Source organism: Bufo bufo, chromosome 1, assembly GCF_905171765.1.
Source record: "Bufo bufo chromosome 1, aBufBuf1.1, whole genome shotgun sequence".
Classification (NCBI taxonomy): Eukaryota; Metazoa; Chordata; class Amphibia; order Anura; family Bufonidae; genus Bufo; species Bufo bufo.
The window spans coordinates 706,183,966-706,256,054 of record NC_053389.1 but is presented as its reverse complement, the minus strand read 5'-3'; positions in this window follow the sequence as shown (position 1 = coordinate 706,256,054).

Genomic DNA, 72,089 nt, shown 5'->3' with positions numbered 1-72,089 from the left:
GACATGTGAGACATGACGACCTGGGAAAAAAGGGAACTTATGTCTACCGGAAAACGAAAAAAGAAGCACAGACGGAAGCGGTGGTAGTGGCCGAAAGAAGGTGAGAGAATGAATCGTGTGAAAAGTGACCAACGAAAAACCTACCTGACGGGAATGTGAACGGTTTAGAATGATGATTTCCAAACCCCAAACGACTAAGTGGAAACTAATAAAAAAAACGGACTTGAGTATCAAACTGAGAGTTAACCCTACCCCAGTGACCGTCTCTGAGCCGACTTACCTGGAATTGCCTCGAGATTCCTAGATGAAACGAAGGAGAGGAAGGAAAAATAACAACTGCCCAATCTAAAGGAAGGAACAATCGACATAGATGTAAAAACCTAAGAAAATGCAGACGAAAACCTGGGCGAACCAGGAACATTGACAACCTGGGCGATCCAGGAACATTGACAACCTGGGCGATCCAGGAACATTGACAACCTGGGTGATCCAGGAACACTGACAACCTGGGCGATCCAGGAACACTGACAACCTGGGCGATCCAGGAACACTGACAACCTGGGTGATCCAGGAACACTGACAACCTGGGCGATCCAGGAACACTGACAACCTGGGCGATCCAGGAACACTGACAACCTGGGCGATCCAGGAACATTGACAACCTGGGCGATCCAGGAACACTGACGACCTAGGCGATCCAGGAACATTGACAACCTGGGCGATCCAGGAACACTGACGACCTGGGCGATCCAGGAACATTGACAACCTGGGCGATCCAGGAACATTGACAACCTGGGCGATCCAGGAACACTGACAACCTGGGCGATCCAGGAACATTGACAACCTGGGCGATCCAGGAACACTGACAACCTGGGCGATCCAGGAACACTGACAACCTGGGCGATCCAGGAACACTGACAACCTGGGCGATCCAGGAACATTGATATCCTGGGCGATCCAGGAACATTGATAACCTGGGCGATCCAGGAACATTGATATCCTGGGCGATCCAGGAACATTGATAACCTGGGCGATCCAGGAACATTGATAACCTGGGCGATCCAGGAACATTGATAACCTGGGCGATCCAGGAACATTGATAACCTGGGCGATCCAGGAACATTGACAACCTGGGCGATCCAGGAACATTGAACAAACCTGGGCGATCCAGGAACATTGACAACCTGGGTGACCCAGGAATGTGACCACCTGGGCGAACCAGACAATTGACAAACCGGGCGAAACCAGTGACGTGACACCCTGGGAAGACCGCAAGGCACGGGAAGACCCCGGATGATCCACCGGACCCCAAAAGTGGAAGGATCTAGGGACGGAAGCAACGTGACGTAGCAGAACCGTAGAATCGGACAGTAATGTACCACCAACTTCACGGCGCAATTTTCTGGCAATGTGATGCAGAGGCAGCGACGAGGATGGACTGACTGTAGGGAAGCGTTCCCCCCTGATAAATGGCATTTTATGAAAAAAAAAAAAAAAATTCCCCCTCTTTTTTTTTTTTTTTTTTTGCCCTGCCTAATAGAGGGCATATGGTTGAAAACTGCGTCTTCCCCCCCCCCCCCCCAAAATGAAAACGCTGCCTGCATCACATAGCCTGAAAAAAAAAACCGAATTACTTGTGCTTAGGAGAGTGCATGGGTGGTGAACAGAGGAACAAACTGACAGCCCAAGACAAAACAACTTGGTACCCCCAGAAGCGCGGCACGTGACCGCGCAGCCGGAATCGGAACTAGGCAGGAGGAGAGCGGCACCTAACCAATACCACCAGGGGGCGCGAGCCCCGACGCGAGGCTCAGCTGGTGCGACGTGAACCGCACCTCGATTACCTGGAGAGGAGGGCGATGGAGAGGATGATTCGGACGCCGGCGGTGCCTGTATGCTGGAACCGGAAGAAGGTCACGAAGCAGAGAGTAAGGAGCGCGATACCACGGGATGCGTGAGACTCGGGCGCCCGGCTGAACGGAGGGGAGGTGACTAAATAGTCAGACGCCCCTCCCACAAATGCAGGCTGGTAACAGCCTTACAACTAGTGAACTTGAAGCATGACCAGATTATTTATTTTACTTACAGCTATACTGATATTTTTTTATTTGGCTGTGCAGTAGGGATGAGCGAACTTCATGTTTGTTCGGGTTTATCCTGAATTCCGTTATGTACCACGGAACATGATGGAATTCTATGATGGAATGCACCACAGAAGCCTTTAATAGGCTTTCCGTTTTGCAATCTGTCATAATAGAAGTCTATGGGCAGCATAATGGATCCGGCCTGTTTCATTAACCCCTTCCCGCATCCTCACGTACATGTACGTGAGCGAATGCGGCTCCTTGCCACATCCTCACGTGCATGTACGTGATGGGATCGGGCGGGTGCAGGAGCTGCACCCGCCCTGCTGCATCCGCCGGCATCGCTGTGTGCAGTGATGCCGGCGGATTAACCCCTTCAAGTGCGGCGGTCAGCGCTGACCGCGGCACGTGTGGGGTATACAGAGGGAGGGGGCTCCCTCTGACTCCATTGCCCCCCTGCGCTGTGCTGGCAGGGGGTCGATGTTGCCATGGTAGCCCCAATGCCTTACATAGGCATCGGAGTTGCCAGCCTACGGAAGACCAGGAGATCCAGCCTGAGCGCTGGGTCTCCTAGGCAACTGTCAGCGTCTCACTGTGTGAGAATGTATTGTACTAAATTGAAACAGGGATAAAACCCTGAAAAGGTGAAGTCCCAAAGTGGGACAAATATAAAAAGTAAAAAATTTTAGTTTCAAGTTAAAAAAAATGCGTCCTTTTTCCAAAATAAAGTAAAAAAAAATAGGAAAAAATAAATAAATAAAGTAGACATATTAGATATCACCGCGTTCGTATAGACCGGCTCTATAAAAATATCACATGATCTAACCCCTCTGGTGAACACTGTCAAAAAAGTAAAATAAAAACTGTGCTAAAAAAACATTTTTTTGTTACCTTACATCACTAAAAGTGCAACACCAAGCGATCAAAAAGGCGTTTCCCCACCAAAATAGCATCAATCTAACCGTCACCTCTTCCCGCAAAAAATTAGCCCCTACCTAAAACAATCGCCCAAAAAATTAAAAAAATGATGTCTCTCAGACTATGAAGACACTAAAACATGATTTTTCTTTTGTTTAAAAAAATATTAGTTTATAAAACTTTAATAAAAAAAAGTTGACATATTAGGTATTGCCACGTCCGTAACGACCTGCTCTATAAAAATATCACATGAGTTAAAAAAAAGTTGTAAAAAAGCAATTTTTTGTCACCTTACAGCACAAACAGTGTAATACCAAGCGATCAAAAAGTCATACGCACCCTAAAATCATACCAATCAAACCGTCATCTCATCCCGCAAAAAATGAGACCCTACCTAAGACAATCACCCAAAAAATAAAAAAAACTATGGCTCTCAGAATATGGAGACATTAAAACATGATATTTTTGGTTTCAAAAATGCTGTTATTGTGTAAAACTTTAATAAATAAACAAAAGTATACATATTAGTTATCACGGCGTCTGTAATAACCTGCTCTATAAAAATATCACATGCTTTAACCTCTCAGGTGAACACCTTAAAAAAAAAAATGGTGTAAAAAAAAGTCTTTTTTGTCACCTTACAATACAAAAAGTGTAATACCAAGCGATTAAAAAGTCATACACACCCCAAAATCATACCAATCAATCCGTCATCTCATCCCGCAAAGAGTGATACCCTACCTAAGACAAACGCCCAAAAAATAAAAATAAATATTGCTCTCATAATATGGAGACACTAAAACATGATTTTCTTTTTTTCAAAAATGCTGTTATTGTGTAAAACTTTAATAAATAAATAAAAAAATACATATTAGGTATCGCCGCATCCGTAATCACCTGCTGTATAACATAATCACATTACCTAACCCCTCAGGTGAACACCGTAAAAAATTAATTAAAAAAACAGTGTCAAAAAAGCCATTTTTGGTCACCTTACATCACAAAAAGTGTAATACCAAGCGATAAAAAAGTCATACACACTGCAAAATTGAACCAATAAAACCGTCATCTCATCCCGCAAAAAATGAGACCCTACATAAGGCAGTCGCCAAAAAAAAAAAAAAAAAATGGCTTTCATAATATGGAGACACTAAAAAATGTTTTTTTTCAAAAAAGCTTTATTATGTAAAACGGAAACAAACAACCAAAACAAGTAGTCAGATTTGGTATTGTCGCATCCATAACAACCTGCTCTATTAAAAATACCACATGATCTAACCTGTAAATAACAAAAAATAAAAATGGTGCCAAAACACAAAGTGTAGTATAGAGCAACCAAAAATCATATGTACCCTAAAATAGTACAAACAAAACTGCCACCTTATCCCGTAGTTTCCAAAATGGGGTCATTTTTTGGAGTTTCTACTCTAGGGGTGCAACAGGGGGTCTTCAAATGTAACATGGCTCTCCAAAAACCATATGGCATTCCTTTCCTTCTGCGCCCTGCCGTGTGCCCATACAGCAGTTTATGATCACAAATTGGGTGTTTCTGTAATCTACAGAATCAGGGTAATTTTGAGTTTTGTGTGGCTGTTTACCCTTGCTTTGTTACTGGAAAAAATGGATTAAAATGGAAAATCTGCCAAAAAAGTGAAATTCGGAAATTTCATCTCCATTTTCCTTTTATTCTTGTGGAACACCTAAAGGGTTAACAAAGTTTGTAAAATCAGTTTTGAATACCTTGAGGGGTGTAGTTTCTAAAATGGGGTCATTTTTGGGTGGTTTCTATAATGTAAGCCTCACTAAATTTTTGGTAAATTTGGTATTTTTTTATAAATAAAAATGAAATTTTTGGACTCAATTTTACCACTTTCATGAAGTACAATATGTTACGAGAAAACAATCTCAGAATGGCCTGGATAAGTAAAACCATTTTAAAGTTATTACCACATAAAGTGACACATGTCAGATTTGCTAAAAATGGCCTGGTCCTGAAGGTAAAAACTAGCTTGGTCTTGAAGGGGCTAAGGAAGTGCTCACTAGTCGGCAATAGAAGCGGGTAGTGAAGCTAGGTATTCACCTCTCCTCTCTGGTTTTCTTAAGGACTTAAGGACCGCCATATTCCTAGTTATTATAATGTTTGCTGTGATAATATATGTATTATGGTTATGTGGTGTAACGTGTTCTGGTGTGATTCACATATATATACAGTATGTATTTATGTATTTGTGTTGCCAGGCCAGTAGCCATTGATGAATTGGTTTAAGGCTGCATAAAGGCCGAGATGTCTGCCTCATATCTGGGAAAGCAGCAGCCTGCTCCCCGAGGGTTAGTTAGAACAGAGATGATAAAGAGGATGGGCCCGTTTGCTGGTCACACTCGGGATAGGGGACAGCAGACTCCCCGGCGCCTTGTGTCAGCATGGGGGCTTCCTAACCAGAGCACAAACCATAATCCGTAATCCTTCATAACTTGTTCAGGAGGGATCGGATGTCCCCAAAATCTAGCTTATCATCTCTGGTATGATGGGGGCATAGCATGGACACCAGACATGGCATATCAACTCGCCTTCATCTTCTTAAAATAAGAATCTCATCTTCTGAGCGTCCTGGACGTGTAGCGTTTGATATGCTAGAACTTGGAACTATGAGATATGAATTATGTAGAAGCGCTGGGGTCTGTATCTTCACCAGGGCAACTGGGAAACTCTCTTTTTGATATTTTCATACCTGTTCCCTAGTTGGCCAGGGGACCGGCTGCCTGAGTAATGTAGCTTGGGCCAGAGGGGCTGAGCCAGAGGTGGGAGTGAGAATCCCCCTCAGGTGCCTGGAGGAAAGGCATAAAAATGCAATCCCTGAATATTTGAGTGTCACAAAGTGGGAGATCCAATCGAATTGGTTTGTGCACCATTACTCTGACCAAATCTCCTGGGTGGAAATGACTCTTACCACACAAATGTTAAGTATTAGAACTTTCTTTGTTTTCTCCTTTTTATTTTACAATTGTTTGCCATTTATGTATGTCTCTTGTTAATCATTTTTTGCAACCAAGTACTGTCTATTTTTTATACATTAAACCTAAAAGTTTTATGGTTTGTCTTGTAACCTTAAGAACCCGTTAACTCCATTAGGAGTGTGTGTGCAGTCTGAGGCTGTATGTTTTTCCGTGATACTTACTACCATATGTGTGTGTCTGCTTGCGAGTGGAACACTCAGGGGTGTCCTGTCGACCTTATAACAGGCAGGTGATGGCAGCAAAAGTTTTGTGTTATTGCGTGGGTGTGCTTGCAGGATTCAGGTGGTGATTTATGCTCGAGTTACAGCCCGATGCAGGGCGTAACAGCATGTGGTAGCATGAGGTGAATCAGCCTGAAGGGCTTGGGCAACCCTTGTCACGTGATGCGGTGGGCTGGTCTGGTCCCCGGTACGTGACCTGATGCTGTACGCAGTAAGGTCACATTGCTGCGAGGGCCCGGAGAAGACCAGCTAGCATGGACTGAAGGAGAGAAAACCAGAGCAGGAGAGGTAATTTATATATTTATGGGTCTGATCTGAGGTCTGATGTGAGGGTCTGATTTGAGGTCTGATATGCTGTAGGCGTCTAAGGATCTGATATAGAGGTCTGAGGATCTGATATCCGGATCTGTGGATATGATATGGGGGTCTGGGGATCTGATATGGGGGTCTGAGGATCTGATATGGTGGCTGATTTGAGGTCTGATATGGGGGTCTGATTGGAAGTGTGAAATGAGGGTCTGAATTGAGGTTTAATATGGGGGTCTGATTTGAGGTGTGATATGGGGGTCTGATCTGAGGTCTGATGAGGGTCAGAGCTGAGGATCTGATATGAAGATCTGATCTGATAGGTAAAGGGGTATTTTTGTACTGGCAAACATTATAATGGGGTATTTTTGTACTATCACACATTACAAGGTGGTATTTTTTGTACTGGCGCACATTGTAAGGGGGTATTTTTTGTACTGGTGCACATTATAAGGGGTACATGATAACGGCACACATTATAAAGATAATTATTAGTACTGGGGGACTACAGGGTACATGATTACTAGTATAAGCACAATGGGGCATTATTATGTTTTGAGGTTTCGAGGGCACTGTTAACACTACATTCACTCTGGAAGATTATTTCTATTGGTGGGACTTTGGGGAGCACTATTTCTGTGGCAGGTATCCTGGCACAGTATTAGCTTAGCACATTTATTTTTGGGGGACATTATATTTACACTATTATGTCAGGGACACTCTTTGCTGGGTACAGATATTTTTAGGGCACGGTGTGCCAATAATTATTAAAGAGGACACTTTTTGCAAGAAACTAGTATTTTCAGGGGATTATCTGATTCTGCAATATAGCATTGGGAAACACAGTGGCCACAGTATTGGGGTGTTCAGAAGGTGGGGTGATGGAAAAGTAGGAAACTAAGATGGCTGTTTGTCAAACTGTTTGTCAAACTCTGTGGAGACAAGACATGTTTGAAAGAAATCATCATGGCGGTCTGGTCTGAATGGAGAAGATAAGGAAAGAGAACATCTACATCAGAGGAGACGTCACTGGATGTAAGAGGTATATGTCGCTGTATTACTCTGTATGTTTTGCATAGCTGTGTGTAATGTTTTCCAAGTATGTCTTTAACAGAAGGGCTGGATGGAAGGGGTTAGGTTGAGAATTTGCCATGGGAGGGTACCGTTTAAATTTTTGCTATAAGCAGCGAAAAGGCTTGGTGCACCCATGCCCCTTGCTACAAAGCACTAAAGGAAGGGGGGCCAAGCTGAACTCTTGCACCAGTGCCCATGAGCCTTTAGTTGTGCCCCTGATTGGTGTGCTAATATGTTATAAAAAAAAATAAAAAATTGATGACAATGTTCCTTTAAGTTCAAGGTAGTCCTTAGGCGTAATAATAACCAATATAAGACACCATTACCACCAGCCAGACTATTTGGAAGATGAATTATTATGGATCAGTAGTCAAAAAGCTGTGCTCCTCTATTTTCTTGGTGAGGACCATCCTTTGGTAAATAAATATGCCATGAATGATTATTTGTTCGGCAGTTATAGAAAAAGGAATCCTTTCATATAACAGAGCAAACAAGCTATAACTCATAGTGCCTGGCACCAGTTTGGTAGTAGCTGATCTCTTTTAGGTCTTATCTTCAGAAAATCATTTTAAAAAAATCACATTTTGTCAAATATCTCTCATAGTATATTAATGGTTCCCACGACATTTATGAATCCGCAAGATGCCTTTTCATATTGAATCAATATGTTTTTACCAGAGCTCACAGATGCCCAAATTGGGTCTCCTTTGACCTCTTACAAAATGTCAGATGTTGTCTGGCCAGAGTGATTTCTTTCTCCAGATCAGAGCCATTTTAGATAAGTGCCTATACTGCTGTTGCAAAGGGAGTCAGCTGCAGCTGAGAGAATTTGATGTGATCGTTTCTGTAAAGTGAAGAAAATTACATAACCAATCAATACAAAACTTAGGCGACAAATCCTTTTTATCAGTAATACTTTTATCCAGTTATGTCATTGCCACTCTGAAGTTATCATTTTTGGTTCTACTTTCAAAAATAAAATGAAACTGTTAACCTATTTTAGGATTTAATTCTGTCTGTTAAAAAAAAGGGAAGTAAACTGAAGTAGTCATAACAATATTGGAAAATGAACACAAATCAATGCTTACCCTTAGGCTCCTTTCACACAGGCGTCGCCGAAGAGATCCGGATGCGTTGCGGGTGCCTTGCGGGAAATCCTCACGAGTGCGCATGCAATTTCAGTCAGTTTTGTCTGCGATTGCGTTGCATTGTTCAGTTATTTTCACACGAGTGCAAGGCGTTTTAATGCGTTTTGCATTTGCGTGATAGTTTTTTTTTAGGAATTTGTTGTAATATTGCAACCTTGGGCCTAGTTGGGAACAGAGCTTCTAAATTTTGCACTCTATATAAACACCTAAAGATGTAATTGCATGCTTGACTGCTCATGTTTCCCCATAAAACTATATGTTATGAATAATAACTGCACAAATTATAATAATAATAATTTAGAAAAACAGGATTAGAATGTAAATCACTCATGACAGTGTTGAATTGCAGTGATAGTCCCAATGACAGTTCTTGTCATCTGAAAAACAGAGATGGACATTGCACTTGCTGCACAGTGTGCTGGTATATCCTTTATCACAGTGTCTACAGCGTTCTCGCATAGTTTTCACTGGGAAATGTGCAATCATGTCCTTACGCACATCTGGTGGGGGATAAGAAGATGACCTTGTGGCTGAAATCACATTTGGTGGACTCCATCACCTGAACATGGGCTCTTCTGTGCATTTAAAGGGCTCCTTGATGTTACTGGGCTCTCACTGCTTGATGATGGTCGCCCTCTCTTAGGTTTGTTGGGAGCTACATTCATCAATATGAGAGAAGATGCTAATTCTGCCTGAAAAGGCAATGGCCAGACTGGGGGGGGGGCGGAGCCCTTAAGGTAAGGCCCACATGATGGGTGTTTGGTTTAGGGAGCCCCGGGGGAGTCTTGGATTGGTGAGCCGGGAAAGTGGGCTGGTTGAGGAGTGGGGGTGCAGGAGGATCCAGATTGGTTATTTTGAGAAAGGGGGAGGAGCGAAGGGGTTAAATACATGAAGGAGGAAGAAGACGGTAGCCATTTTGGCTACATGAGAAGCTGGCAATACCTGTTTGGAGACCTGCTGATGGAGCAGCTTAAAGCGGCTATCCGTGAGTTGCGGGTGGCAGCGGAGGTGCGTGGCTCAGCATGTGCCCAAGAAAGAGTTAGGTTGCTGCTGAGGGGGGAGGCTGAGGCTCCTGTTCTGCCTCAGCCACCTGCGATCCGGCCGTGGCGGGCTAGGCCGCCGGCGCGCTATAGTCCTCAATCCTCCCCCCCTCGGGCTCAGCGCCGTATCCGGAGCCCTTCTCAGGATTCTTCACGTCGGGTGCCGCCGGTGCCAGCTCCCTCCAGTAGGCCCTAATGTGGAAGGAATCCACCTTGTAGACGGAGCCCAAGGGGTGGCCGGGCTCGGCCATCTCTTACGACAAACGGAAGCAGCGTGGGACCAGGTGCGGCGGTTTCATTTTGAGGGCGGGGGCCTGTGGGGATATTTTGTTTGTTGATGGCAGTGTTGTTCTTGCATTATTTTCTCGTTACAGGTACAGCACTCGCCCTGGTGTGGATATTGGGGCATTCGTATGTCTTTTGGGGGGCTGCTCGGGCAGCAGTTCGGCTGGACGGGCAGCAGCTTGGTTTTGACCAGGCGTCGGTATTGGTAAGATGGATAGGTAGAGGCTTGGTCTGGAGGGGGGTGCTGCCAGAGGTGCATCGCTTTGTTCGGATGGATAGGGCGCCTGACGTGTTGGTGGTACATGAGGGGGGAAATTATTTGGCTGCAAGGCCTATAAGGGAGCTGGTGAGGGATATCAAGTGGGATATGTTACGTTTGTGGTCATTGTTCCCCGGTTTGGTGACTGTGTGGTCAGAAATAGTCCCGAGGCGAGTTTGGAGGGAGGCACGGTCAGTGGAGACTGTGACTAAGGCCTGTGTTAAAGGTAAATGGGTAGTAGGGCGCTTAATGGCTAGGAATGGGCAGTTGTGGTCAGGCATAGGGAGTTGGAAAAGCGGAGTCAGAGCCTTTTGGAGGTCAGATGTGGTGCATCTGAACGCAGTGGGGCTGGTCATGTGGTGTTTGGCTCTGCAGGAGGCAATTGAGGTTTCCCTGAGGATGTGGAGGAACGCGCAGAGTTGAGGGGTCAAATCTGTGCGCTGTTGGCAGTGGGGGGTCCTTGGAGTTGGTCACTGTTGAACTTGAGGACATTACGAGGGCCCCCATGGTGGGCGAGCTGTTGTGGTGGATTGAGGGGGGGGGGTTCTGTGGTGCTTCCGAACTGGGGGTAGCAACTGGAGGCAAAATGGCTGACCCCGGTTCGGCAGCTCGGGGTTTTGGGGCTTCCAGGACCTCCCCCGTTAGGATTAGTCATTGTTGTGAATTTCATGGTTAAATGTGCATTTTATATTAATAAACAGCTGCTGTGGCCAATACATTCCAATCAGTTGTCTGAGTCTTATGTGGGATTTGTTGTGTGTATTGGTGTTGGTTGGGGTAATGCAATAAAGGAGCAGGTAAGTATGAGAGGGGGCGAACGACATATAACCAATACCCCCGTCAGGCAATGGCCAGACTGGGGGGGCGGAGCCCTTAAGGGAAGGCCCGCATGACGGGGGTTTGGTTTAGGGAGCCGGGAAAGTGGGCTGGTTGAGGGGGGGGGAGGGGGGAGCGAAGGGGTTAAATACATGAGGGAGGAAGAAGACGGTAGCCCTTTTAGTTACATGAGAAGCTCCCACCCACCCTCCCTAGTTTTGGGTCAGGCTGGCATGTGGGTGATGTGTGTATGTTAAGGATGGGTTCGGTCCTGTCACGGCGGCTGTGGTGGTGGGTGGTCCTTGGAGTTGGTTACTATGGAACTTGAGGACATTGGGAGGGCCACACAGTTGGGGCTGGACTCCCATGGTGGACGAGCTGTTGTGGTGGATTGAGGGGGGGCCATTCTGTGGTGCTTCCGAGCTGGGGGTAATGGCTGGAGGCAAAATGGCTCACCCCGGTTCGGCAGCTCGGGGTTTTGGGGTTTCAAGGACCTCCCCCGTTAGGATTAGTCATTGTTGTGAATTTTATGGTTACGTATGTATTTTATATTAATAAACAGCTGCTGTGGCCAATAAATTCCAATCAGTTGTCTGAGTCTTATGTGGGATTTGTTGGGTGTATTGGTTTTGGTTGGGGTAATGCAATAAAGGAGCAGGTAAGTGTGAGAGGGGGCGAACGACATATAACCAATACCCCCGTCTTGTCTCCTGTTCAGAATCTCCTTTTTAGGAATGCTGAGAGTTTAGCAGTCCTGTTTGTAGAGGAGCCAGGCATTGATCACGACAAGGATAATGGTATGCCAGAAGATGTATATGTACCAGCGGCATGCTTTCAGAGGGAACATATATTTGGCTGCAAATGAGTCTAACAAATCCACACTTCCCATGTATTTATTGTAGACACCCACAATGTAAAGCCTGTCAATTTCAATGTAGGTTTTGGTAGCTTTGTCCCAGCATTGAATCTTTTGCACAGGCTCTGGGCCTGCAAAGGTTGACACAAGAGTGACCGCCCTGTTGTTATACCATTTGACAGCACAGATGTTGTGGTTCCCTTCAACTCTGATATCAAAGCTTCCTCTCCCTTTTTCTTCAAATTCTTCTCATCTTCAAGGTTACAGTTGGGTAAGCGTACTTGCCTGGCTGTTCCCACATAATGAATTCCACAATCAAGGAGCTTAGCTACCAATGGGACAGAGGTGAAGTAGTTGTCTGCGAAAATCTTGTAGTTCTGACCTTTTGGGAGTGTGGAGGTAAGCTTTATCACAATATCACGTGACAGTCCAAGTTCAGATTTGGCTCGTATGCTGTCAACACTGGTGCCGTCACAGAGCATACCAGTTATTTCAGCTCTTACCCACAGTTTGAACCCCCATGGGTGGGGCTTGCCTCTTATATATTGCTTGATGGAGCAGAATTTTCCCTTGAAAGGAATCATCTCATCCACAGAGTTGTGCTCTTCTGATACCACCTGCAAGCATTTCCCTCTGAATGAATCAAGCCATGGTCTGAGTTTCCAGCGTTTATCTTTCTTTTCTCTCTCTGACACTGTCAAGTTGTTGGTAAAATGTAATGATGTCAACAGATTGAAATCTGTTGAGTGACATCACATCAGAAACAGGGGTGTACCGTGTGTCCGCCTCCCAATGCATTCAAACTCCAGGCATTTGAACTGGGCCCATCTTCAAGTACATGCCAACCATCTGCTCAATTTCCATTGTGTTGGTGTTTAAATATATTCCAGTCTTTTGAAAGCTATACTCATTCGTGTTTTTGGTCAGAGCCTGAACCATGTCTTCTGAGACAAACCTCTGGAAGTACTCCAGTGGTGCCTGGAGGGAAATAGCAGCTTCAGTGATGTCTGGACCAGAAAAATCTGTATTGGGACTGACAAAGTCCTTTTTCAGCCAGCAATACCTGTCACTGGATATGGTCTGTTTGTGTGGTAGGCTTTCTTCAGTTGTCTTGATATCAACACTGCGTGCACAGTCAGTGGGCTGTAGATTTTCTTTGTCCACTTCACTGGCATCTTCATTTGCTTCTTCTTCACTTGCATCCGTGTCATCTGATTCCATCTCAAAGTCACCCTCTCCATTTTGGATGGCAGCAATAACATCCTGCACAGTGTACAGTCGTGGCCAAAAGTTTTGAGAATGACACAAATATTAGTTTTCACAAAGTTTGCTGCTAAACTGCTTTTAGATCTTTGTTTCAGTTGTTTCTGTGATGTAGTGAAATATAATTACACGCACTTCATACGTTTCAAAGGCTTTTATCGACAATTACATGACATTTATGCAAAGAGTCAGTATTTGCAGTGTTGGCCCTTCTTTTTCAGGACCTCTGCAATTCGACTGGGCATGCTCTCAATTAACTTCTGGGCCAATTCCTGACTGATAGCAACCCATTCTTTCATAATCACTTCTTGGAGTTTGTCAGAATTAGTGGGTTTTTGTTTGTCCACCCGCCTCTTGAGGATTGACCACAAGTTATCAATGGGATTAAGATCTGGGGAGTTTCCAGGCCATGGACCCAAAATGTCAACGTTTTGGTCCCCGAGCCACATAGTTATCACTTTTGCCTTATGGCACGGTGCTCCATCGTGCTGGAAAATGCATTGTTCTTCACCAAACTGTTGTTGAATTGTTGGAAGAAGTTGCTGTTGGAGGGTGTTTTGGTACCATTCTTTATTCATGGCTGTGTTTTTGGGCAAAATTGTGAGTGAGCCCACTCCCTTGGATGAGAAGCAACCCCACACATGAATGGTCTCAGGATGCTTTACTGTTGGCATGACACAGGACTGATGGTAGCGCTCACCTTTTCTTCTCCGGACAAGCCTTTTTCCAGATGCCCCAAACAATCGAAAAGAGGCTTCATCGGAGAATATGACTTTGCCCCAGTCCTCAGCAGTCCATTCACCAAACTTTCTGCAGAAGATCAATCTGTCCCTGATGTTTTTTTGGAGAGAAGTGGCTTCTTTGCTGCCCTTCTTGACACCAGGCCATCTTCCAAAAGTCTTCGCCTCACTGCGCTCACACCTGCCTGCTGCCATTCCTGAGCAAGCTCTGCACTGGTGGCACTCCGATCCCGCAGCTGTATCCTCTTTAGGAGATGATCCTGGTGCTTGCTGGACTTTCTTGGAAGCCCTGAAGCCTTCTTAACAAGAATTGAACATCTTTCCTTGAAGTTCTTGATGATCCTATAAATTGTTGATTGAGGTGCAATCTTAGTAGCCACAATATCCTTGCCTGTGAAGCCATTTTTATGCAACGCAATGATGGCTGCACGCGTTTCTTTGCAGGTCATCATGGTTAACAACGGAAGAACAATGATTTCAAGCATCACACTCCTTTTTAAAATGTCAAGTCTGCCATTTTAACCCAATAAGCCTGACATAATGATCTCCAGCCTTGTGCTCGTCAACATTCTGACCTGAGTTAACAAGACGATTATTGAAATGATCTCAGCAGGTCCTTTAATGACAGCAATGAAATGATGAAATGCAGTGGAAAGGTTTTTTTGGGATTAAGTTAATTTTCATGGCAAAGAAGGACTATTCAATTCATCTGATCACTTTTCAAAACATTCTGGAGTATATGCAAATTGCTATTCTAAAAACTTAAGCAGCAACTTTTCCAATTTCCAAAATATATGTAATTCTCAAAACTTTTGGCCACGACTGTACACAGGAACTTTCTTTGCTAGTGGCATTCTGAAATGGAAATAATAGTAAGTATAGTAGACAAGGTAAATAATTTCAATTTAAATAATCCTAACCCTATTAACACAATACATTGAGGTCTATTATGGCCTATTATGCCCACTACTTACCATACTAAAAGGATTTCATGAAAAGTTGGTCCACACCCCCCCCCCCTCCCCCGGACGTCTAAAACATGATGTGCAAAGTCCCCAGGCAATATGTAAGGTAATAAGGTAAATATGTTATTTTGAATACCAACCTAACCGAATGTTGTAGAATTACAATATGGACATAACAAGCCCTAATTCAAATTTGATAAAAATATTCCACAGTAACTTAGTATCTACGTGCTCTAGGCATTCTCCTTACACACACATAAAAAAAAATTCTGGCATTTTTACTTACTTGAATGTTGTAATATCCAGTCCAATAAAACAATGGGATGAGCTTCAAGGAGCGTTTGCAGGTAGAATGAGTTCTTGACCAGATGGCCAGGCACATATACATATTTCTTTCCAATAGCATTGCAGGGCTAAACAATAGGGTCCATTGACAATGTAAAAGTGGCCTTTAAAAAAAGCAAAAAAACATTTACAAGTATCTTCTCAGAAGAGCTAAAGGTAATGTAATTTTACAGCAGTGGTTCTTATAAGGCTACTTTCACACTAGCGTTCGGGTGTCCGCTCGTGCGCACCGTTTGAAGGGGCTCACGAGCGGCCCCGAACGCATCCGTCTGGCCCCAATGCATTCTCAGTGGAGGCGGATCCACTGAGAATGCATCCGCCTGCCAGCGTTCAGCCTCCGCTCCGCTCAGTGAGCGGACTCCTGAACGCTGCTTGCAGCGTTCGGGTGTCCGCCTGGCCGTGCGGAGGCGAGCGGATCCGTCCAGACTTACAATGTAAGTCAATGGGGACGGATCCGCTTGAAGATGACACAATATGGCTCAATCTTCAAGCGGATCCGTTCCCCATTGACTTTCAATGTAAAGTCTGAACGGATCCGCTCAGACAACTTTCACACTTAGAAAATTTTCTAAGTTTTAATGCAGACGCATCCGTTCTGAACGGATGCGAACGTCTGCATTATCGGAGCGGATCCGTCTGATGAAACATCAGACGGATCCGCTCCGAACGCTAGTGTGAAAGTAGCCTAAAATGACAACTGGACATGACGCAGAGGGAGTAGGTCGCTGTAGTAGCATCAAAATGGAAGTTTACACCCTGGGAGTGCAGTGGAGCAGCCAAGAATAGGGAGAGAAGGAGCGGTGACCCAGCGCTGGGAAGCAGGAAAGTATGGTTCACTTCGCAGGTCTGCCGAAAACCCCACCAAAGGAGCACAACCTCTTTAAAACTCACTTTCACAAGCCCCCTTATATCCAGCACCACCACTCCATCTTCACTGTTACAGTCATGATGTCATGTTTTGATGATAACCACTGAAGCCAATTACTGGCCTTCACACAAAAGTGTACAGCACAAGACCTCTGAGGCCAGTGATTGGCTGAAGTGTTCATGTTATATTGTTTTTTATTATTTTAATACCCTATCTGAATGTGCCCTTTTTTACAAATCGGCACTTCACAACTTTAACGGTTTATTGCAACTTGGCACCCAAATGAATTTTACCTCCTTTTCTTCTCACAAATACAGATTTCTTTTGGTGGTATTTGATTGCTGCTGAAATTTTTCGTTTTTCTGATATTAATCAAAATTGACCGCAATTTTCTAAAAAAAAGTGTATTTTTAACTTTTTCTGTTAAAATTGTTCAAATATAATTACATTTCTATACAAGTTTGTGTCAGAATTTATTGTGCTACATGTCTTGGATAAAAAAAAAATCCAATAGGTGTATATTTATTGGTTTGCGCAAAAGTTATAGTGTTTACAAACTATGCTACAAAAATGTGAATTTCCGCATTTTGAAGCAGCTCTGACTTTCTGAGCACCTGTCATGTTTCTTGAGGTGCTAGAATGCAAGGATAGTATAAATACCCCCCAAATGACCCCATTTTAGAAAGAAGACACCCCAAAGTATCCACGGATGGGCATGGTGAGTTCATGTATGATTTAATTTTTATTTCACAAGTTAGCGGAAAATGACACTTTCTGAGGAAAAAAAAAATAATAATAAAGTTTCCATTTCTGCTAACTTCTGGCAAAAAATAAATAAATCTCCCACGGATACACTATGCCCCTCAGTGAATACCTTGGGGTGTCTACTTTCCGAAATGGGGTCATTTGTGGGGTGTGTTTACTGTTCTGGCATTTTGGGCGGGGCTAAATTGTGAGCAACCCTGTAAAGCCTAAAGGTGCTCGTTGGACTTTCTGCCCCTTTACGCACCTAGGCTGCAAAAAAGTGTCACACATGTGGTATCGCTGTACTCAGAAGAAGTAAGGCAATGTGTTTTGGGTTGTATTTTTACATATACCCATGCTGGGTGAGAGAAATATTTCTGTAAATTGACAACTTTGTATAAAAAAATGGGAAAAGTTGTCATTTACAGAGATATTTCTCACACACAGTATGGGTATATGTAAAAATACACCCTAAAACACATTGCCCTACTTCTTCTGAGTGCAGCGATACCACATGTGTGACACTTTTTTGCAGCCTAGGTGCGCAAAGGGGCCCAAATTCCAATGAGTACCTTTAGGATTTCACAGGGCATTTTTACGCATTTGGATTCCAAACTACTTCTCACGCTTTAGGGCCCCTAAAATGCCAGGGCAGTATAAATACCCCACAAGTGACCCCATTTTGGAAAGAAGACACCCCAAGGTAGTCCGGGAGGGGCATGGCGAGTTCATAGGAGTTTTTTTTTGGGCACAAGTTTTTTTTTTTTCTTACAAAGTCTCATATTCCACTAACTTGTGACAAAAAATAAAATTTTACATGAACTCGCCATACCCCTCACAGAATACCTTGGGGTGTCTTCTTTCCAAAATGGGGTCACTTGCGGGGTATTTATACTGCCCTGGCATTTTAGGGGCCCTAAAGCATGAGAAGAAGTCTGGAATCCAAATGTCTGAAAATGCCCTCCTAAAAGGTACTCATTGGAATTTGGGCCCCTTTGCGCATCTTGGCTGCAAAATAGGGTCACACATGTGGTATCGCCATACTCAGGAGAAGTAGGGAAATGTGTTTTGGGGTGTATTTTTACATATACCCATGCTGGGTGAGAGAAATATCTCTGTAAATGACAACTTTTCCCATTTTTTTATACAAAGTTGTCAATTTACAGAGATATTTCTCAGCATGGGTATATGTAAAAATACACCCCAAAACACATTGCCCTACTTCTCCTGAGTACGATGATACCACATGAGTGACACTTTTTTGCAGCCAAGATGCGCAAAGGGGCCCAAATTCCAATGAGTACCTTTAGGATTTCACAGGGCATTTTTACGCATTTTGATTCCGTGAGGGGTATGGTGAGTTCATGTAAGATTTTATTTTTTGTCACAAGTTAGTGGAATATGAGACTTTGTAAGAAAAAAAATATATATATTTCCGCTAACTTGTGGCAAAAAAATCTGAAAAATATATATTTCTGTCACTGCGGTGGGGCGGACTGAATGCAAGTGTGCGCACAAGATCAGGCCTGATCGGGCGAACACTGCGTTTTTTGCAGAGCCTATAGAACATGTCCTATTCTTGTCCGCAAGGCATTTTCTATATAGTTCTGGCAATGTGCGGATCCGCAAAACACATACGGACGTCTGAATGGAGCCTTACAGAGGGGTGATCAATGACAGGGGGGTGATCAGGGAGTCTATATGGGGTGATCAGGGGTTAATAATGGGTTAATAAGTGACAGGGGGGGTATAGTGTAGTGTGGTGATTGGTGCTGCTTACAGAGCTGCCTGTGTCCTCTGGTGGTCGATCCAAGCAAAAGGGACCACCAGAGGACCAGGTTGCAGGTATTTCAGACGCTGTTTACAAAACACTGTCTAATATACCTTTTTGGGGTTAAAAAAATCACATCTACAGCCTGCCAGCGAATGATCGCTGCTGGCAGGCTGTACATCAACTTCTCAGCCGCGCGTAGCTGCGAACGAAACGAAATCTCGGGTCTCACGAGATGTTGCCTTTCGGCGTTAGTGTGACCTGAGAGAGCCGCCGCACTCACGCCTTTCGGCGTTAGTGTGACGGCAAGCGGTTAAAGGGGTATTCCGGTTACCATAAATATTATTATTCTTTTTTATCATTTTGGTTTTTGATTTTGTCTAGTCATTAATACATACTGTGTATTCGTATTTGTCCCTGAGTATCTGCTTGTTCATTGTTTGCATTTTGTTTGTATGTACCTCCCCTTGTCCAGGTGCGGTCTGATTCGTCTGCTTCTATGACGGCAATTCGCATCGGGGGTTAAAAGGAGCGGTGACACAAGCACGCATTTGACGCACAGCCTGATGAAGCGCAGATAGCGCGAAACGGCCGCCGCTGTTAGTTGCGTGCTTGGATTGTCTGCCCCCTGCCTTAGTTCGTCTTTGAAATAAAGCTGCTGACGCACACCGGTGAGTGCCGCTGTTTCATTTCTTACATACCAGAGTTTGCCACAGTCTATCAACTGTCTTCAGCCGTGCACCGCCGAGTGCGTACCTCCTCGCTAGCCTGTGATCCGCACTGACTGTTTCATTTGGACTTTGTGCTTGTTTGACTGTGCCGCCCCCTACCTCACTTGTTTGGATAAATATTATTATGTTTTAGAAAAATTCATCATCAATAATTACCTAATATAATGTCAATTTCACATATTTAGCATTCAGTATTTATAATAGTAGTTTACTTCCTCTGCTACCCACTGTGTTTCCTCGTAAATTATCATGGCATCGATCTGTAGTACTGAGCCTTTGTTAGGTGGAGCATGCTCAGTGTGTTTCTATAAATTCTCTAACTAAATGTCTTGTCAAACAAAGGGCGTGTTAGTGTGCTGGTGATTACTGAGTAGAGGGGGCGTGACTGGACTGTGATATCAGGCAGCCAATCAATAAACATCAACACTCACAGCAGGAAAGCTAGGGATTGTGGGGAATGTAGTTTTGTGAGGGAATATCAGGCTCCATGATACTCTCAGTGTGTTGCAGACTCACAAAGGAGCTAGACAAATGCAAGGTAAATTGAAGCTCTGGTTATATGTTTAGGTATGGGTTCTGGTTGGGTCACAGCTTGCAGCCTTAATGACGTTTTTCAAAAATTAAGTTACTTTACTGGAATACCTCTTCCTTCACAACCATTTTTTGTTGGTCTAATGAATCTGAATGTAAAAAGAAGCTAATTAAAAATAATCTTGATTAAAAATATCTTAACAGGTTGCGTAGAGTATACAGCTCCTATGCAGACCTGTGTGTCTCCCCCAATAACAGACTACAAGCAAAACTTAGTCTGATCCCAAAGTAATACTTCCTTAGTAGTGATGATCGAGCATGCTCGGCCGAACACCTGTTCAGCTCGAGCATCTCGATGCTCGGCACATGGCGGTACTTGGCCGAGTACCGCATGTGCTCTAGCGCCATGCTCGAGTCTCCTCCATGCACGTTTCTTGGCTGCTACGCAGCCAATAAACGTGCAGGTAAGTACTGCCCTCACTGTAATGCCGTAACCATGTTGGTTACTGGCATTACAGTGATTGTTGGCTATTGGCATTACAGTGATTGGCTGGCCGGAAAGCGTCATCGGGTGCTATATAGTACTCAATGACGCATGTTCGGCTCATTCGTAGTCAGGAAGAGCTGACCATAACAAGGGACAGACAGTGTAGGGAGTATAATTGAATATTTTTTTTTGTACAAAAACATTTCAGAGACCCAAAAGTCCTTGTAAGGACTATTGTGTCTGACAGCAGCAATATATGTTTGTAGTGCAACCTGCGCTAAATTTCTCAGTGTTAGGGAGAGCTGTGCATAGGAAGGTACAGACAGTGTAGGAAGTGTAATAGGAAGATTTTTATGCAAAAAACTTTTCAGAGACCCAAAAGTCCTTTTAAGGACAGTAGCAATATATATTTTTAACACATCCTGCGCTAAATACCGTGTAATAGGCCGCTGCAGACAGTTAAACTATTTGCATCCCTAAAATATCAGTGACATCCAATGTACTTTTTCCGTAGACGGTGTCTGCTGCGGACAGTTAAATTAACAACGCCACATCTCCTGTGTAAAGTGTGCGCATCCCTAAAATATCAGTGACATCCAGTGTACTTTTTCCGTAGATGTTGTCCGCTGCGGACAGTTAAATTATTCATGCCACATCTTCAGTGTAAAGTGTGCGCATCCAAAAAATTTCTGTGAGATCCAGTGCACTTTTTCAATAGACGGTGTACACTGCGGACAGTGAGATTACCAATGCCACATCTCCTGTGTAAAGTGTGCGCATCCCTAAAATATCAGTGAAATCCAGTGTACTTTTTCCGTACACGTTGTCTGCTTATGACAGTGACCTTACCAGGGCCACATCTGCAGTGTAAGGCTACTTTCACACTTGCATTTGGTGCGGATCTGTCTTGTATCTGCACAGACTGATCTGCACCAATAATGCAAATGCTTGTATCCGTTCATAACGGATCCGTTTGCATTATTCATTCAAAAAAAGTCTAAGTCAAAACGGATCCGTCTTGACTTACATTGAAAGTCAATGGGGGACGGATCCATTTTCAATTGCACCATATTGTGTCAGTGAAAAACGGATCCGTCCCCATTGACTTACATTGTAAGTGAAGACGGATCCGTTTGGCTCCACATAATCAGACGGTCACCAAAACGCTGCAAGCTGCGTTTTAGTGACCGTCTAAAAAACGCAACAGAGACCAAACGCAGCCAAATTGATGCATTCTGAACGGATCCTTATCCATTCAGAATGCATTGGGGCTTAACTGATTCGTTTTGGGCTACTTGTGAGAGCCCTGAAACGGATCACACAAGCGGACCCAGAAATGCCAGTGTGAAAGTAGCCTAATGTGTGCACTTCAAAAAGAATTCTGTGACGTACATTGTACTTTTTCCGTAGACGGTGTCCACTTCTGACAGTGACCTTACCAGGGCCACATCTGTAGTGTAACGTGTGCGATTCAAAAATGTATCTGTGACATACAATGTAATTTTTCTGTAGATGGTGTCCGCTTCTGACAGTGACCTTACCAGGGCAACATCTGCAGTGTAGCATGTGCGCTTCAAAAATGACATACAGTATACTTTGTCAGCTTTCAAACCATATTCCCCCTGGAACCCAAAGACTTTGGTTTCCCGAAAGCAGTTCGGCTGGTCATGGGAATAACGCTGCCGGATCGCCGGTCGTCATCGTTTATGGTCGGAACTACAACGGTATCTGATCGACATTCGTTTTTGATTAATGAAAAAATTCTTGGCAAATGCTTTCGCTTTGATTCGTCTTGCGCCGGTCCAAGAATTTCACCTCTAGCGGCGCAATATGGATGCCCCCGGCCGTCACGCTTAATCATGGCCCCAGTTTTCAAAAACAACAAAATAGAACCGGAGTCCAATTCCATTATTCCTAGCTGAAGTATTCAGGCAACCCGGCCTGCTTTGAACACTGTAATTTTTTTTAAATTGTCAGCTAAGTAGCAGGCACTCTCCCATAATTTTTAAATGGTCAGCTCACCAGCAGGCCCTCACCTACAATCTTTTAGAGGGTCAGCTCACCAGCAGGCCCTCAACTACAATCTTTTACAGGATCATCTCACCTGCAGGCTCTCACCTATTTATACCTAATAGGTAATGTGCGTGCATGCTGCCTTGCTTGGATGTGGTAGCCGTAGCCGTTTCTTAGGCTCCCTCACCAGAATCGAACACTGATCCCCCCTTACCCCTAGTCATCGTTATTTGCGCTGAAAATAACATCGAAAGTTGATAGGGCAGACATCCGAATGGATCGTCGCCGTCACGGGGACGTGCGATCGGCCCCATGTTATCTAGAGTCACCAAAGCGGCAGCAGGCTCTCGCCCATAATGTTTTAGATGCTCAGATCTGCAGGCGCTTGCTCCAAATGTTTTTGAGGGTCACCAGCAGGCCATCAATCATAATTTGTCAAGGCAGTGCATGATGAACTCCTTTATGTGTAACAAAGGGTGTATTGGAGTGCCGCTTCCTTGTCATTTTTGGCAGCCCTTTCACTGTGCATAGGCTTTATGAGTGTAGGAGTCCCACTACCAGAACAATTGTACCACAATGTGAATGAGGCCCTCCTTTATATGATATACAGGTTGTATCGGAGTGCCTCTTTGGCAGCACTTGCACTTTATATACAAGTAAATATGCAGGTAAGAATGTTTCCTAACAATGTTTGCTCTAAAATGAATTTTATCTTCAGTTTTGTGCGTATTACAGGGAGTGCAGAATTATTAGGCAAGTTGTATTTTTGAGGATTAATTTTATTATTGAACAACAACCATGTTCTCAATGAACCTAAAAAACTCATTAATATCAAAGCTGAATATTTTTGGAAGTAGTTTTTAGTTTGTTTTTAGTTTTAGCTATTTTAGGGGAATATCTGTGTATGCAGGTGACTATTACTGTGCATAATTATTAGGCAACTTAACAAAAAACAAATATATACCCATTTCAATTATTTATTTTTACCAGTGAAACCAATATAACATCTCAACATTCACAAATATACATTTCTGACATTCAAAACCAAAACAAAAACAAATCAGTGACCAATATAGCCACCTTTCTTTGCAAGGACACTCAAAAGCCTGCCATCCATGGATTCTGTCAGTGTTTTGATCTGTTCACCATCAACATTGCGTGCAGCAGCAACCACAGCCTCCCAGACACTGTTCAGAGAGGTGTACTGTTTTCCCTCCTTGTAAATCTCACATTTGATGATGGACCACAGGTTCTCAATGGGGTTCAGATCAGGTGAACAAGGAGGCCATGTCATTAGATTTTCTTCTTTTATACCCTTTCTTACCAGCCACGCTGTGGAGTACTTGGACGCGTGTGATGGAGCATTGTCCTGCATGAAAATCATGTTTTTCTTGAAGGATGCAGACTTCTTCCTGTACCACTGCTTGAAGAAGGTGTCTTCCAGAAACTGGTAGTAGGACTGGGAGTTGAGCTTGACTCCATCCTCAACCTGAAAAGGCCCCACAAGCTCATCTTTGATGATACCAGCCCAAACCAGTACTCCACCTCCACTGGCGTCTGAGTCGGACTGGAGCTCTCTGCCCTTTACCAATCCAGCCACGGGCCCATCCATCTGGCCCATCAAGACTCACTCTCATTTCATCAGTCCATAAAACCTTAGAAAAATCAGTCTTGAGATATTTCTTGGCCCAGTCTTGACGTTTCAGCTTGTGTGTCTTGTTCAGTGGTGGTCGTCTTTCAGCCTTTCTTACCTTGGCCATGTCTCTGAGTATTGCACACCTTGTGCTTTTGGGCACTCCAGTGATGTTGCAGCTCTGAAATATGGCCAAACTGGTGGCAAGTGGCATCTTGGCAGCTGCACGCTTGACTTTTCTCAGTTCATGGGCAGTTATTTTTACGCCTTGGTTTTTCCACACGCTTCTTGCGACCCTGTTGACTATTTTGAATGAAACGCTTGATTGTTCGATGATCACGCTTCAGAAGCTTTGCAAGTTTAAGAGTGCTGCATCCCTCTGCAAGATATCTCACTATTTTTGACTTTTCTGAGCCTGTCAAGTCCTTCTTTTGACCCATTTTGCCAAAGGAAAGGAAGTTGCCTAATAATTATGCACACCTAATATAGGGTGTTGATGTCATTAGACCACACCCCTTCTCATTACAGAGATGCACATCACCTAATATGCTTAATTGATAGTAGGCTTTCGAGCCTATACAGCTTGGAGTAAGACAACATGCATAAAGAGGATGATGTGGTCAAAATACTCATTTGCCTAATAATTCTGCACTCCCTGTATTGTCAGTCTGTAAAAGTGGCGTACTACTCGGTCAACATTGTTCCCTGGAAGTCCAAGATGCATCCAGACATCCTCCCCATGCTGTTCCCGAACCATTTCGGTGGTGTTTAGATCAATTTCTGACCTTTTCCTATGAACCAGGCACCCTCCCCTCTTCAGAGTAGTTTAATGCTCGAGTTCTTCCAGTGACTTCCATTATACTCGGGTGCTCGGTAGAGCACCTGAGCATCCTGATGTGTTCAGCCTGAGTCCCCGACCACTATGGTGCTCAATCAACACTATTCCTTAGGACTGTTTCCTACTTCTTGCTAACACACATTCGAATGGTTTGAGGTAGATGAATATGAGGATGACTACGTGATCAGATACAAAGGATGTTTTTTCGTGTTTTGTTATATTACTGTGATGGATCAGAATACAATAGTCTAAGTTGGTGAAGTGAAATGAGAAAAATATATAAATAAAACTATTGTTTAGAAATAGAAAAAAGAAAACTGGCATATGTGTATATATTCACCCCCCTTGTTAGGAAGCCCATAAAAAGCTCCAGTCCAACTAATTACATTATAATTTGTTATATGATGACCACCTGTGTGCACATTATCTGTCATTGCATATACACACCTTTTTTGAAAGGCCTTAGAGGCTGCAACACCTAAGCAAGAGGCATCACTAACCAAACACTGCCATGAAGACTAAGGAACTCTCCAAACAAGTAAGGGACAATGTTGTTGAGAAGTATAAGTCAGGGTTAGGTTATAAATAAATATCCAAATCTTTGATGATCCCCATGAGCACCATCAAATCTATCATAACCAAATGGAAAGAACATGGCACAACAGCAAACCTGCTAAGAGACGGCCACCCACCAAAACTCATGGACCGGGCAAGGAGGGCATTAATCAGAGAGTCAGCACAGAGACCTAAATTAACCCTGATGGAGCTGCAGAGTTCCACAGCAGAGACTGGAGTATCTGTACATAGGACGACAATAAGCCGTACGCTCCATAGAGTTAGGCTTTATGGCAGAATGGCCAGAAGAAAGCCATTACTTTCAGCTAAAAACAAAAAAGCATGTTGCGAGTTTGCGAAAAGGCATGTGGGAGACTCCCAAAATGTATGGAGGAAGGTGCTCTGGTCTGATGAGACAAACATTTAACTTTCCGGCCATCAAAGAAAACGCTATGCCGGGCGCAAACCCAACACATCACATCACCCAAAGAGCACCATCCCCACAGTGAAACATGGTGGTGGCAGCATCATGCTGTGGAGAGGTTTTTCAGCAGCGGGGACTGGGAAACTGGTCAGAGTTGAGGCAAAGATGGATGGTGTTAAATACAGGGATATTCTTTAGCAACACCTGTACCACTCTGTGCGTGATTTGAGGCTAGGACAGAGGTTCCCTTTCCAGCAGGACAATGACTCCAAACACACTGCTAAAGAAACACTTGAGTGGTTTAAGGGGAAACGTGTAAATGTGTTGGAATGGCCTAGTCAAAGCCCAGATCTCAATCCAATAGAAAATCTGTGTTTAGGCTTAAAGATTGCTGTTCACAAGCGCAAACCATCCAACTAGAAGGAGCTGGAGCAGTTTTGCAAGGAGGAATGGGCAAAAATCCCAGTGATAAGATGTGGCAAGCTCATAGAGACTTATCTAAAGCGACTTGGAGCTGTGATTGCCGCAAAAGGTGGCTCTACAAATTATTGACTTTAGGGTGGTGAATAGTTATGCACATTGACTTTTTCTGTTATTTTGTTCTATTTGTTGTTTGCTTCACAATAGAAAAAAAAAAAAAAAACATCTGCAAAGTTGTGGCCATGTTCTGTAAATTAAATGATGCAAATCCTCAAACAACGCATGTTAATTCCAGTTTGTGGGGTACCACAACACGAAAAAAGTCAAGGGGGTGAAAACTTTTGCAAGGCACTGCGGATCTGTAAAACACATACGGACGTGAATGGACCCTAAGGGTGAAATCCATGGCAAAGCCACATCATACGCTTTTGTCATTATCATATGCTTTTGAACCTCTCTCGGAAGGGTCTAATATCTGAGTATCTACCATGATAAAACCTGTGGATGAATTTCTTGGGTATGAGATGCAACCAATGATATGGTACTGTAGGTTACACCACAGAAAAATCATCACTTTTAAAACTCTAGCATCTAGCTTTAGCATTTTGATCCACATTGAAAATTTACCTTTCTATATGTAAATGCAGGTCAGAGGGACATCAGGGTGTCCTGGAGTTACGTCCAAAAGCCCACTTATCTCATTATGATCGACATCCCACGGCAGTTCTATGTCAGCACATCTGAAATCTTGTGCATGATCTGAAAGTACTCTCTCCCACCAGAGGTGATGGGAAAGAGTATTTGCAGCACATCTATGAGATTTCAGATGCCAGTGCCAGGGTGACATGGAGCATGACTTTCTATTCTCCTGTGGTGTATATACCTCAACTTACTGTGCATGTCAGGAGAGGATAAGAGGAAGTGTATTTAAGGCACATGCACAAGATTTCATATCTGCCTGCATGACTTCTATTCTCCTGTGGTTTATTTGCAGTACCCCAGACCTGGAGGTATCTGCAAATTGTTTAGTTTGTAATATCTTGTGCTACCATGTTCCTGTTTACACTGTACACCAGAAGATGGTGTATGGCTGACCGTGGTTGACATTAGGAATTGGACTAACTATCTTATTCTTTCTCTCTTGGTAGAAGTAGGCTGGTCATGCTTCATTCCAGGAGGTGGAGTCTTAGCTAGATTAGTGAGAAGTGTGGAAGCACATGCTTGAGCTTGTTCCTATTCTTCTGTGAGACCATTAATCCACCACCACTACTACTGTGTCTCTGACTGAAAACCCAGTGAAGGTTATTTTTTACTTATTTGCTTCATTTGCCTCTTTCATTGGAATTATTTGCTACATTTTTAAGGCTTGTCCGAAGAACTAACAACCCCTTCCTGGTCAACTTTTTTAGTGTCCATCTATATTTCTTTTGCCTGCATGATTATTGGGTCAATTAGCTGCATCTCCCTTTGTAATTTGCGCCTTTAAATTTTTGTATATTTGCATTTCACTCTGATAGAGATGGAGGTCATTGAGATCAAAAGCAGAAGAAAGCATATGATCCTACAGGACTTTGTTCAAATTAAAGCATGCCCATTAGGCTTTCTCGTAGCTAAAGCATAATAATCTCCAGACAAGCAGCAAATTTGGGGAAAGTGAAATTGCTTTTAGACAATAACGTGTAAAGTTACATTCATGAAATAACCCTGCTTTCTTCAGGCATTTTTGATAACAAAAATCCCATTAACTCTTTGCCCTGAAATGCCCATTAGATCCAATCAGAAGGATATTGTAATTTGTAATAAGAATAATACAGTTTGGCATTATAGGTATAATTGGTTCTCAGAGAAACTAACACGGGCTGCAATTAGAGCTTGCATAAAACTTGCCTTAAGTAAATTTCCTTGTCTAGAACAAAAATATTTAGAGTTGAATAGAAGACCTATATCTGATCTTGAAGGGACGTAAACCCAAATTTTTCATGTGTGTAGTTTTTTATTTATTTAAGATATCTATACATATACTTCTAAAAGGTATAACTATTATTTTATTATTGATAAGTATACCATAATGTCCCGCTATGTTGGGAACAAATGAAGCGATTAAGAAAGATATCACTGACTAAGCCATTTACTTCCTCAGAATTAATAACAGCTATCAAATCAACCCCTAAAGGAAAATGCCCAGGCCCTGATGGACTTCCCATATCTTATTATTCTGCATTCAAAGACACCCTCCTTCCCTTCCTGCTCCCAATTTGCAATCTCGCAATGGCCAAGCACCCAATTACTTTAGACATGACAAAAGCCACCATTACAATTATCCCCAAAGAAGGCAAGGACCCTACTTCCTGCTCCAATTACCACCCTATCTCCCTGCTCAATGTGGACCTTAAGCTATTAGCCAAGATGCTTGCCACTAGACTGCAAAATTTCATACCAAACCTGATCCACCCAGATCAGGTGGGATTTGTCAAAGGACGTGAGGGGAAGGACAACACCACCAAGATCTTAAACGCCTTATATTATGCCTCACATAAATCCACCCCTCTGGTCTTGATTGGCACGGACGCCGAAAAAAGCATTTGACAGTCGAGTCGACTGGACGTTTATTAGGTTGACTCTGTCTAAATTTCAAATACCAGAATCCTATATCAACGCTGTGTTCTCTATGTACTCTCACTCATCGGCGTCCGTGTCAGTCAACGGGATCTTATCCTCTAAATTCCCAATTAGGAATGGAACGAGACAGGGCTGTCCACTCTCCCCCCTCCTATTTGTCCTAGTGATAGAAACGCTTCTACAAGCCCTTAGACAGGATAGCGAAATTAGAGGCCTACTGGTCGATGGCTGTGAATTCAAATTAGCAGCATTTGCTGATGATTTACTGATTCTCACAACAAACCCACGCAAATCCATGCCCATAATAGTATCAAAACTCAATCACTTCGGATCCCTATCCAATTTCAACGTCAATTCTTCCAAATCTCAAATACTTCATGTTGGCCTCTCCCCACCAACTCTTCTATCCCTCCAGAGAAATTCTCCCTTTAATTGGCACACCCAACAATTGACATACCTTGGCGTGAAACTCTCCCCCCACCTAAAAGACCTATTTAAATGAAACTATAAACCTTTACTGTTATCTATGATTGCCCAGCTGGACTCATTGGACTTCCTGTATCTCTCTTGGTTTGGGAGAAAAAAATATCCTCATGTCCTTGGTAATACCGAGACTCACATATTTTATGCAGGTACTTCCCATTGAGATCCCGAAATCTTACTTTACCTCTCTCAACAAACATATTCGCAAATTTATATGGCAGGGAAAAAAAAACACGTATCTCCTTTGATATACTAACCAAGCCCAGAGCTAAAGGAGGCATTGGGCTACCTGATCCTGAGGTGTATATGAAGGCTATCCAGCTCTCAAGAGTGGTAGACTGGATCAGAGGCCCATCCTATAAATCGTGGCTCACATTGGAAAACGCCTTCTTATCTTCCCCTATCCGGGCCCTCCTGCTGGCTGACAGACCACCCCAGTACACAGCTCCATACCCAACCCCATGATTCGAAACACTTTAAAGGTCTGGGGATGGTTCTCGGCCACCTCTGGGGCCTTAACACTCCCCTCCCCCCTCATGCTTATAAAAGATGTAGTTGCCTTAGCCCCCAAAGAACTGAAAGAGAACTGTCCAAGCCCCCTATGGTCGTCTGAGCTCGCCATCTCAAGGTTACTAGACTGTGATGGATGCATCCTTTCTGATCTTGAAATCTGCAAGCTGCTCAAAACGCACATTCAGAACCCTATTCTCATGCGATTCCTTAGATCAGAATCGCTCCTCCTGGCAAAAAGGTATTTTCCTTCCCATGAGTCTAATTGGTTTGAGAAGATGATAGGGAATACGCTGTATCCCCCTAAAACCATATCCACAATATATAAACAATTAAAATCACCTCCTTTTTTGACAAAGTCTGCTGTACTTAGCCTCTGGGAAAGGGACCTACAGCGAACTCTGACTCCTTCTGAGATTACAAAATTATTGATTACCCCACATAAGATCTCCAGATGCATCCAAATCCAGGAAAATAACTACAAAATCTTAACACGCTGGTACAGAACCCCAGATAAGACCTGTATCTATAAATTCAGTTCCTCTGGTGTCTGCTGGAGATGTCATAAAGAAATAGGCTCATTTATCCACATATGGTGGTCTTGCGAATTAATCAAACCCTGGTGGTTTAACATAGTCAAACTCAGTAATCAGATATGCAAGACTTCCTTCCCCTGCACTCCTGAAATAACTTTGCTCTCCCTGGGGATTGAGTGAGTGGGCCCTCATAAATCTTCACTCTTTTCCCTCTTGTTAGCAGCTGCCAGATTACTTCTACTAAATCATTGGCTCTCCCCTGAGATCCCCAGTGTGGAATATTGGGTCAACAGAGTGGACCAGATCTACAGATTAGAAGAAATCTCTCATTGGTAGCTACGCTCTAGATCCTCTTTTCTCCGGATCTGGTCCTCCTGGAGGACCTACAGAGGTTTCTCCTAGCCCTCGACCTGACCCCCTACCCACAAACCAACATTAAAGTGATCATGCAATAGATGTTGCCTAAGGCCTCATGCACCCGACCATTGTGTGCATCCGCGTCCGTGGTTCCTTTCAATGGGTCCGTGGAAAAATCGGAAAATGCACCGTTTCGCAGCCGCATCCGTGATCCGTGTTTCCTGGCCGTAAAAAAATATGACCTGTCCTATTTTTTTCACGGTCAACGGTTCGCGGACCCATTCAAGTCAATGGGTCAGTGAAAAATCACGGATGAACACAAGATTGTCATCCGCGTCCGTGAACCGTGTCCGTGATCCGTGTCCGTTTTTCCTATCATTTCAATGGCAAACTTTTTTTTCATTTTTCATGTCCGTGGATTCTCCAAAAATCAAGGAAGACCCACGGAAGAAAAAACGGTCACGGATCACGGAACAACAGAAATCCGTTTTGCGGACCGCAAAAAAAAACGGTCGTGTGCATGAGGCCTAACTCAATACACATTCTATGTTTCTAAATATCCAAGTCATAATGTTAACTCATATCTGTACTGTAGTTTAAATTTGTGTACTACCTGTCTTGACTGGCCCACGCCTGACATTTTATGTTTATATTATTTTTATGTTTATATCATTTTTACTTGTACCTGTTTCATTTCAAAATGATGCCTGTACTGTAATTTTACACTGTCCACGGCTACTTACAACTATATGAAAAAAACAATAAAAATTGTCAATATAAAAAAAGAAAAGAAAGGTATCACTTAGAGTAGGGGGTCACGAAAAGAAGCACTCCTCTACAGAATTACCGTATTCTATTCTATAGCTTGCTAGAAAAGTTTATGATGTAAATTGTAATGGAGGTGGCTGTATTTGTGAGTTATCCATTGCCTTTGTCCGCAGCTGAGTCATGTGACTACTCTGACACAGTGTCTTTTGTGCATACAGAAATTCAGTTTCTCTATTTATCCCTTTAAGAGCCTTGAGGTCAGTCTCATAGGAGTAGAGAAACTGACTTCTTGTCCACTGTGTCATTTGGAGTCAGAGTGCTTCTTTAAAGTGATGGAAATACAAATTATGCACCATACACACTACATTCATCAATCTATACATAAGAAAGTCCAGCAAATCGCACTCATAGTGTATCTCGGATTAAATATTTTAACTATCGCTCATATCGTACATACATCCTTCAACGTCTTGTAAAATGGTGTTGATGGTGAAATTATCATGTAGATGACTATAGCTATAAATAGACCACTGAGGTATAAAACGTTTGTAATCTAATACATTATACTGTGCACCATGCAGAAAATAGAATGTTATTATATAGACCCATTGTCTAATGGTATCATGTACCCAATTGTATTATAAGAATATTAATTCTGCAGAACCTAAATGCATCTTACAATATACATTTATATTTACCTTCAGCAGCAAATACTACCTAAAGGTCAAAATGTCTTAAACTGTAATCATATTCAGTTATTACCTTGCAAAATAAACAAAAACATAGTAACTAGAGTCGATTTTGCTGGTTCGCCGAATTTTCAGAAAAAAATTGGCTTGATCCAAATTTATTTGTGGTGAATCACGTTGAAAAACGGCTATTTCCTGGCTGTAGAGAGCCTTTATAGTGGTGTAGAACACTGTGTCTTGCAGTAACACGCATAGGGAGTCTGCTGTGGTAGTGAAACAATACTGTATGACATGTAGATGACAGGCGTCGCTCTTAGAATCACTGCACACTTCACTTATTTGGGCAGTTACGGGGCCAAAACTGACCAAATAACTCAAGTCTGAACTCAGCCTTACAGGTCAATTTTACCGTCAAGAAGAAGCGCACTCCTTTTACACTATCATCTGATTCCACATAGATATCTACAGAACCGGTTCTACTAAACACTTATACAAGTAGAGCCCCCCGACAGAGTGGAGTGGGTGTCAGCAGTAAGTATGTGTTGACGTCACTGATTATTTTGAAATTCCTCTGATCCATCAGAACACTAATCCCAAAAAAAACGGATCCTGTCTGTGGAGCATCCACCTTCTCTCGGTCAGCATTTGGTCAGTAATCCATCAGTATTGCTAAAGCCCAAAAAAAACAGGAGTGGACCCAAAACAGAGATGACACGTGAATGGAATATTTGCATGTCTTCTGTGTTTTGTACCCACTCCTGCTTTTGGCTACCAAATCATAAGCCAATTCTGATGCAAAATAGGGACCATGTCATGCAGGCCTTACATCTGTTACATAGACAGGATCCGTTGTGTGTCTTATTTTTTCTTCCTTCTGACAGATCAGAGGAAGGGTCAAATAAATGATGATGTCAGCCAGGCCGAAAGGCAAAATAGTGGCCCAGTTATAAAGTGGGGAGGGTGGGAACAGCATGAGAAGTCCACAGAGTGGCCCTATAACATAGTGGTGAGGTGAAAGAAGCATGAGGAGACCAAAGAGTGGCCCAAAGAGTCTGGAGATGGCAGCAGCATCAGAAGAAGGCCACAAAGTGGCACAATGACAGTGCGGAGGTGGCAGTGTAACACCCCTGATTGGTGTTACCACTTCTGCACCTTGCTGCTGCCTTTATTGGTCTAACCTCATGTCATCTTATACATTTATTCCAGGTCCTCCTGTCACAATATAGGGGGAGGGGAGGAACCAGAATAACAATAGAAGGAAAATGACCCGAAACTAGGCCTTACGGCTAGAGAAAGGAAAAGGTCCCCACCTAGGAAACCCTAAACCTAGCCCTGACTCCTGTCATTATGAATACACCCTGAAGGTGGGAATATTCACACACTTAATACCTAGGCTCTAGAAACCCTAAAAATCTCTAGGCGTAGTGACAGGGTTTGAGACTACTGGTTCCTTCCCAGATGAACGAACCAGCATCTCCCTGATGCCTAGGAAACAATGAGCAAAAGGGGAAAACAAAATACAAAGGGGAGTACACTAATCTTCAATAGAAATGGATGGGCAGGAACTCAGAAGAGGACAACACACCAGCTCTTCCAACTCCAGGCAGATAATATCAACCGCATGGTAATAAGTGTGAGTTCAGACTAAATAGAGGAACAGTAATGACCACAAGCTACATCTGAAACAAGAGGTGTGGTCATACCAACAAGAACAATGCAAAGTGAAAACTGAGAGGCTGTCAGATAACCTCACGTGATGTAAGTCTCTCAGATCTTCTAACCTCTTTCAAGGGAGGGATCGTGACACCTCCACACTGGGCATTTCTAATGTTATGTAACTGTTCATGTAATGTGCGTGGTTCACTAGCAGGTGGCAGCAAACATGGCAGAGTTGTACTTGCAGGGAATGGAACTTCTCATTCCATTCTAACCCCCTCTGGGGAGAGAGGTGGGCAAGTCCTACTTCCTGCAGGAAGTGTGGGAGCCAGTAAGAGTCAGTCTAGTTTACCCCCCGCTAGGGGAAAGGTGTGCAGCGGCACATCTCTGCTGGACGTGCCCACGCCAGCCAGAGCACCATAAGGTCTGCTGGCCATGGAGGCCAAAGCTTGAAACCTCCGGGGGAAAGTTCCCTGGCACAATCTAGGGACAGACTACAGAGAAAAAGTGCAGCATACAGAAGAAGCTGAGTTATACAGCCAGCTTGTTAGTACAGCAGAGTCAGAAATAAACAATGACATAACAGAGTTGAGTTTGCCTGCCAGTTTAATGCTAAAGCCTGCTGGAACCAAGACAAAGCCTGTAAACTTTTGGAAGAAATGTTTATTCAAATAAATCTGCCATTGAACTTCAGCTCAAGGTCTGGATTCAAGTTATTTTTTCAAATTCCTTAATTATTCCCCCTATTTATTGCTTTGGAGCCAAAGCCTGGGGTCCAGCGTTATCTAGGTAGGAGCACCGTGACACAAAGAGACATATAGGCCGCACCACACCGCTTGGCAATTGCTACACCTGGGACGCGTTATATAGAGGGCCCAAGGGGGCAACACCAATTTCAGCAACAGTATCAGGGGGCCACAGAGTGGCACAATGACAGTGTGGAGGTGGCAGCAGCAGCATCAGGAGGCCACAGAGTGGCAAGGTGACAGTGTGGAGACAGAAGCAGCAGCATCAGGAGACCACAGAGTGGCAAAGTGACATAGTGTGGAGGTGGCAGCAGCATCAGGAGACCACAAAGTGGCAAGGCGACATAGTGTGGAGGGGGAAGCAGCATCAGGAAACCACATAGTGGCAAGGTGGCATAGTGTAGAGGTGGCAGCAGCATCAGGAGTCCACAGAGTGACCCGGTGACAGAGTGGGGAGGTGGGTGGCAATACCATTACCAGCTGAAGATGGTGGGTGAAAGAAGGAGCACTTGGCATCAGATGTGTGGCATCAGGCGGGTGGCAGCATCAGAATAGTAGCTGAGGCAGGTAGCCAGAAGAAACCGGTCTCTTTTGTCAAAGTGTTGGCGTGGCACCATGGATGATCTAGTCTGATGCATCAGGCATTAGTGGGTGGAAATCCTGGCTGATCCATGCCTGATTCATCTTGACAAGGTCAGTCTCTCCACATTTTGGGTGGACGGGCGAGTTCTTCTTGGAGTAACTATGCCTCCGCCACACTAAACACCCGCTCTGATGCCACACTATTGGCCAGGCAGGACAGCTTTTTCAGGGCAAAATCTGCCTGTTGCAGCCACAAATCCAATTTGGCTGCCCAGTAGTTCAGAGGATCTTCAATTTGGGGTGGCAGGGTGCTGTCCAAGTATTCCACCACCAGCTGGTTCAGGTCCTGCTCCAAGTCTATCTGCTGCTGGTGAGTAGTTTCTTTACTAGGAGGGTGAAGAAAGCTGCTCATCAGTAAATCTAGACTCAAGGTGCTGCTGATGGAGCTGGAACTGCTCCTACCCCTCCACCCTGCCACAGCAGCCATGGCAGAGGAACGTGAGCACAGAGGGCCCCACAGTCAGACCTGCGAGAGTATGGATGATGGTGCAGATAGGCAGCTGCCAACTTACTACATAGGATGTCTCTATAGTAGTTCAGTTTTTTCTCCCTCTCAGCGGGTGTAAAAATGCCTCCATTTTGGACCAGTAACGAGGGTCCAACAAGGTGGAGAGCCAGAAGTCATCCCTCTGCTGAACTGTGACAATTCAGCTGTCACTAAGCAAGCAAGTGAGCATGCATTGGGCCATTTGTGCAAGTGACTCAGAGGGACTCCCTGCCTCCATCTCCACTGCATACTGCAATGTTGTGTCTCGGTCCTCTGCTTTGTCTTCCTCATCGCCCTGTAGCTCCTCTGGCGGCTCCTGCTCCTCCTCCCCTGTCACCTGTGTAGAAAAACCACCCATTTCGCTACACATTGCTTGTGCTCCAATGTCCTCCTCCTCCTATTCAGCCCCACCAGGCTCACGCCAAAAAGGGCTGTAATTTTCTCACTTCACCACACAACGGCAAATACTTTTTTTTGTGCCACTAATACACGCCAAAAAGAGCTTTAGAACATATAACTGCACCGCTGAACGGCAAATAGGCTCTTACTTTTTTCCACTTATACACTCCACAAAAGGCTTTAGAACATATAACTGAACCGCTGATTGGCAAATAATATATATTTTTGTGCCACTAATACACGCCCAAAAAGTGCTGTCATTTTCTCACTTCACCAGACAACGGCTAATAAGCCCTTTTTTCCCACTAATACAAGCCAAAAAATGCTTTAGAACATAGAACTGCACCGCACAAGGGCAAATAAGACATAGATATATTTCCTTGTAATAAACCCTGTTAATGGCTGTATCAAACAGCACTTGCACCCCAATAACAAGAACGGTTTGCTGGAATTACAGAGCTGTATAATGGCAATTTGGATCCCCAGTCAGTGCAGCAAGGTGTAATAGGATTGTTCCTATTACCCAGGCTGTAACCGCCCCTACTGAACCATGTTCTGATCCAATTCTCTGGAATGATTCCTCCCTATTCTTTCCCTGAACTTCTATACAGCAAAATAAAAGTTTTTAAGTTTTTTCTAGCACTGTCCCTAGCCCTGAAGTACACTGGAAAAGGGCTGAATCAAAGATGGCTGAGGCTATTTATAGGGCTGTGACATCACAGGGCTGGCTGACTGCTTATTGGTTGCATGCATGGCATTGTGGGTGATCCCTCATTACCAGAGTTCCTTGCTCCATGTGCTAACACGTGCAGCAGCCATTTTAGGAAATAATGCAATTCGTTACCACGAAGTGTGTGGAAATTCGGATTCGGTGCGAATCAAATTCTTTTCTGAAATTTGTATCGAATTCCACTTCGACAACCTCAATTTGCTCATCTCTAATAGTAACAAGTAATTGTTAGGTCAGTGGTCCATGCCTGCTGCTGCATTGATACTCACCATGCTGCCAGGCATCCTCTGGAAGATGCTGTCCGTATTGCTCCATCTCTGTTCCCTTATGGTACACTTGCACTCACCTAAGGCCTCTTAAATGGCCAGTGCGCATATCTGCAAATTCTTCCCCAGCCAATGGCTGAGGGCCACTGGGTATATAGGGCACTCTCTCCAGCAGAGGGCGCTTGAGTTTAAGATTCCCTGTGGCCAGAAAATGTGTTGGAAGACTTGTTCTTTAGCGATTCTCTTGCATTATCCGTTGTGAGTTCCTGTCTATGCTCCTGCCGTGTATGCATTTTGCACGTGTACTGCTGACCTCACAGTTCAGCTTTCAGTTTAAGTTCATGTTTAAGTTCTCTTCTAGTGTCTTCAGTTAAAGGGGTTGTCCAGGATCAAACTATTTTTTTTTAAAAACAGTTTACTCACTGTTACCAGCCGAGTCAAGGTTCCCCAGATGTTTTTAGGTAGCTTTTACACTGCTGCATGGCTCCTATGGTCCCCAACAGATTGTTTACATAGCTGTTTATCTGTGCGATCACTTCCTGCCGCACTGCACTGTGGGTCCCAGCGCAGCGCGGCATCTCCCGGTTTCTACAGTTTAACATCTCGTCCCTGCACTCGCCCCCCTCATACATATTCAGCCTCTTGCACATTATAAAGCTCCATGCCCGGTGACGTCACTGGACTGGCGGGACTTAGCGCGATGTCGGCCAGCCTAGTTATCGCCCCTCCATCCACTCTGCATAATTTCTTAGGCTGCCAGTGATGTCACCAGGCTCCCTGAGCAGCGGAAGAGGAGGCTTTGCTCGCCTGCAAGGGACCCGATACGTCACTGAGTACAAGAAAACAGTCACTTCCGGTAAAGAATTTCCTTGATGAAAACAGGGCTTCAGAAATATGTGCCAAAGGTAGTACATGCATGTTTGTAATGTGTATGTCAGTCTAGTACTATTAGACCAATGTCCCCAATCCCAGACAACCCCTTTAAGTCTTGGCATTATTTTAAGTTCCAGTGTTAGTGACTCTACAGACAACTTTTGTGATTGTGTTGTGGTTTCCCCGCTTCTCAGCGATCAAGCCAAGTTTCTTATAGTCAAGTTCTGCCAGAAAACAAAACAAAAAAAGTCCCAAACGCTAAAACTGCGCACAAATTTGCGACTTTTTTCTGCTCTGCACTATGCTCGCCAGTTTTCTGAAAGTGGGCGTGTTTTCTTATGTAAATGAATCTCTAGACAGATTTACTATTGGGACTATTTAAAAAGTCGCAAAAAAGTCGCAATTTCACTCCAGTGAGGACCATGCTTATCTTATGAGACTTTTTAATAGAACATGCGACTTTTTCATAAAAACGTGCAACTTTTTCGTAAAGATGTGCGACTTTTGTAAAGCTGCTTACTGACGGATAAACTGCTACCGTCAAACCACATTTATTACAGTCTTAAAGGGCCGATCATAAATCTGACTTGGCTAAAACTGACTTTAGCCATATGTTAAAGTGAAGTGAGCTGTCAGAGTCATGATAAATCTGGCCCACTATGTGTAGTGACTGTTCAGACTGTACCTGCTGTTTGGGTGCATTTTTGGTGGAATAATATGATACTTTAGTTTGCTATAAATATTAAATAAACAGCATCCAAACCTGCTGATTTCAAAGATCTGATCATCAGGGGCTCACCTAGCCTTCCTGTTGCCTGTGGTGAAAATTGAAGTGTAACCCCAACCCCATGCCAAATACCAAATTTTCAATCCAACCCCTCCCTCCCAGCCTTACCACTAAAGACATAACTAGATTAACATTACATACAGAAATATGAAACACACAGGGGAATACAGCAGTTATAATTCCCCCATTGTAGCTCCAGTATTTATAATGCCTATGTAATAGCATCAATATTTATGAAGCCCCACTGCAATGCCCCCTGTATTATTATGCCCCCCAGTGGCGTAACTATTGGGGAAGCAGGGGAAGTGGCTGCTTCGGGGCCCGGGCTGACATGGGGCCCGGCGCCCGACAGCGTGTCAGTCAAGTTTAATCTTTTTTATTTATATGCAAATTACCTTCCTAACGTGCCCAAGAGGTTGTTCCTCCGGCTGTTTGTGCCCAGCCGCGCCTATTATCGCCAAGCCCACCACCGCCCCGCTGTTAATTATTCACTGCTGTCCTCGTCGCAGTTTTCTCCGCTTTCTGGCGCATGCGCGATTACATTACTTGAGGCGGCTGCCAGGACACCGCGCGGGCCCGCACATGAGTAACAACGGCGCATGCGCGAGACTACGGCACACTTAGAAAAAAAAAAAAGACGAGGACAGCAGTGAATAATTAATAGCAGAACGGCGCTGGGCTTGGCGATAATGGACGCAGCTGGGCACAAACAGCCGGAGGGACAGCCCTTTAGGCACTTTAGGAAGGTAATTTGCATATAAATAAAAAAGATTTTTATCAAAAATAAAAAGGACAGGTGAGGGTAAAAATAGTTATCTAAAATTGGGCGGGGGGCTGGGGGGGCCCATACAAAAATTAGCTGTGGGCCCAGGCACTTCTAGTTACGCCCCTGATGCCCCCTGTAGTGCCGGTATGTATAATGCACCCCCTGTAGTGCGAGTACGTATAATTCCCCTTGTAGGGCTCTGGCCTGTATTATAATGCCCCCCTCTTTAGTGCTTAGATATGTATATATACTGTATATATATATATATATATATATATATATATATAAAAAATAAAAACTCCTGTGCTATTCTATTGCCTCATAGGATTCAGGCTGTAGGCACCATAAACTGCTGCTCCCACAGAGGCAGGTTGGTCACTACCTGAGGAAAAAGATGCTTATCTCGCCTCATGGATAATGTGGTCCTGCTTGCCTTTCATCCAATGGGTCTTTACTTTAACCCACTGGCAGATTCAGGAAACGAGGACTAGGCTGTTGTATTGAAACATGCCTGATGTGAGTCGTCTGGCAGTGGCCTTATCACTCTTTATCACCCTTTCCCATTACATGCACACTTGGCCAAATTAGTTTGGCTGATAGCTATTGAAACTGTGTTACCAGGCTCAGTCGAAAACCTATTGCCAAAACTCCCGAGAGAAGCAGTATCAATACCATAAATTCAAATTAAGGTCTTTCTTTAAATTTTATTTTTCTAACTTTTTGTGGTGCTAAGAATTAAAGGGGCTTTTCGGGATATTAATATTGATGACCTACCCTGAGGATACAGTAGGTCATCAATATCAGATCGGCGGAGGTCCGCATCCCGGCATTCCCGCCAATCACCTGTGCTCTGTGCCCGTGTTTGTTTACTTATTCGCCATCGACAGTGCAGCGGTGAGCAGTCCCACTTCAACTGGACAGCTTGTTCCTATTCAAGTGTATACAGTCGGAATGAGCCATCTCATTGAAATGAATGGGACGGCTTGTAATTACACCTGCTCGCTGCCGAGAGCTGGCTTCCCTTCAAACAGCTGATCGGACCCCTTGCTGATCTGATATTGATGAACTATCCTCAGGAAAGGTCATCAATATAAAAATCCTGGAAAACCCCTTTTATCTTTATGCTTCCTCTCCTCCTTCTGCTCTTCATTTACTCTCATCTTCTGTTTCTGCTAACACATCAACTTATTTCTACTTCCCTCTGTAACTTGCTATCTAACTTAACGTCCATGCTTCCCTGGTCCCCTTACCAACACAATATATAGCCTTTTTTTTTTTTTTTCAGCCACAATCATTTCACATTTGTAACGCCCCAGTTAATTATCAATAGTTTACCAGTATTAGAATTATTTTTCACATTTCTAACAATTTTTTTGAGACGGAAAAAGTAAGTGATTTATATTTATCTGGAGCCTAAGGCAGCACTATGTCATGTTCTGATCATTATGCAATCATTCCCATGTTTCGTGTGGAGATTGGCATATTGTTGGGAACAAGCTCAAGAATTTAATTGAGCAGTTTCTTCGTGTCATGTGAAAAGATAATACAATATTTGGATCAAAAATTATTGCCACCTTGTACGTCCTTTTTGAGATGCGAGCTGTTTCTTATTCATGGTGCATCCTGCGGAAACATTTGCTGTCATGTAAGGCCTTTTATAATCCTGTTTGCCAAATCCACATGGGCTCACTGCTTCCCTGCACCACTGGGTATCCTGTCATTAAAATGGCACTGAAGGGCATCAAAAGTCAATCAGAAATTGAACCTGGATTCTTCTATATTAGCCTTAATTTGCAAATGGCTGAGGCCTGGTCAAAATGCAGAGAATTAAAATTGTACTCTTTCAAGGCACATTATTGTCTCTCAATTTGACAAGCACTTTACAGCCTCGAATCACCTGACCTGTCAAGTTTGTCTTTAGTATCCCTGTGCAAAGATGACAGGATTTATTTATTTTTTCCTTTTTCAACACTTTTAGATCAATAGGGACAATCTCTCCACCTCTTGGTGGATTCACTTGCATTAACTACGGAGGAGGAAGCATAGCATAAACAATAGGACGCTGTCAACCTCGACAGAAGGCCATAGATATATGATCGCTGAGCTGACAGCCTGGGCCTTGGAGGGTAAACTGCCTTGCTGGAACTAATTAAACAGATGAAATTATTACATGAATATGCAGATGTTGTTTACATTTTACCATATGGTATTATTACAGGTAATAACTCGCAGGAGGATCCTTCCCTCTTGTCAAAAAGAAAGTAGACGGAGATGGGAGACTCTGCATGTCACCTATCAGTTGCTAGGCAAACACTGACATGGCAGCTTTTCTTCGACAGAATCCAAATTTTCCATATTTCCACTGCTGGGATAGATTAATTTTTATCATACGGTCTTCTACCTCTGTTGTGCTAACCAATTATAGCATCTTCATTTATACAATCAGCAATGCTTAACCGTCACAGCTACATTATATCTGCCATCATGCCTAACAATCCACAGAGAGCAGCCAACGGAAAATATCACCATGGGTGACATCCTCAAAGGATAGATCATCACGCTGGCAAAGTCCACTAAAGAGAATCACATAAACTAATGTATCCTTCATGCCTACAGAAAGGTTAAATGGAGAAGAACAAGTATCCCAGGAGAAATCAAAGTGGCAAAATAAGTTTATGATGATTAAAGTTGAACTGTTACCAAACCAGAGATACTGTACATCTGTAGTTATTTATCATATGAAGATTGTCTTTCACATGACATGGCCTAAAACAGCTGTACGTTTGGAATAGATGGCTGTAGAATTTCCAGTTGTATTTGTGTCATACTGAATACACAAGAGGTTCATACACAATCTGTAAACTTATTGCACCACACTTGACCATTTTGAAAAGTGTCTGGAAAAGGGGCAATGGCTAAATGTAGTTAGTTAAATTAATGATGTGTGCAAAATGCTGGTCTAAAGTAAGCCAACAGGAGGTTATAGGCAAAAGTATCTAACATACACCAAGATGTCACACAGCATGCGCCAGTAGGATACATTTGGATTATATTCTGTAGGGTTAAGTGAATCGAATGATCTAAAGGTGGACTTTGATCCCAATTTCAGGAGAAATTCTATTTGCCGCAAAGCCGAATTTCCCTTAAATGGCGGTAAAAAAATAATACTACTGACCCTATCCATTTGATAGCAAAGAGGCCATCTTGATTGAAGATCCCGGCAAAATCTCGTGCGCGGTGACGTATGACGTCACTATGCCGGCCAGCATGATGATGTCATCATGCTGCATGCAAGATTTTACGTAGTGTCCTCAATCAAGATGGCCATGGCGGCCTCTTCACTATCAAATGGATAAAGTGAGTATTATTATATTTTATTTTTTACCGGATTAAACCTTGAAAGCCCTCACTAATATTCTCAAATGTCGCGATCAGCGAGGAACAGGGTAGCGGTGGGGTTCATTGACTGGGGTGGCGCAATCGCAGTTCCCCGTCATTGTGTCTGCTACTTACAAAGAAATGTGTTTCATGATGAAGTAATTAGTCACAAAGCAAATTTCTTTGTGAAATTTGATGAAACAGCCAAATAGAATTTTTCTAAATTTCGCTCAACAATAATCTTCTGCCTGACTTTTATGCTGTTTACACTTAAGGCACTAATACATTTATGGCAATAATAATAATCAAAGGGGTTGTCTCACCAGCAAATTTCATTCATCATGTAGATTAAGTTAAAGTGTAACTCTCATTCTTTTTTTTATTTTTGTAATATGTAGGGGCAGTGATACTAACCATTTTTGTAATATACTTTAATTACTGAAATCGTACATTTCTATTAGAAAAATAGCTCTAGAGTGGCCCATTTTGAGCCTTAGCAATGCTCCTCTGTCTTCTGTTTACAAAACAGTGTAGACTTGCTCAGCACTGACTGTGTTATGTAAACAGAAGACAGAGGAGCGTTGCTAAGGCACTTTAAAATGGGCACTTTAGAGATATTTTTCTAATAGAAATGTACGTTTTCAGTAATTAAAGTATATTACAAAAATGGTCAGTATCACTGCCCCTACACATTACAAAAATAAAAAAAAACAATGACAGTTACACTTTAATACAAGGCACTTACTAATGTATTGTGATTGTCCATATTATCTCCTTTGCTGGCTTGATTGATTTTTCCATCAGATTATATACTGCTCGTATCCAGGGGTTAAGACCATTCTGCTATCCATTAGTGGTGGCCGTGCTTGTCCATTATAGGAAAAAGGTGCTGGCCTATATGCAGTCCTGCGATCTCGGGTACAAGAGAGGCCAGCGCCTTTTCCTATGGTATGCAAGCACGGCCACCGCTGCTGGATTGCAGGGTAGACCTAAGCATGGAAACAAGCAGCGTATAATGCAATGGAAAAATGAATCTAGTCAGCAAAGGAGGCAATATGGATAATCACAATACATTGGTAAGTGCCTTGTATCAACTTTCTCTACATGATAAACGTCATTTGCTGAGACAACCCCTTTAAAGTTAATGATAAAACTAAATAATGACATAAATGTAGACAGCATAAAAGTAGAGAAATCACAGAAAAGATGAGCCGTGTGATAGATTTGGTGCATTTAAGCAACTTCTTGGCAAGAAAATGGTGCACACAGTATACTGAACACCATTAATAACTCTTGAGGATTTTGTGTTTTTCGGTGCAATTTGAGCCTGAATTCTGCCAATTTTAAATTAGCTAATCTGTCCCATTCTGCCATAAGTATGCTCCTTCTAAAGCAAAATTTTGTGTTTCATAGCGGGTACATAAAAAGAGAGATACAACTCTAAGAATAACACATAATTTTACCTTAGAAATCACTCTGAAGACCACATATGGGGTACAACTTTGGTTGTTGTATTTTAAACAATATGTAGGAAAGCTAGACAGGGTCTGTAGGCAACATGATCATAACACCATGCCCATGCTCTACTGGATTTAAACAGTGCGGGGACCAGAGGATGGAGGCAACTTAGGCAGCTGTAACAGGTAAGTATCGGTCTCTTGCTTCAGGAGGCAAGCTGTTGCCATTAGAAAAATTAATGGCTTTAAGTACTTAAAGCCTTGTCTCTAAGAACTGTGTTGTTTCGTTTGGTTGTACCGGCTACAGATGAGTAAATTTCTCAAAAATTCGATTCAGCCGGTTCGCCAAATAAAAAAATAATTATTTGATTTGATCTGAATTTATTCGTGGCGAATCGCGTTAAAAAACTGCTATTTCCTGACTGCAGAGAGCCTTTATATTGTTGTAGAACACTGTTTTTTTGCAGTAACACACATAGGGAGTCTGCTGTGGTAGTGAAACAATACTATGAGTCACTATGACAGGCATCGCTCTTAGAATCACTGCACACTTCATTTATTTGGGCAGTTACAGGGCCAAAACTGACCAAATAACTCAAGTCTGAACTCAGCCTTACAGGTCAATGTTGGAATCAAGAAGAAGCACACACCTTTTACAACATTGGCAGCTGATTCCACATAGATGTCTACAGAACCTGTTCTATTAAACGCTTATACAAGTAGAGCCGCCCCCCCACAGAGTGGAGAGAGTGTCAGCAGTAAGTTTGCGTTGACCTCACTGATTATTTTGCCATTCCTCTGATCCGTCAGTACACTAACCCCAAAAAACGGATCCTGTCTGTGGAGCATCTGCCTTCACTCGGTCAGCATTTGGTCAGTAATCCATCAGTATTGCTATAGCCAAAACAGAGATGACACGTGAATAAAATATTTGCATGTCTTCTGTGTTTTGTACCCACTCCTGCTTTTGGCTACCAAATCATAAGCCAATTCTGATGCAAAATAGGGACCAGGTCATTCAGGCCTTACAGCTGTTACATAGACAGGATCCATTGTGAGTCTCATTTTTCCTTCCACCTGAAGGATCAGAAGAAGGGAAAAATAAAAGATAATGTCAGCCAGGTAGAAAGGCAAAATAGTGGCCCAGTCATGAAGTGGGGAAAGTGGGAACAGCATGAGAAGTCCACAGAGTGGTACTGTTACATAGTGGTGAGGTGGAAGCAGCATAAGAATACCACACAGTGGCCCAATAACAGAGTCTTGAAGGGGCAGCAGCATCAGGAGGAGGCCACAGAGTGGCACAATGACAGTGTGGAGGTGGCAGCAGAATCAGGAGGCCACAGAGTGGCACAATAGCAAAGTGTGGAGGTGGCAGCAGCAGCATCAGGAGGAGTCCAAAGAATGGCACAATGACAGTATGGAGGTGGCAGCAGCAGCATCAGGAGGCCACAGAGTGGCACAATGACAGAGTGTGGAGGTGGAAGCAGCAGCATCAGGAGGAGGTCACAGGGTGGCACAATGACAGTGTGGAGGTGGCAGCAACAGAAGCATGAGGAGACCACAGAGTGGCCCAATGACAGAGTGTGGAGGTGGCAGCAGCATCAGGAGGAGGCCACAGCGTGGCACAATGACAATGTGGAGGTGGCAGCAACAGCATGAGGAGGCCACAGAGTTGCAAGGTGACATAGTGTTGAGGAAGCAGCAGCATCAGGAGACTACAGAGTGGCAAGATAACATAGTGTGGAGGTTGCAGCAGCATCAGGAATCCACAGAGTGGCAAGGTGACATAGTGTGGAGGTGGAAGCAGCTTTAGGAGGCCACAGAGTGGCAAGGTGATATAGTGTGAAGGTGGCATCTGCATCAGGAGACCACAGAGTGACCCGGTGACAGAGTTATGAGGTGGGTGGCAATACCATTACCAGCTGAAGATGGTGGGTAAAAGAAGGAGCACTTGGCATCAGATGTGTGGCATCAGGCAGGTGGCAGCATCAGAATAGTAGCTAAGACAGGTAGCCAGAAAAAAAACGGTCTCTTTTGTCAAAGTGTTGGTGTGGCACCATGGATGATCTAGTCTGATGCATTAGGCATTGGTGAAGGGAAATCCTGGCTGATCCATGCCTGATTCATCTTGACAAAGGTCAGTCTCTCCACATTTTGGGTAGAAAGGCGAGGTCTTCTCGGGGTAACTATGGCCCCCGCCACACTAAACACCTGCTCTGATGCTACACTACTGGCCGGGCAAGAGAGCTTTTCCAGGGCTAACTGCCAGTTGTGACCACAAATCCAGTTTGGCTGCCCAGTAGTACAGCGAATCTTCAATGTGGGGTGGAAGGGTGCTATCCAAGTATGCCACCACCTGCTGGTTCAGGTCCTGATCCAAGTCTAGCTGCTGGTAAGTATTTTCTTCACAAGGCGGGTGAAGAAAGCTGCTCATCAGCGACTCTAGACTCATGTTTCTGCTGTTGGAGCTGGAACGGTCCTACCTCCCCACCCTGCTACAGCAGCCATGGCAATAGAATGTGAGTGTAGAGGGCCCCCCCCCCCCCCCCCGGATCAGACCTGCGAGAGGACGGACGATGGCGCAGATAAGCAGCGGCCAACTCACTACATAAGATGTCACTATAGTAGTTCAGTTTGTCCTCTATGTCAGTAGGTCTAAAAAAGGCCCCCATTTTGGACTGGTAGCAAGGGTCCAACAAGATAGAGAGCAAGAAGTCATCCTTCTGCTGAATGCTGACAATTCGGCTGACACTATGCAAACAAGTGAGCACGCATCGGGCCATTTTTAGAAGTGACTCGGATGGACTCCCTGCCTCCATCTCCACTGCATACTGTCACGGTGTGTCTGGGTCCTTTGCCACCTCTTCCTTATCGCCCTGTAGCTCCTCGGGCTGCTCCTGCTCCTCCTCTCCTGTCACCTGTGTATAAAAACGTTTGGCTCCCAGCCTCCCACTGCTGCCACCCTGCTGACTCCCGGCCACGCTAGCGACTTGCTGGATCCGCCGCTGCCTCACGGGCAAGCTGCCACCCTCTTCTCCCGATGATGATAAAGCCCCTAATTCACCCAGTTCCCAAGTGCGATCAGCTACATCATCATCATTGAGTACTGTCTGCACGTCACTGATGTCCTCCTCAACGGTCTCTGGGTCAGGAGCCTGACCACTCGCAACACCACATCTTGGTTGGGCAGTAGCTGCTGACTGGCCTCTAGTAGCTCGTCCTCGCTGTATAGAGGAGCTGAGCCCACAGCATATAATACTTGTCTGGCTGAGGGAACAGAAAAGAAGAGAGGCAGGTTGAGGACAGGTGAGGGCACAGGGCCTGCACCCGGGCCATGCCAACTAAGGGCTATGTCTGAAAAACCCACTGACTTTTGGCTGGGGGTGTCTGATGTCATTTGGGACGAAGTGGTTGACCGAGTCAACCATTCAAGAACCGCTGGGTTGCTTGTCAAGACACGATCGCTAGATGACACCGGGAGCTCAGGACTCTCACTGCGACTCCTGCTGCTAGACTCCCTTACTCTGCTGCGACCTGTGTCTGTGCCAGGAACATTTAGGCCTCTGACACTTCCCTGTGCAGGGCCTGGCACTTCTCTGTGTAACATATTGTTAGATCAAATAAATAAATAAAAAGGAAATTAAAACACCCCAAAAAAGTCTGTAATTTTCTCACTTTACCACAGAACGCCTAATAAGCCTTTTTTTTCCACTAATACACGCCAAAAAGGGCTTTAGAACATATAACTGCACCGCTAAACAGCAAATAGGCCCTTTTTTTTCACTTATGCACGCCACAAAAGGTTTTAGAACATACAACTGCATGGCTGAATGGCTAATATATATATTTTTTTTTTGGGCACTAATACACGCCAAAAAATGCTTTAAAACATATAACTGCACGGCTGAATGGCTAATATATATATATTTTTTGCCACTAATACACGCAAAAAAAGGCTTTAGAACATATAACTGCACCGCTGAACGGCAAATATATTTTTCTTTTTCCACTAATACACCACCACAAAAGGCTTTAGAACATATAACTGCACCACTGAACGGCAAATATATTTTTTATTACGCCACAAAAGGCTTTAGAACATATACCTGCACCGCTAAACAGCAAATATATTTTACTTTTGCCACTAATACGCGACAAAAAGGGTTGTAAATTTAGCACTTCCCCACACAACGGCTAATAAGCCCTTTGATCCCACTAATACAAACCAAAAAATGTTTTAGAACATATAACTGCACCACACTAGGGCAAATAAGACGTAGAAAAATTTCCTTGTAATAAACCCTATTAATGGCTGTATCAAACAGCACTCTCACCCCAATAACAAGAACAGGTTGCTGCAATTACAGACCTGTATAATGGCAATTTGGATCCCCAGTCAGTGCAGCAAGCTGTAGGCTGGGTTCACACTTGAGCGTTTTACAGCGCGTTCAAACGCGCTGTAAAACGCTCAACACATGAAAACCAATGCTTCCCTATGGCCCTGGTTCTCACTTGAGCGTTTTACAGCGCGTTTGAACGCACTGAAAAACGCCCTACGCTCAAACAAGTTCTTGAGCTTCTGGAGAACTAAATTTTTATAATCCCCAACAGTCCCCTAGAGAACATAAAAAACTATTGCTCTCAGACTTTGGAGACACGGAAACAATTTTTTTTCCCAAAAAAATATTAGTTTTAGTGCAGGCATCCTCAAACTGCAGACCTCCAGATGTTGTAAAACTATAACTCCCAGCATGCCCAGACAACCTACAGCCATCAGCAGGGCATGGTGGGAATTGTAGTTTTACAACATCTAGAGGGCCGCAGTTTTAGGATGCCTGCTTAGTGTCTCCAAAGTCTGAGAGCCATACATATAGGGCAACATCGCGTCCGTAAAAATCGTCTCTATAAAAATAACATTTAACCCAACCCCCCCTGTATGAACAGCGTTAAAAAAAAAAAACGTGTAAAAAAAAGCAATTTTTTTGTCACCTAACATCAGAAAAAGTGTAATAGCGAGCGAACAAAATGTCATATGCACCCCCAATTAGTGCCAATAAAACCACCATCTCATCCCGCAAAAAATGAGCCCCTACATTAGATAGTCGCCCAACTAAAAAAAAAAAAATTTAGCTCCCAGGCTATGGAGATACTAAAATAATTTTTTGGGGTTCCAAAAATGATAATGTAGTGTAAAATCTAAATAAATTCTAAAATGTAGACATATTAGGTATCGACGCGTTCGTAAGAATCTGTCCTATAAAAATAACAAACCCCTCGGATGAACAGCGTTAAAAACATAAAATAAAAACGGTGCCAAAACACCAATTTTTGGGCAAAATTTCCATTTGAATCCGTTTTTTCCAGTAATAAAGCAAGGGTTAACAGCCAAACAAAACTCAATATTTATGGCCCTGATTCTGTAGTTTGCAGAAACACCCCATATGTGGTCGTAAATGGCTATATAGCCACACGGCAGGGCATAGAACGAAGGGAACTCCATATGGTTTCTGAAAGGCAGATTTTGATGGACAGTTTTTTTTGACACCATGTCCTATTAGAAGCCCCCCTGATGTAGCCTAGACTAGAAACTCCAAAAAAGTGACCCCATCTAAGAAACTACACCCCTCAAGGTATTCAAAAGTTACTTTACAAACTTTGTTAACCCTTTAGGTGTTCCACAAAACTAAATAGCAAATGTAGAAACAATTTTAGAATTTAAATTTTTTGTTACCTTGCCTCAAAAAAGTGTAATATAGAGCAACTAAAAATCATATTTACCCCTAAAATAGTCCCAAAACAACAACCACCTTATCCCGTAGTTTCCTAGATGGGGTAACTTTTATGGAGTTTCTACTCTAGGGGTGCATCAGGGGGCTTGAAAGGGTACATGGTGTAAATAAACCAGTCCACCAAAATCTGCCTTCCAAAAACCATATGGCGTTCCCCTTCTTCTATGTCCTGCCGTTTAGCCAAATAGTAGTTTACGACCACATATGGGGTGTTTCTGCAAACTACAGAATCAGGGCAACCCATTTTGAGTTTTGTTTGGCTGTTAACACATTTTTTTCAATAATAAAGTAAGTGTTAAAATGGAAAATTTTCCAAAAAATAGAAATTTCTAAATTGTTTCTCCATCTGCCATTAACTCTTGTGGAACACCTAAAGGGTTAACAAAGTTTGTAAACCCAGTTTTTAATACCCTGAGGGGTGTACTTTTTTAGATGGAGTCACTTTTTTTAAATTTCTATTCTAGGGGTGCAATGGGGGGCTTCAAATGTGACATGGTATAAACAAAACCAGTCCAGCAAAATCTGCCTTCCAAAACCCATATGGCGTTCCCCTCTTTCTACGTGCTCCCGTTTGGCCAAACAGTAGTTTACGACCACATATGGGATGTTTTTGCAAACTACAGAATCAGGGCAACCCATATTGAGTTTTGTTTGGCTGTTAACCCTTACTTTATTGCTGGAAAAAATGGGTTAAAATTGAAAATTTTCCAAAAAATAGAAATTTCTAAATTGTTTCTCCATCTGCCATTAACTCTTGTGGAACACCTAAAGGGTTAACAAAGTTTGTAAACCCAGTTTTTAATACCTTGAGGGGTGTACTTTCTTAGATGGAGTCACTTTGTTGAAATTTCTATTCTAGGGGTGCAATGGGGGGCTTCAAATGTGACATGGTATAAACAAAACCAGTCCAGCAAAATCTGCCTTCCAAAACCCATATGGCGTTCCCCTCTTTCTACGTGCTCCCGTTTGGCCAAACTGTAGTTTACGACCACATATGGGGTGTTTTTGCAAACTACAGAATCAGTGCAACCCATATTGAGTTTTGTTTGGCTGTTAACCCTTACTTTATTGCTGGAAAAAATGGGTTAAAATTGAAAATTTTCCAAAAAATTGAAATTTCTAAATTGTTTCTCCATCTTGCATTAACTCTTGTGGAACACCTAAAGGGTTAACAAAGTTTGTAAACCCAGTTTTTAATACCTTGAGGGGTGTACTTTCTTAGATGGAGTCACTTTTTTGAAATTTCTATTCTAGGGGTGCAATGGGGGGCTTCAAATGTGACATGGTATAAACAAAACCACTCCAGCAAAATCTGCCTTCCAAAACCCATATGGCGTTCCCCTCTTTCTACGTGCTCCCGTTTGGCCAAACAGTAGTTTACGACCACATATGGGGTGTTTTTGCAAACTACAGAATCAGGGCAACCCATATTGAGTTTTGTTTGGCTGGTAACCCTTACTTTATTGCTGGAAAAAATGGGTTTAAAATTGAAAATTTTCAAAAAAATAGAAATTTCTAAATTGTTTCTCCATCTGCCATTAACTCTTGTGGAACACCTGAAGGGTTAACAAAGTTTGTAAACCCAGTTTTGAATACCTTAAGGGGTGTACTTTCTTAGATGGAGTCACTTTTTTGAAATTTCTATTCTAGGGGTGCAACGGGGGGCTTCAAATTGGACATGGTATAAACAGTAGTTTACGACCACATGTGGGGTGTTTCTGCAAACTACAGAATCAGGGCAACCCATTTTTATTTGGCAGTTAACCCTTGTTTTTTTCCAGGAAAAAATGGATTATATTAAAAAAAAAATTAAAAAAATCTAAATTCTTAAAATTTATGTCCATTTGCCATGAAGTCTTGTGGAAGACCTAAAGGGTTAACAAAGTTTGTAAAAACTGTTTTGAAAACCTTGAGGGGTATAGTTTCTAGAATGGGGTAATTTCTAAATTTGCTTCTAAACTTCTAAGCCTTGTAACATCCCCAAAAAATAAAATATCATTCCCAAAATGCTACAAGCATGATGTAGACATATGGGGAATGTAAAGTCATCACAATTTTTTGGGGTATTGCTATGTATTACAGAAGTAGAGAAACTGAAACTTTGAAATTTGCACATTTTTCAAAATTTCTGGTAAATATGGTATTTTTTATGCAAAAAAATTAACTTTTTTGACCCAATTTTAGCAGTGTCATGAAGTACAATATGTGACGAATAAACAATCTCAGAACGGCCTGGGTAAGTCAAAGCGTTTTAAAGTTATCAGCACTTAAAGTGACACTGGTCAGATTTGCAAAAAATGGCCAAGTCCTTAAGGTGAAATAGGGCTGAGTCCTTAGGGGTTAAGGGTTGTCTATCTGTCATTAGCAAATGTGCTAGGTAAGTTAGGCTTCTATTTTATCATCATTATTTACATACTACTGTATTTTCAAAAGTCTTTACAATAACTTTTCTGCCTAGTTTCATCATTGTGCAGGAGAGGCATTAACGAAGGGTAGGGGACCCATTAGTATAGATTAAATCATCAATATAGATATAGGTATTTACAGAAAAAGTCATGAAAATTTGGAATACCCTACCATAAAGTTTAGTCAAGACTAGAGTTGAGCGAACACCTAGATGTTCGGGTTCGAGAAGTTCGGCCGAACTTCGCGGAAATGTTCGGGTTCGGGATCCGAACCCGAACCGAACTTCGTCCCGAACCCCATTGAAGTCAAAGGGGACCCGAACTTTTGGGCACTAAAAAGGCTGTAAAACAGCCCAGGAAAGAGCTAGAGGGCTGCAAAAGGCAGCAACATGTAGGTAAATCCCCTGCAAACAAATGTGGATAGGGAAATGAATTAAAATTAAAATTAAAAAAATAAAAATGACCCAATATCAATTGGACAGAGGTCCCATAGCAGAGAATCTGGCTTCACATCAGCAGAGAATCAGTCTCTTCATGCCATAGCAAAGAATCTGGCTTCATGTCAGCAGAGAATCAGTCTCTTCATGCCATAGCACCACTGGAAGAGGCCACTGTCACATATTTAGGCCCCGGCACCCAGACAGAGGAGAGCGGTCCCGTAACAGAGAATCTGGCCTTATGTCAGCGCAGAATCTGTCTTCATGTCATAGCAGAGAATCAGGCTTCACGTCACCCACCACTGGAACAGGCCACTGTCACACATTTAGGCCCAGGCACCCAGGCAGAGGAGAGAGGTCCCGTAACAGAGAATCTGGCCTTATGTCAGCGCAGAATCTGTCTTCATGTCATAGCAGAGAATCAGGCTTCACGTCACCCACCACTGGAACAGGCCACTGTCACACATTTAGGCCCAGGCACCCAGGCAGAGGAGAGAGGTCCCGTAACAGAGAATCTGGCCTTATGTCAGCACAGAATCTGTCTTCATGTCTAGCAGAGAATCAGGCTTCACGTCACCCACCACTGGAACAGGCCACTGTCACACATTTAGGCCCAGGCACCCAGGCAGAGGAGAGAGGTCCCGTAACAGAGAATCTGGCGTTATGTCAGCGCAGAATCTGTCTTCATGTCATAGCAGAGAATCAGGCTTCACGTCACCCACCACTGGAACAGGCCACTGTCACACATTTAGGCCCAGGCACCCAGGCAGAGGAGAGAGGTCCCGTAACAGAGAATCTGGCCTTATGTCAGCACAGAATCTGTCTTCATGTCATAGCAGAAAATCAGGCTTCACGTCACCCACCACTGGAACAGGCCACTGTCACACATTTAGGCCCAGGAACCCAGGCAGAGGAGAGAGGTCCCGTAACAGAGAATCTGGCCTTATATCAGCGCAGAATCTGTCTTCATGTCATAGCAGAGAATCAGGCTTCACGTCACCCACCACTGAAACAGGCCACTGACACACATTTAGGCCCAGGCACCCAGGCAGAGGAGAGAGGTCCCGTAACAGAGAATCTGGCCTTATGTCAGCGCAGAATCTGTCTTCATGTCATAGCAGAGAATCAAGCTTCACGTCACCCACCACTGGAACAGGCCACTGTCACACATTTAGGCCCCGGCACCCAGACAGAGGAGAGGTTCATTCAACTTTGGGTTGCCCCGCAATATAATGGTAAAATGAAATTAAAAATAGTATTGAATGAGGAAGTGCCCTGGAGTAGAATAATATATTGTTAAGGGGAGGTAGTTAATATCTAATCTGCACAAGGGATGGACAGGTCCTGTGGGATCCATGCCTGGTTCATTTTTATGAACGTCAGCTTGTCCACATTGGCTGTAGACAGGCGGCTGCGTTTGTCTGTAATGACGCCCCCTGCCGTGCTGAATACACGTTCAGACAAAATGCTGGCCGCCGGGCAGGCCAGCACCTCCAAGGCATAAAAGGCTAGCTCTGGCCACGTGGACAATTTGGAGACCCAGAAGTTGAATGGGGCCGAACCATCAGTCAGTACGTGGAGGGGTGTGCACAGGTACTGTTCCACCATGTTAGTGAAATGTTGCCTCCTGCTAATACGTTCCGTATCAGGTGGTGGTGCACTTAGCTGTGGCGTGTTGACAAAACTTTTCCACATCTCTGCCATGCTAACCCTGCCCTCAGAGGAGCTGGCCGTGACACAGCTGCGTTGGCGACCTCTTGCTCCTCCTCTGCCTTCGCCTTGGGCTTCCACTGGTTCCCCTGTGACATTTGGGAATGCTCTCAGTAGAGCGTCTACTAACGTGCGCTTGTACTCGCGCATCTTCCTATCACACTCCAGTGTAGGAAGTAAGGTGGGCACATTGTCTTTGTACCGGGGATCCAGCAGGGTGGCAACCCAGTAGTCCGCACACGTTAAAATGTGGGCAACTCTGCTGTCGTTGCGCAGGCACTGCAGCATGTAGTCGCTCATGTGTGCCAGGCTGCCCAGAGGTAAGGATAAGCTGTCCTCTGTGGGAGGCGTATCGTCATCGTCCTGTGTTTCCCCCCAGCCACGCACCAGTGATGGGCCCGAGCTGCTTTGGGTGCCACCCCGCTGTGAACATGCTTCATCCTCATCCTCCTCCACCTCCTCCTCATCCTCGTCCTCCTCGTCCTCCAGTAGTGGGCCCTGTCTGGCCACATTTGTACCTGGCCTCTGCTGTTGCAAAAAACCTCCCTCTGAGTCACTTCGAAGAGACTGGCCTGAAAGTGCTAAAAATGACCCCTCTTCCTCCTCTTCCTCCTGGGCCACCTCCTCTTCCATCATCGCCCTAAGTGTTTTCTCAAGGAGACATAGTAGTGGTATTGTAACGCTGATAACGGCGTCATCGCCACTGGCCATGTTGGTGGAGTACTCGAAACAACGCAACAGGGCACACAGGTCTCGCATGGAGGCCCAGTCATTGGTGGTGAAGTGTGTCTGATCCGCAGTGCGACTGACCCGTGCGTGCTGCAGCTGAAACTCCACTATGGCCTGCTGCTGCTCGCACAGTCTGTCCAGCATATGCAAGGTGGAGTTCCACCTGGTGGGCACGTCGCATATGAGGCGGTGAGCGGGAAGGCTGAAGTTACGCTGTAGCGCAGACAGGCGAGCAGCGGCAGGGTGTGAACGCCGGAAGCGCGAACAGACGGCCCGCACTTTATGCAGCAGCTCTGACATGTCGGGGTAGTTGCGAATGAACTTCTGCACCACCAAATTCAGCACATGCGCCAGGCAAGGGATGTGCGTCAAACCGGCTAGTCCCAGAGCTGCAACGAGATTTCGCCCATTATCGCACACCACCAGGCCGGGCTTGAGGCTCACCGGCAGCAACCACTCGTCGGTCTGTTGTTCTATACCCCGCCACAACTCCTGTGCGGTGTGGGGCCTGTCCCCCAAACATATGACTTTCAGAATGGCCTGCTGACGTTTACCCCGGGCTGTGCTGAAGTTGGTAGTGAAGGTGTGTGGCTGACTGGATGAGCAGGTGGAAGAAGAGGAGGAGGAAGCTGAGTAGGAGGAGGAGGAGACAGGAGGCAAAGAATGTTGCCCTGCGATCTTTGGCGGCGGAAGGACGTGCGCCAAACAGCTCTCCGCCTGGGGCCCAGCCGCCACTACATTTACCCAGTGTGCAGTTAGGGAGATATAGCGTCCCTGGCCATGCTTACTGGTCTACGTATCTGTGGTTAGGTGGACCTTGCCACAGATGGCGTTGCGCAGTGCACACTTGATTTTATCGGACACTTGTTTGTGCAGGGAAGGCACGACTCTCTTGGAGAAGTAGTGGCGGCTGGGAACAACATACTGTGGGACAGCAAGTGACATGAGCTGTTTGAAGCTGTGTGTGTCCACCAGCCTAAATGACAGCATTTCATAGCATTTCAGTAGTTTAGAAATTCTGGCATTCAGGGCCAGGGATCGAGGGTGGCTAGGTGGGAATTTACGCTTTCTCTCAAATGTTTGTGAGATGGAGAGCTGAACGCTGCCGTGTGACATGGTTGAGATGCTTGGTGACGCAGGTGGTGGTGTTGGTGGTTCATCCCATGTTTGCTGGGCGGCAGGTGCCAACGTTCCTCCAGAGGCAGAGGAAGAGGCCGAGGCGGCGGCAGCAGCAGCAGAAGAGGCCAAGGCGGCGGCAGCAGCAGAAGAGGCCGAGGCGGCAGCAGCAGAAGAGGTAGCAGGGGGAGCCTGAGTGACTTCCTTGTTTTAAGGTGTTTACTCCACTGCAGTTCATGCTTTGCATGCAGGTGCCTGGTCATGCAGGTTGTGCTAAGGTTCAGAACGTTAATGCCTCGCTTCAGGCTCTGATGGCACAGCGTGCAAACCACTCGGGTCTTGTCGTCAGCACATTGTTTGAAGAAGTGCCATGCCAGGGATCTCCTTGAAGCTGCCTTTGGGGTGCTCGGTCCCAGGTGGCGGCGGTCAGTAGCAGGCGGAGTCTCTTGGCGGCGGGTGTTCTGATTTTGCCCACTGCTCCCTCTTTTGCTACGCTGTTGGCTCGGTCTCACCACTGCCTCTTCCTCCGAACTGTGAAAGTCAGTGGCACGACCTTCATTCCATGTGGGGTCTAGGACCTCATCCTCCCCTGCATCGTCTTCCACCCAGTCTTGATCCCTGACCTCCTGTTCAGTCTGCACACTGCAGAAAGACGCAGCAGTTGGCACCTGTGTTTCGTCATCATCAGAGACGTGCTGAGGTGGTATTCCCATGTCCTCATCATCAGGAAAAATAAGTGGTTGTGCGTTAGTGCATTCTATCTCTTCCACCCCTGGGGAAGGGCTAGGTGGATGCCCTTGGGAAACCCTGGCAGCAGAGTCTTCAAACAGCATAAGAGACTGCTGCATAACTTGAGGCTCAGACAGTTTCCCTGATATGCATGGGGGTGATGTGACAGACCGATGGGCTTGGTTTTTCATGCGCCATCTGTGCGCTTTCTGCAGAAGACTGGGTGGGAGATAATGTGAACGTGCTGGATCCACTGTCGGCCACCCAATTGACTAATGCCTGTACCTGCTCAGGCCTTACCATCCTTAGAACGGCATTGGGCCCCACCAAATATCGCTGTAAATTCTGCTGGCTACTGGGACCTGAGGTAGTTGGTTCACTAGGACGTGTGGTTGTGGCAGAACGGCCACGTCCTCTCCCAGCACCAGAGGGTCCACTAACACCACCACGACCATGTCCACGTCCGCGTCTGCGTCCCTTATTAGATGTTTTCCTCATTGTTCCCATTCACCACAATTTTGAGAATGGCAAATTTGGGAATAGTTTTTCAACCCAGAACAAAAATTCTGCTTTTACGGTCACTACAAATAACTTGACCAGCTAAAACAGTACAGATTTGGTTGAATAGAAATGTGAGACCTGTTTTTTTTTGCGCTGTGTGACAGGTATAGGTTTAATCACAGAATCAGACTTCTATCTGCACGGTAGCGTGTGTCTTAGGTTTTTCTGAATGACACTATCAGCACCTTCAATGTAAGATATCCTTTTTGGGATAGATTTCAAGTAGGCCTCATATACCAGAAACTAGTTATTTTGAGAATGGCAAATTTGGGAATAGTTTTTCAACCCAGAACAAAAAGTCTGCTTTTTACGGTCACTACAAATAACTTGACCAGCTAAAACAGTACAGATTTGGTTGAATAGAAATGTCAGGTCTATTTTTTAGGCGCTGGGTGACAGGCTCAACTTGCCCCTGATGTAGTATATGGCCAAAAAATAACCACACTGTTGATGGTTAAATGCACTTGGGTGACACAGGCTCAGCCTGCAGCTGATGTAGTATATGGCCAAAAAATAACCAGACTGTTGATGGTTAAATGCACTTCGGTGACACAGGCTCAGCCTGCAGCTGATGTAGGATATAGCACAAAATAACCACACTACTGATGGTTAAATACACTTGGTGATAGCTTGTACTGGCGCACCACAAGTCACAAAATGGCCGCCGATCACCCCAGAAAAAAAGTGATCTAAAAACGCTCTGGGCAGCCTCAAAAAAGTGAGCAGGTCAATATTAGCACTTCAATGATCCACAGCTGCAGATCGATCACAGAATGAAGTCTTTTGGAGGAGTTAATCTGCCTAATCTCGCCCTATACAGTTCGGGTTCGTTCATCCCTAGTCAGGACTAATACAAAGAGGAGGAAATATTTCAACTTTTCTGGAGACAGAAAGGGTTTCCCCCTCTGGGAAATCATCATCAAGCGGTGTGTGTGTGTGTGTATGTGTGTTGGTGGGTGGGGGAGGTAGTTTCTATTCCTCTAAACCAGTGATGGTGAACCTTTTTAAGACCGAGTGCCCAAACTGTAACCCAAAACCCACTTATTTATCGTAAAGTGCCAACACGGCAATTTACCCTGAATACAACAGTCCAATATAGTATATCTTTCATGTACTTTATCATTTAGCTATAATAGCCTGCCTACATTCAATGAACTGCCTGTGCTGTTCATAGTGCGCCCTGTACTGATGAATGGCAGGAAAAGTCTAAGGCATATTGGTACACCATAGACTTTTTCCATGGTGTGGGTGCCTACAGAGAGGGCTCTGAGTGCCGCCTCTGGCACCCGTGCCATAGGTTCGCCAACACTGCTCTAGACAGTTGTCTTTGAAAGGTTGAACTTCATTATAAATGTGTCTTTTTCAAACCAAGTATTTTCAGAGTAAATCACAATGATTGGCCTTGCCTTTTTTCTGTGAAACCTACAAATACAAAGGTTATCACAAAATATTGCTCTGGACTATTTACCTATTTACGTAACGGTATCATATTGCTCTTTAGTGTTCCCTATTCTAAAGTAAATACAATATTGTTTGAGAACCTTTCCAGTAAGATCTTCTTCTTTGGTTGCTTTTTTTTTTTACTTTCTACTTACTTTTGCTTACTTTTTAGAACCTTTCCTGTAAGATCGTCTTCTTTGGTTGCTTTTTCAACTTTCTACAATTTCCTCTATTGGGACTGGTGTTCAAAATTGGGTTGCATATTAGATATTCTTTTTAGTTTGGTACAATAATAATTTCATCTACAGGTTTAGCAAGTGGGGGTGCAGAGATGGCAGTGGCTTTGTATCTATGAGCATGGAGAGGCCCATCAAGTGAAGACTCGGAGAGCACGACTTAATACTGTTAAAATAGTTAAAACCTGTAGTGGAGCCCTATGCTCCCAGCTATGCCACTCTCCATCTTGCAGACTGCAGGCCACTTTATGTCTCCAGACTACAGAACATTGGAACCACATCCAAAATGTCAGCATCTTGGTGAAGGCATCACAGTAACCTCATTGTATTGTGCCTCCTGCATCAGGAACCTAACTATGCAGGCAAGAGTATACTTCACTGCGCTGTTTGGGGGAGCGGGTGAGGTGAGTATACTTTTTTTCTAGGACAAAAAAATGGCAGTTATCTCAATGTGTGGCACCACGGGGCATAATTACTTTTTAGGGGGTCACATGAGGCATCATATCTTATTAAAGGGGGCAATCATGTGTCATTATTACTCTTAAGGAGGTAGTAGGGTGTACATTATTACTTTTTAAGGGGGCACTCAAGAGGGCTTTTTTTATTTTTTAGAGGGCATTTGTGCATTGTTAGCTTCAAAGGGGCATAACACTGCATTATTACTGTCTAAGGGGCTAAAGGGGAAGACTGTTACTTTCCAGGGGTCATATTTCCAGTTGTCATATTTATGGCACTGTTGCTTTCTAGGGAGTATAAGCCACATGGTAGTATGTAGGTTGGGAAAGGCAACGGAGGATTCTTGAAAAGTGAAGATCCAAAGAGGTCTATTGCAAATTCTGCAGATACAAATCATTGATGAAAGAAGTCATAATGGTATTAGTTTTGATAGTGGTCATGTAGTGGTGTTACCTAGGTTGCAGGCCCACTTAGGTAACAGAAGTGTTTTTGCCTCCCTGTGGGGAAGACATTCATCGCTAGAATTACCAGACACTCTAATTGTAACATTTTCAAAGCAGATGTGGCCAACATCCTTCATATATTTACAAGCTTGTTCAACCGAAAGATTTTTCCCTAAATTTGTTACTTTTTTTCTTAGAAATTAGATTAACATTTAAAGCCGCCCATTCCTTCTTGATGTCACGCCTGCAGATGTATTTCTAAGCATACCCTCCACAATTTATGCTATTGGTGTCCTACTAAATAGATTACAGCTCTTACTTCATCTTAAAAGACTCTCAAGAATTGAGGTGCTGGTATGCGATTTCTTAACCAGGCTATAAGATTAACAACATCTGTTTTCTAGGCCCTGACAGACAGATACGTGGAGAAATTAGATTTTTTTCTATGATAAGAAAAATATAAAGTTTCTTATATTCATCTTCATATTATACCTTATCATAGCAAAAAATCTAACGTCACCACTTATCAGTCTCTTTTATTCCCTATCATAAACTGATCACTTTCTCTGGGACCCCCAAATTCACCATTAATGCCATTTAGAGATAGAGTCGAGTGAGGAGAAAATATATGGCCAAATATAGTGCTGCTACCATACAAAAAATAAAAGCTAGTAAATATTGTATTTGGTATAGAAGCTCAAACATTTGTTGTTTAGTATACAGTATGTGATGAAAAGCCATATTAAACAAAACTTTGCCTACCAATTCTTGTCTTAAACCATACGTACACTAAATATTCAGTTAACTTGAGATAAGATGAGCTATCAGGCAATATCAGCTATCTCTCCTAACCCAACCTTAACCAGTTTAAGACCAGTCATTGTTCCAACATTTTAGTATATGAGTGATTAAAAGCTGTATTCAATTTTTATGTAATTTTTCTATTAGTATTTTATATTTTTTGGAAATATTAGAGAGAAATGTGAAATAAGCATCAAATAGCTGTGTTTTCACATTTTTTTAATTATTATAATAGCAAAAAAGTGCCAAAAATGAATTTTTTTTCCTTTATTGTCATTTCATAAATGACGCCGGTCTTAAAAACCCCCATATCTGGCGTGGATCCGCTGAAGTTGTGAAGAGGTGCAGACCTCTACATAACTTCAGCGCATCCAGCGCCAGTCTAAAATGTTAGACAGCTTCTGAGCTGGCTTAGATTTAGACCATTTTCTATGCCAAAAACAGCGTAAAAATGATGAAGAGATGCCATGCCCGTCTTCTTCCCTGCCAACGCCATATTCTCTTTTTAGACCTGGTCCCATTTGGTTAAGTATTCAGGTTTCATTTATTGGGTACAGTAGAATAATCTGCTGCGACACCTCAGGTAACAGCTTTTCTCCCATGTGAATAAGATCAAGCATATTGTACTACAACACACTCAATTCACATATCTGCCACTGGACAGTTTTGGGAGGCCTCCCATGCACATTATATCTTTACTCAATCATGCTGAATAAAATTGGCTAGTTTTCGAATGGCTTTATCTAATGTATATGGCTATCTCAGGCCCCATTCACACTGTGGATTTTGCAAAGACTACCCACCATGGACTCCAGTGGCGTCCATCTGAACAGGTCCTTTCTTGGCAAAGTTGGACCAGTGGACCAGGTCCTTTCTTGGCGAGGTTGTAGCAGTATGATCTATGACGCAACATCACCTTGAAAAGAAGGGAAAGTGGATTCTGTGCATCCACGAGTGGATTTTGGTGCAGAATTTGTCAAAATAATTCCACCTGCAAAAGACTCCATCTGAATGGAGCCTTAGAGTTTCAGAGGCTTTCAGAACCTTTTGTCCGCACAAGTCAATTTCTTGATTCTTCTTTAATAGTGGATAATAATGGAGCATCCCCTCTTTATATTGTGTATTTATATGTTCTCTCGCCTCGCCTAGTGGATGCTATCTCTGCAAGATGCACGTTTATTTCATCCTACCCAAACATTTTTATTAAGCAATGGTCTCTGAAGCATGTAAGTGGCTAGGTTTCTGAGAGTAAAGTCGTAGGCCTCTCCAGAAGCAGGGAGATTGAAATCAGCTCTGTGTCAGGGGCTGTCATATCTTAGGGAAGACATAAAACACACGGCAACATCAATAAGCAACAAGCCTGTGACAGCTCTGAAACATTTCAGCTGACAAGAAGAGAAAGGGGGTAAGGTTAAGACTCATGGGGAATGCTTAAAATGACTAACAGCCAGACGAAGTGTTGGCAGGAGCTATAGAGGTGCAGAAAAGACAAGATAAAGAATACCAGGTTATCACCTATTCTAAACTAATTCTACCCTCCATGACTACAAACACCAACCGACACCAATAGGCTTTCTAGACTGTTTATTTTATATATTTTTTTTATAACGAGAGAATAAAAGGATACATAAAGATTGCCCTGATTACTGTTATGTGATAGATTAAAAATTATGTTAAAAGAGAATTGAGGGAGTCAAAGAATTCTGCTCCAAGCTACTACCTACAGAAATCAAAAAGGATTAACAAGGTTTTTTTCATTTAATTTCCTGTACACCTTCTGCTTGTGTTAAAAGATCAGAGATATTTCTGTTTATTGAATTTTTAATATGTTCATTATTAACGGTAGCTCACATGTTTAGATTTTTCTTACTGAAATTGATACAGAAATAAAATTTACCAATGTAATTACCTTTGGTTATGTTTTCATCATGCTTGAAAGACAATTCAAAAGAAAAATGTAATCATGTTGTTTTATAATGAAATTTCGTAGTAAAATTACAGTTCTATTCATAGGGCATCTGCTTTTTCCTCCCACTCACTAGAGGTCTCCTCCTGACTTATCTAGTTGCATTCCTCTGGAGCTATGACCCACTGAATACGCCCAGTGGGGAGAAATGCTAATGTAACTGATGGCAATATTTGCACAGTTTTATGGAATATGTTGCACTGTATAAGTAACAGGAAATAAAATAAAAAATTAAAGTCTAAGGGTACTTTCACACTAGCGTTATTCTTTTCCAGTATTGAAATTTGGTAAAGGGTCTCACTTCTGTTTTGTCCCAATGCATTCTGAATGGAAAGCAATCCGTTCAGTATGCATTAGGATGTCTTCCGTTCCGTCCCTTGTATGGTATTCGACCAGACAAAATACCGCAGCTTGCTGCGTTATTTTTTCCGGCCAAAATTCTGCAACACTTCCGCACTTGCCATTGAAATGTATTAATGCCGGATACGGTACCAAGTGTTCCAGAAATTGCCACATCGCTGGATCCAGTTTCCCGGTCTGCGCATGCGCAGTTCTTTCTAGCTTTGAAAAAAAATGTAATACCGGATCCGTTATTCCGGATGATACCAGAAAGACGGATCTGGCAATGGAACTGTCTGCCAGATTCTAACAACGCTAGTGTGAAAGTACCCTTAGTAAAGTCTTAAGGGAATGTGTCATCAGAAAATTACCTATTGTTTAAATTGTATTTTTATGCTAAACATATTTTTAAATGAATTTTTGTGATGTTATTTTTTCTTTTTCATGTCAATATGTATTTTTTTTTTTAAATACTTAAATCATTCTATTTTCATCCTGGCCACTAAGCGTAATAATAGTCTGGTATGTACTAGGGTTGTCCCGATACCACTTTTTTAGGACCGAGTACAAGTACCGATACTTTTTTTCAAGTAGTCACCGATACCGAATACCGATACTTTTTTTAAATGTCATGTGACCGTTTTGGGGGATCTGTGGATCTGTGGATGACGCACTGTCATGTGGGGGATCTGTGGATGGCACTGTTATGGGGGACCTGTGGATGGCACTGTTATGGGGGATCTGTGGATGGCACTGTTATGGGGATCTGTGGATGGCACTGTTATGGGGGATCTGTGGATGGCACTGTTATGGGGGATCTGTGGATGGCGCTGTTATGGGGGATCTGTGGATGGCACTGTTATGGGGGATCTGTGGATGGCACTGTTATGGGGGATCTGTGGATGGCACTGTTATGGGGGATCTGTGGATGGCGCTGTTATGGGGATCTGTGGATGGTGCTGTTATGGGGGATCTGTGGATGGCACTGTTATGGGGATCTGTGGATGGTACTGTTATGGGGATCTGTGGATGGCACTGTTATGGGGATCTGTGGATGGTACTGCTATGGGGTGGGATATCTGTGGATGGCATTGTTATGGGGTGGGGGGATCTGAGGATGGCATTGTTATTTGGTGGGGGATCTGTGGATGGAACTGTTATGGGGAGGATCTGTGGATGACACTGCTATATGTCATCCACAGATCCCCCTCATAACAGTGTCCCCCAATACACCGGGCCCCGCCGCTCACCGAAGTATTTATAAACGTGAATCCTTATCCTGTTGTTAAGTTGAACTAACGCTGCCCTCTCCCATGTTCCCCTGTATCCCCCTGTATCTCCACAGCACTTACTTAAGCTTCCATAGCAGGCAGAGCGGACGGCACCAGTAACGTCACTCACTGACGTCGCGCGCCTGCTCCGCCTGCTTCACTCATAAAGTGGGCGGAGCAGGCGCTCTACGTCAGTGAGTGACGTTACTGCTGCCGTCTGCTCTGCCTGCTATGGAAGCTTAAGTAAGTGCTGTGGGGATACAGGGGGGACATGGGAACATGGGAGAGGGCAGCGTTAGTTCAACTTAACAACAGGATAAGGATTCACGTTTATAAATACTTCGGTGAGCGGCGGGGCCCGGTGTAAGAGTACAGTGACTGCACCGGGCCCCGCCCATAGTTACGCCCATAGTATTCTATTTATGTATCGGGGCGGGGTATCGGCGGCTGAGTACCGCCGAGAAAACTCGGAATCGGTCCCGATACCGATACTAGTATCGGTATCGGGACAACCCTAGTATGTACAGATTACTTTACTGTAATTATCAGCATATCATTACAGGCAGGATTGCAATGACATACTGTATATCACCTATGAACACAGGATCCACCATTCACAATAGGTGAAATCACATCTTATCTTTTCCCTCCTGACCTCTGTATGGATCACAGAGCATGCCTATAAAACTCTCCCATATAAGTCAAAGAGTCATTTCTTAATGCAGCTAAAAACAGCTCAGGCAAGATCGCTGCTCACAAAATCATGTTCAGGGGATGGAATAAAAATATCTGCAATCAGAAAATAAAAACAGATTAGAGGTAATGGATTTGTGTCACTATCTGGCTTTCACTGGCTGAAAAAAATTACCTTTTATAAGGGCTTTTCCACTCTCAAAAAGTGATGACATCACATTCTGATCTGTGGGGGTACAACACAAATGGGGCTGTGCTGTAGTTCACTACATAACCAGTGATGAAGAACTCCAATATACAGGGAAAAAAACTGTGAAGAGGACACAGAACTAAACCAATAGTGTTGCCCCTTCATTCTCAGATTTGGTAAGGTGGCTGTTACAGTGGATTCTGGGAATGTGAGAATAAATAGGCAGACAGTATTTCTAAGTGAATAATAAGACAACTTTCCTAGATATTATACAAGATAATAGTAAACAAAGGCAATGCTATAAACAGTGATATATACAATGAATGGCAACCTTATTACAAACATCTGCCTTATTAGGATTGGAGCGTCCCTAAATGGAAATTAGACACAACGAAGTGCAGCGGAAAATCAAGTGAGCACATTTTATGTGGATCAGGTTGAGTGGGAATCCAAAATAGAATGGGAAAATCTAGTCATTTGAGTGACTTCTAGTGAGGAATGGACAGGGGTGCCTGACTAGCTTGGGTCAACATTTAAAAAAATGCGGATGTGGAAGGATGTTTGGACATAAAGGCTTAACAAATGTGGGCGAACAAGTTCATCCCCTCATGGCACTTATTCACCCTATGGCAGAAGGACATTTTAAAAGGACAAAAGCACCACGACACAAAGATTTTATAGTCAGGGATTGGTCCCAGCAACATGACTTTTCTTTGCTTCCCTGGCCTTCAAAGTCCACAGATCTTCATCCACTACAGCATCTCTGGCCCAGGCTGTTCAGAACATATTAGTACCTCCATCTAATCTTTGGCAACTGCAAGAAGCTACCCTGTCCACATGGGCCAATATTCCTGCAGAGCTGTTTCAACACCTAGTGGAATTTATGCCATTAGAAATTGCTGCAGTTCTGAACTCCAAATGAGGTCCAATGTGCTACAAAGAAGTGTCTATAATAAAGTGGTCATTAAGTAAATATACAAAGTAAACAAGTGGTCACTTGGCATAATTTCTCTTAGGAAAGCTTGTTTGTGCACCAACACCCAAGATGATAAATACCAAAGAGAGAGTATTCCTTAGATGGCACTCCAGATCATCTTCCTATAAAGATATGCACTTGGTTTTTCTATTCCCTGTGCGCAGAAATCCAGGGGAAAATCCCAGATGGCAGAAGATTCAAGACCTTTTTTTTAATTAATTTACATTCTTGAATACATAAGTCAGAGTGCACTCATGCTCTGAACTACAAGGATTTGCATGATTATGCTTGGTACCTCTTAGTATATAATTACTAGTCTTGGGCGAGCATGCTCGGCCGAACACTAGTTCGGCTCGAGCATCGCGATGCTCGGCACATCGCGGTGTTCGGACGGACATCGCGTGTGCTGGAGCGCGATGCTCGAGTCTCCTCCCAGCACGTTTGTTGCCTGCTACACAGCCAATAAACATGCAGGTAAGTACTGCCATTCACTGTAATGGCTGCTGCACGTGTGAGGAAATGGAGCAAGGAACTCTGGGAAGGTGGAATCACCCATAATGCCAAGCATGCAGCCAAACAACAGCCAGCCAGCCCTGTGATGTCAGAGCCCTATAAATAGCCTCAGCCATCTTGGATTTTGCCATTTACCAGTGTACTTAGTGCAGGGAGAGACGTCAGCAGGTGCTAGGAACAGTGCTAGAAAAAACATAATTGTGCTAAAAATTTTTTTTACAAGTGCAGGGAAAGATTATTCAAAGTGTAGGGAAAAGATAGTGAGTAGTGTTGGGCTGCCCGGCACATTGCGGTGTTCGGCCGAATACCACGTGTGCTCGAGCGCAATGCTCAAGTCTCCTCCCCGCACGTTTGTTGGCTGCTACGCAGCCAATAAAGGTGCAGGTAAGTACTTCCATTCACTGTAATGCCGTGTTGGCTGCTGCCATTACAGTGATTGGCTGGCCGGAACGCGTCATCGGGTGCTATATAAACACGTGTTCGGCTCAGTATTAGTCAGGGAGAGCTGGAGAACAGAAGGGAGAGATAGTGTAGGGATTAAAATAGCAATATTTTAGTTTTTATACTTGATATAGACTATTGTGTGTGGCAGCAATATATATTTTTAGTGCAACCTGCACTAAATTGCTAAAACTTGTTAGAGACCCAAAAGTCCTTTTAAGGACTATAGTTGTAACTGGCAGCAATATATATTTTTAGCGCAACCTGCACTAAATAGTTTGCAATTGTTTAGCCGCTGCAGACAGCGACATTATCTGCGCTACATCTCCTGTCTAACGTGTGCGCAGCCTAAAAATATCTGTGACATCAGTGTACTTTTTCTGTAGACGGTGTCCGCTGCGGACAGTGACATTACCAGCGCCACATCTCCTGTATAACGTTTGCCCATACTAAATATCAGTGACATGAATTCAGTGTAATTTTTTATAAGCCACTGGTGACAGCGACATTACTTGCGCTATACCTCCCGTATAACGTGTGCACATCCTAAATATCAGTGACATTCATTCAGTGTAATTTTTTATTAGGCGGTGGTGACAGCAACATTACTTGCGCTATACCTCCTGTTTAAAATGTGCACATCTAAAATATCAGTGGCATTCATTCAGTCTAATTTTTTATTAGGTGGTAGTGACAGCGACATTATTGACGCTAAACCTCCTGTATAACGTTTGCACATCCTAAATATCAGTGACATTCATTCAGTGTAATTTTTTATTAGGCGGTGGTGACATCGACATTACTTGCGCTATACCTCCTGTTTAACGTGTGCGCATCCTAAATATAAGTTATAGAAATTTCCATCAAGGGAATAGTTAGTTATTTGTAAGGGAAGTGTGGTGACAGTCAGATATTTAGATATATCATGGGTAATATGTTAAAAAGGATGCAATCAAATATGAAGTATGTAATCTAAATAACTTATAGACAAAAAATACATTTATCCAAATTGACTACACAAAGTAGCACCACTATGCGCTGCCTCCCTAGACCTTAGATCAGCATGCTAGGCTAGAAGACTATACACTGCGTGCAGAATTATTAGGCAAATGAGTATTTTGACCACATCATCCTCTTTATGCATGTTGTCTTACTCCAAGCTGTATAGGCTCGAAAGCCTACTACCAATTAAGCATATTAGGTGATGTGCATCTCTGTAATGAGAAGGGGTGTGGTCTAATGACATCAACACCCTATATTAGGTGTGCATAATTATTAGCAACTTCCTTTCCTTTGGCAAAATGGGTCAAAAGAAGGGACTTGACACGGCTCAGAAAAGTCAAAAATAGTGAGATATCTTGCAGAGGGATGCAGCACTCTTAAAATTGCAAAGCTTCTGAAGCGTGATCATCGAACAATCAAGCGTTTCATTCAAAATAGTCAACAGGGTCGCAAGAAGCGTGTGGAAAAACCAAGGCGCAAAATAACTGCCCATGAACTGAGAAAAGTCAAGCGTGCAGCTGCCAAGATGCCACTTGCCACCAGTTTGGCCATATTTCAGAGCTGCAACATCACTGGAGTGCCCAAAAGCACAAGGTGTGCAATACTCAGAGACATGGCCAAGGTAAGAAAGGCTGAAAGACGACCACCACTGAACAAGACACACAAGCTGAAACGTCAAGACTGGGCCAAGAAATATCTCAAGACTGATTTTTCTAAGGTTTTATGGACTGATGAAATGAGAGTGAGTCTTGATGGGCCAGATGGATGGGCCCGTGGCTGGATTGGTAAAGGGCAGAGAGCTCCAGTCCGACTCAGACGCCAGCAAGGTGGAGGTGGAGTACTGGTTTGGGCTGGTATCATCAAAGATGAGCTTGTGGGGCCTTTTCGGGTTGAGGATGGAGTCAAGCTCAACTCCCAGTCCTACTGCCAGTTTCTGGAAGACACCTTCTTCAAGCAGTGGTACAGGAAGAAGTCTGCATCCTTCAAGAAAAAACATGATTTTCATGCAGGACAATGCTCCATCACACGCGTCCAAGTACTCCACAGCGTGGCTGGCAAGAAAGGGTATAAAAGAAGAAAATCTAATGACATGGCCTCCTTGTTCACCTGATCTGAACCCCATGAGAACCTGTGGTCCATCATCAAATGTGAGATTTACAAGGAGGGAAAACAGTACACCTCTCTGAACAGTGTCTGGGAGGCTGTGGTTGCTGCTGCACGCAATGTTGATGGTGAACAGATCAAAACACTGACAGAATCCATGGATGGCAGGCTTTTGAGTGTCCTTGCAAAGAAAGGTGGCTATATTGGTCACTGATTTGTTTTTGTTTTGTTTTTGAATGTCAGAAATGTATATTTGTGAATGTTGAGATGTTATATTGGTTTCACTGGTAAAAATAAATAATTGAAATGGGTATATATTTGTTTTTTGTTAAGTTGCCTGATAATTATGCACAGTAATAGTCACCTGCACACACAGATATCCCCCTAAAATAGCTAAAACTAAAAACAAACTAAAAACTACTTCCAAAATTATTCAGCTTTGATATTAATGAGTTTTGTGGGTTCATTGAGAACATGGTTGTTGTTCAATAATAAAATTAATCCTCAAAAATACAACTTGCCTAATAATTCTGCACTCCCTGTACTTAGGCTTGTCATAGCCATCCTCAATTATCATTTACACCATAGCCTTTCTCTAAACTATAGGACTGTTTGTCATAATTTGAGCATTGTGAAGTTAACTATTTCTGACTTGGCTATATACAAATTTAGTCCCCCTGATGAGACCACATATCGCAGTGTGGTTGAAATGCATTGGAACATTGAGGTATTTATTATTAGGCACAATCATAATTCCCAGACTCTTAGGGTTGGTAGATTTATCACCCGTATAGGGTTCATTAGAGTACACTAGCATAAGGGACACTTCCAGTGAGACCGCCCTTTTAAGGGTTTACAGACTGGAGAACTTACCTAGAGAACTAGTGTAGGAATGCATGGATTTTTAGGGCAACTTACTCCACAGACACTTAGCCTGGTCTCCTGAATTATCCTGTCCCTAAACTACTTTCTGATCTGCAATACCAGTAAGATAGTTTTTATTTATGTGCACTGGCGACTGGACAACATATGTGTATTTCTTGTAAAGCAGTGTTGCCAACATTGTGATTCCACCTGAGTGTAGCACCTCATTCATGTATTTTAATCAGTATCGTATTTTGCTTCAACATTTACATCTTAATTAGGGATGAGCGAACCCGTGGAAATTTGGGTTTGCAGGGTTTGGCTGAACTTCAGGTCAAAGTTCGGGTTTGGGACCCAAACTTGATCCCGAACCCGGACCCCATTAAAGTCAATGGGGACCAGAACTTCACTTTATTATTTTGTTTTATTATAACATAGTTGTGATGGAAAATAATAGCATTCTTAAGACAGAATGCTAAATAAAATGGCAATTGAGGGGTCAAAAAAAAAAAAAACGAAAACTCACCTCATCCACTTGACCGCACAGCCAGTATCCTCTTCTTTCTTCTTTCTGCAGGATCTGCAAAAGGATCCGCGATGACATCACCGCGCTCACCATGTGGTAAGAGCGGTGACATCACCGCAAGTCCTTCTATTTTCATTCAGCAGGACCTGCAGATCCTGCAGAAAGAAGAAAGAAGAGGATACTGGCTGCGTGATCAAGTGGATGAGGTGAGTTTTTTTTTATTATTTTTAACCTCTCAATGGCTATTTTATTTAGCATTCTGTCTTAAGAATGCTATTTTCCGTTATAACCATGTTATAATGGAAAATAATAAAATCACCCAAACACCGAACCTGAAATTCAGTGAAAAAGTCTGGGTTCGGGTACTTTATGTGGTAATAACTTTAAAATGCTTTTACTTATCCAGGCCATTCTGAGATGGTTTTCTCATCACATATTGTACTTCATGACAGTGGTAAAATTGAGTCAAAAAATTTCATTTTTAATTATAAAAAAATACCAAATTTACCCAAAATATCGGAAAATTAGCAAAATTTCCAAATTTCTATTTCTCTACTTTTATAATAGATAATAATACCTCCAAAAATAGTTATTACTTTACATTCTCTTTATGTCTACTTCATGTTTGAATCATTTTGTAAATGTAATTTTATTTTTTGGGGACGTTAGTAGGCTTTGAAGTTTAGAAGCAAATCTTGATATTTTTCAGAAAATTTCCAAAACCCACTTTTTAAGGACCAGTTCAGGTCTGAAGTCACTTTGTGAGGCTCAAATAATAGAAACCACACAAAAATGACCCCATTTTAGAAACTAAACCCCTCAAGGTATTCAAAACTGATTTTACAGACTTTGT